This window comes from Rousettus aegyptiacus, unplaced genomic scaffold (assembly GCF_014176215.1).
Source record: "Rousettus aegyptiacus isolate mRouAeg1 unplaced genomic scaffold, mRouAeg1.p scaffold_m13_p_4, whole genome shotgun sequence".
NCBI classification, from domain to species: Eukaryota; Metazoa; Chordata; class Mammalia; order Chiroptera; family Pteropodidae; genus Rousettus; species Rousettus aegyptiacus.
In genome coordinates, this window is record NW_023416307.1 from 71,985,759 (window position 1) to 72,049,335 (window position 63,577).

General features: G+C 36.2%; 1 protein-coding gene across 1 annotated transcript; it reads left to right on the forward strand.

Annotated features, from left to right (window-relative positions):
* Positions 1 to 13,534: 13,534 nt before the first annotated feature.
* On the forward strand, positions 13,535 to 60,457 carry GABRR3 (gamma-aminobutyric acid type A receptor subunit rho3). The gene is made up of 9 exons (XM_016156485.2): positions 13,535 to 13,659; positions 23,486 to 23,598; positions 30,214 to 30,281; positions 33,282 to 33,505; positions 36,981 to 37,063; positions 38,078 to 38,218; positions 44,551 to 44,703; positions 53,081 to 53,277; positions 59,862 to 60,457. The coding sequence occupies exons 1-9, from the start codon at positions 13,535 to 13,537 to the stop codon at positions 60,162 to 60,164; spliced, it is 1,407 nt and encodes a 468-aa protein (XP_016011971.2). The 3' UTR covers positions 60,165 to 60,457.
* Positions 60,458 to 63,577: the final 3,120 nt, after the last annotated feature.

The window sequence follows — 63,577 nt, forward strand, 5'->3', positions numbered from 1 at the left end:
TGAAGAACAAAGTTGGAAGACTGATGCTACCTAACTTCAAGACTTGCTTATAGCTTACTATAAAGCTACTTATTATTGCTTACTGTAAAGACACTGTTGTTGATGAAAAAATACATAATAGATCAGTGAACAGAAGAGAGAGCCCAGAAATAGACCCACATAAATATAGCCAACCAATCTTTGACAAAGGAGCAAAGGCAGTTCAATGAAGCACATGCTCTCTTCAACAAATGGTGCTGAAACAACAGGACACCCACATGCAAAAAGTGAATCTAGACACCTTCTTATTCTCTCCACCAAAATGAACTCAAATGTATCACAGATCTAAATGTAAAACACAAACTTATAAATCTCATAGAAGATAACATAGGCAAAAACCTAGATGTCTGGAATATGGCAGTGCTTTCTTAATACAACACCAAAGATATCATCCCTTAAAAAAAATTGACAAACTTCATTAAAATAAAAAACTTCTACGAAAGACAGTGTGAAGAGAACAAAAATACAAGCCACAGGCTGAGAAAAAATATTTACAAAGACATATCTGATAAAGCACTGTCTATAATCCAAAATACATAAAAATATACAAAATATGCAAATATACCAAAAAAATCTTAAAACTCAACAATAAGAAAACAAAACACCTAATTGAAAAATGAGCCAAAGATCTTAACAGACACCTCACCAAAGAACATATACAAATGGTAAATAACCATATAAAAAGATGTTCCACATCATACATCATCAGGGAAATACAAATTAAAACAACAATGTGATATAACTACAAATCTATTAGAATGGTCAAAATCTGGAACACTAACAAAACCAAATGCTGACAAGGATGTGGAGCAACAGGTACTCTCATTCATTGCTGGTGAGAAAGTAAGACAGCACAGCCACTTTCGAAGACAATTTGATGTTTTCTTAAAAAATCTAAACATACTCTTACCATATGGTTCATCAATTACACTTTTTGGTATTTACCCAAAGGAGTAGAAAATTTACACCCGCACAAAAACTTGCACACAGATGTTTATAGAAGCTTTTTTTATAATTGCCAAAACTGGGAAGCAGCCAACATGCCCTTTATAGTAGGTGAATTGATAAATAAACTGTGTTACATCCAGACAGTGGAATATTATTTGACGCTAAAAAGAAATGAGCAACTAAGCCAAGAAAAGATATGGAGGAAACTTAAATGCACATTACTAAGTGAAAGAAGCCATTCTTCAAAGTCTGTATACTGTATGATTTCAACTATATGATATTCTGGAGAAGGAAAAACTATGGAGACAGTAAAAATATTAGTGGTTTCCAGGGATCGAAGAGAGAAAAATGAATGGTGGAGTGCAGAGGGTTTTTAGGGCAGCGGAAATACTCTGTATGATACCAAAAGGGATACATGTCATTACATATTTGTCCAAGCCCATAGAATGTACAACATCACAAGTGAAGCATAATGTAAACTATGGACTTTCGGTGAATATAATGTACCAATATAGGTTAATCAAGTGCAATAAATATACCACTCTGGTGGAAGTTCTTGATAATGAGAAATATTACACATTTGTAGGGGAAGAAGACATATGGGAATTCTATGTACCTTCCTCTCAATTTTTCTGTGAACCTAAACGGTTCTAAAAAAAAACCTCTTAGTTAAAAAAAGGGGAGAGTTCTGAAGATGAATAGTGGTGATGGTTGCATAATAATTTTTAAAAAATTTTTATTAATTACTTTTTGAATTTATTATTATTTTTTTTATTATGATGACATTGGTTAACAAAATCCAGTAAGTTTCAAGTGTATAATCCAACAGTAAGGCATACATAGATTGCATTATGTGTTCACTGCCCACAGTTACCTCCTCCCTACTCTCTGGTAACCACTAGTCTATAGTCCATGTCCATGAGTCTCTGTTTGTTTGTCCTGTTCTTTCATTGCTTTTAGATTTGTATCTCACATATAAGTGATATCTTGTGATTTTCAACTTTTTCTGTTTGGTTTATTTCACTTAACACGATTATCTTGAAGTCCATCCATGTTGTCGAAAATGACAGGATTTCATCTCTTCTTATGGCTGAGTAATATTCCATTGTATATATGTACCACCACTTCTTGAGCCAATCACCTATTGTAGGACACTTCAGTTGCTTCCATGTCCTGGCCACCATGAATAATGCTGCTATGAACATTGGTGTGCAAATATCTTTACATATATGAGTTTCCAAGTCTTTGGAGTAAATACCCAGTAGAGGGATTGCTGGATCATAACATAGATCAATTCCCAGTTTTTCGAGGAACCTCCATACTGCTTTGAATAGTGGCTGTACCAATTTGCAGTCCCACCAGCAGTGTATGAGGGTTTCTTTTTCTCTGTATCCTCTCCAACACTTGTTATTACTTGTCCTGTTGATAACAGCTATTCTAACAGGTGCAAGGCGGGTATCTCATTGTGGGTTTTGATTTGCATTTCCCTAATAGCTAGTGATATTGAGCATCTTTTCATGTTTTTGGCCATTTTTGTGTCTTCTTGGGAGAAATTTCTGTTCAGTTCCTCTGCCTATATTTTAATTGAATTTTTGTTTTTGTTATTGAGTTGTAAGAGTTCTTTGTATATTTTGGATATTAGGTCCTTATCGAAGGCATTACTTGCAAATATATTTTTCTATTTAAATAATTGTTTCTTTACTTTGTTGATGGTTTCTTTTGCTGTGAAAAACTTTTTAGTTTGATGTAGTCCTATTCATTTACTTTTGCTTTTACTACCCTTGCTTTTGAGGTCAAATTCATTAAATCCTCTTTAAGTCTAAAGTCCATGAATTTAAATCCTATGTTTTTTTCTATGCACTTTATTGTTTCAGGTATTATTTTCAGGTCCTGAATCCATTTTGAGTTAATTTTGGTGTGTGGTGATAGACAACAGTCTAGTTTCATTCTTTTGCTGGTGGCTTTCCAGTTTTCTCAGCAGCATTTGTTGAAGAGGTTTTCCTTTCTCCACTGTATGTTTTTGGCTCTTTTGTTGAAAATATTCGCCCAAATAAACATGGGTTTGCTTCTGGACTCTCAATTCTGTTCCACTGGTTTGTGTGTCTGTTTTTCTGACAATACCATGCTCTTTTAATTATTGTCACGTTGTAGTATAATTTGAAATTGGACAAAGTGATTTCTCTAGCCTCATTCTTTTTTCTCAAGACAGCTTTAGCATTGTGCTTCCATACAAATCTGATGATATGAACTTCGCTCTTATTACTGCTTTTACCGTGTCCCAAAAGTTTTAATATGTTGTGCTATTGTTATCATTCATTCCTATGTATCTCTTGATCTCTCTTTTTATTTCTTCTCTTACCCAGTTGTTTTTCAGTAGCATTTTGTTTAATCTCCATGTATTGGTAGTTCTTCTTGCTTGCTTTTTACATTTTATTTCCAACTTCAAAACATTATGATCAGAGAATATGGTTGGTATGATTTCAACTCTCTTATATTTGTTGAGGCTTTCTCTGTGTCCCAGTATGTGTGTAATCCTTGAGAATGTTCCATGTGCACTAGAAAAGAATGTACTAGCAGATGTTTGGGGATGAAAGGCTCTGTAAATGTCAATTATATTTAGGTGGTCTAATGTGTCATTTAAAGATATTATTTCCTTATTGATTTTCTGCTTGGATGATCCATATCCCACAGTGGGGTCTTTAGGTCCCTTTCTGTGACAGTGTTTTGGTCCCTTTAGTTCTGTTAGTAATTACTTTATATATTTTGGGGCTCCCTGATTGGGAACATAGATATTAATAAGTTTTATGTCTTCTTGGTGCATGATTCCCTTTATCATTATGAAGTGTCCTTCAGTATCTTTCTTTACCTTTTTATATCGAAGTTTATTTCATCTGATATTAGTACTGCTACTCCCACTTTTCTCTGAATGCCATTTGCTTGAAATAGCATTTTCCACCCTTTCACTTTGAGTCTGTATTTGTCTTTGAAATTGAAATGTGTCTTCTGGAGGCAGCACGTGGTTAGGTTTTGTTTTTTGATCCAATCTGCCACTCTGTGCCTTTTTATTGGTGAGTTCAGTCCATTTACATTTAAGATGATTATTGAAATATGAGGTTTTCTTGTAGCCATTTTACTTTTTGCTTTCTGGTAGCTAGGTGCTTCCATTGCTTCTTTGTCTTGTGTGTCTTTTTTTTTTTTTAATTTTGGCTTTGTGAGTTTTTTCTCTGGTTCTTCTTGTTTTACGTTCTATACTTCAGTTCTGAATCTTTGGTGTGTGGTTACCATTAAGATTATGTAGAAGAAAGTATACACACACACACACACACATATACATGAATATATATGAATATTTATATATATGTACATATGTGTGTGTATTCATTTTCTTCCACGTGTGCCTTACCTCCATTCCCTTTTGCAAATTTGGATCTTTGAATCCTCCCCTTTTCTGTCATTGTTGTCTCTATTTGTCCCTATGTATGCTGAATGTTTATTACTGTTTTGCTATAGCAAATCTCTTCTTATTGTTTAAGCTTACAGTGCCATGTTCTTAATAAGGGTTGTAGTCCTCTGCTTCTATCTGCCTGCTAGTCACCATAGTCATAGTTATGTGTTGTTTTTTTTTGTCATTTTGTTTTAGGTGAGCTGACCCCTTTTAATATTTCCTGTAGTGCAGACCTCATAGTGGAGAATTTCCTCAATTTTTGTATGCTGAAAAGGTCTTTATTTCTCCTTCTCATCTAAAGGAGAGCTTAGCTAGATACAGTATTCTTGGCTGGTCTTTTTTCATGAAACAGTATGTCACTTTAGGGCAGTGTGAAGTCTTTGTGGAGATGGGCAACACACAGAACAGGAAAACAAGTGGTAGGGACAGAATTTCAATATGATACCTTTAAAAATGATTTCATCTATAGGAAATATTTGATTCCATTCCTTTCTTGTTTGTAACATTTAAGCTGAGAAGTGTGATGGTAATCTAATGAGTTTTCCTTTATAGGTTACCATCTTCTTTTCACTGGCTGCCCTGAGAATTCTGTCTTTGTCATTAATTTTTGATAATTTTTATATAATGTGTCTTGGAGAAGGCCTTTTTGGGTAGAGATAATTGAATATTCTGTTGACCTCTTGAATTCCAAGCTCCAGCTCATTCCTTAGGTTTGGGAAATGCTCGTCAACTATTTGTCTGAAAATACTTTCTAATCCCTGCTCCTTTTCCTTCCCTTTGAGAATGCCCATTATTCTTATGTTTCCTCTCCTGATGGTATCAGCTAGTTCTTGTATTTCTATTCATTATTTTTCATTCTTCGGTTTCTCTCTTCTTCCTGCTGATTTATTTCTAGATTTCTGTCTTCGATATCACTGATCCTTTCCTGAATTTGGTCAACTCTATTTCCCAAGATCGATATTTTATTTTTTATCACTTGTAATGTGTTCTTTATCTCCAGAGGTTCTATTAGGGTTTTTTTTTTTTTTTTGGGGGGGGGGGGTTGATCTCCTTGCTAAAAACTCATTCTGCTGATCTAGTTGTTTTTTCACTTCCTGGAATTGTTGATATGAATTATTTTGGATCTCATTGAGTTTTTTCAGAAATACCATCCTGATTTCTCCGTCATTTAAGTCGCATATTTTTATGTCTATAAGTTTATTTTCTGGAGATTTTTCTTTCTTTCTTTCTTAGATGCCTTGTTACATTGGTTGTTCATGGTGTTTAAAGGACTATTTCTCACCTGGGCATTAGTGGAAGTATATTCTGCTTTTTCCCCCCCGCCCAGAAAGAAGATTTATTATATAAATGTCTCTCTAGCTTGTTGCAAAGAAGGCATTTTTCTTTTGGTTTCCAGTAGGTGGCATCTAAGCCTCTTGAATCCCTGCTTTATATGCAGCCTTATTAATGCCTTTTTCTTCTATTAAATATTCCATCATGAATATTACCCTCTCTGGCTGTGAGAGTCAGCTTCTTTGTTCCTCCCAGTCTACTGCCCAACTCCCTACGGTTCCTACCTGTGGTAGCTCTTATTTGCAGATCCCTCGTTCAGATGTGCTTGTGTGCAGTCTGGGTGTTATTTGCTAAGTTTAGATGTTCACTTTATTGTTATTTCAGTGGGAGAGATCTGGGGACATCACTCACTCTGCCATGCTTCTGACATCACTTCTAATAATTTGAATGTACTTCATACCACTAACTGTACACCAAAAATTTATTATGATGGTAAATTTTATGTTTTATGTATTTTACCACTATTTTTTTAAATTGAGAGAAATCAATCATATATCTATATATTATATATTGATAGCCAATATTTAAAAAATCAATGTAAACTGTAACTGCAAAAACATAAAAAAATACTTAGGTGTAAATATAACAAAATGTGGACAAGAAGGTGCTGAAAACTAAAATACTGATGAAGGAAATCATAAAAGACCTATCTAGAGGCATACCATGCTCACTGATTGAAAGATTCAACATGGTGAGATATCATTTCTCACCAAATTGACCTGCAAATTTAATGTGATGCCAATCAAAATTCTAGCAGAATTTTTGGTAGATATAGAAAAGCTAAGTCTAAACTTTATAGAGAAGGACAAAGGAACTAGAATAACAGAAATAGCTTTGAGTAAGAAAAATAAAGTTGGAGGATTCTTAGATTTATTTGCTTTTAAGTGACAGTGAACAAAACAGTGTGGCATTGACAAAGAGATAATAACATAGACCAGTGTAACAGAAGTGACTTTTCCTATAGACAATAGGAAAACATTTTAGCCATAGAAAAGAAATTAAGAAAAGGTGTATCATTAACACAAATTTGGAAATGCATATAGAAGAAAGGAAAGTAGAAAAACTTGGGGCAAGGAGGCTGATGGAGATGGCAATGGGAATACAAAGGAACTGAAAAGAAGTTTTGAAGAAAAACAAACAAAAAACACCTCGTCTCGAAGCAGGAGGGCTCAAAGGTGATTTCAAAGTTTCGAGACTGTGAGACTGAAAGAATGGTGGTGATCTTCATCAAAATTATGATGTTGGAAATGCAGACTACATTAACAGAGATAAATGAGATTGATAATTAACATTGTGTTAATTACTGTATTTCCCATGTGCCAGACATTGCCCTAAACACATGGTATTATCTCATCAATTCTGACTGTAATCCTAAGAGATGAGCCTCAGCCATGTCATCAGATATGACATGTAAAGTAAATGACTCAGAAAAAAATATTAAGCCATTGTCAATATTCACACAACTAGGAAGTGGAAGAATTAAGATTTGCACCTAGGAAATCTGATGCCAAAAGTCATATTCATAGTCACTATATTTTATTGTCTCCTCAAGTATTTCAAAAGTCATTATAGAAGAATGAATATAGAAGAATGGAAGTCCGGGGAGGTTAAAAACCATACAGTAAGTGCTACATTCGGTCCAAAGCCAAATCTAGTTCCTCAGCTTGTGTCCTTTTAACACATTACTCATACTAGGCACTTTATTTTGATAGAAAGTTTCTTTTCCACAGTGTTCACCTTTATCACTTAGCATTCCCAGGGGTAAAACAAAATACTGTTCTTACATCTAGGAAAGAGGTGAAACATTACAAGCATGCTCGGTGTTTAAACATCATTCAAAGTAAATAATTGAATTTTTCTCAATAACAGGTTTTTTTTTTTTTTTGCCTGAATCATTTGACATTATGTCATTAATCTTTTCATTTATTTTCGTTTGTCAAGCGCGAATCGTTGTGGTTTTCCTTTCATTAAGGAAGGGAATACTTGGTCTGGATGGGAATGTGTGGACTACGTTGCCATCCAGTGGTCATATTGCACTATTACACTACGATGAAGATCGCTTTAGTGTGTCAATCACTTCACTTTCCACTAAAGCAAAGCAAGACTCTTCAGACTTCCCGTTTCTATCACAGCCGATCTAGTATCTTAGGAATGAAGTGGAGCAGGGCGGGGTTGGGAGGGGAGGGAGAATGAAAGCGGGGTGGCGGAAAGGAAAGGTACTCTACTGGGGCTCTGCTAACTCTGGGAAACAAGAGAAAACAGCATTACTGAGTAGAACATGGTATTTTGAAGGGGTAGAAAAGGCCGCCTACTGGCTGCTCTTGACATGGCCAGGTTATATTTCCAAGGTACCAAAAAAAAAGAAAGAAAGAAAGAAAAGAAAAGTAAATAAATTGTGCACTTAATCTCTCCAGTCTTGGTTTTTTCATATATAAAAAAAGAGAAGAATGGGGGTAGTCTAAATGATCTCCAAAGATCTTTGCATATCAACATTCCATGATTCTACAATATCTTACTCAAGATTTTTTGCTTATGTGACACCATGTAGACATGTTGGAAAATTTCTGGAGGCTTGGAATTTGTCATTGTTGTCAGATGTTCTCGATCTAATCCAAATAAGACCTTCATTTTCCTTTTGTTTTCACTTTGTAAGCAAAATAATAGCGATATATCCCAAGATGAATACTGGGGACATAGCCATACTACCCAAATTTTCTCTTCGGCTCCCTGCCAAAGGAATAGAAACTAGCTGACATCATCAGAGTAGAAGAAAAGTGAACAGGAGGCAACTTAAGTGAGGGAGAGCTTAAAGCATTACGAAATTCTCCAGTAACCCTATGATTCATTTTGTTTCCTGGTAGTTTCCATCTTCTAATTTTGACAGATGTGGTTTTCCGATTTTTTTTTCTTAAGAAGCTTACTGCAAAGAAAGAACTAAAGGGATAAGGTTAAGGAGTCGATTTAACATCAACAGAGACAGATGCCTTATGGTAATTAAATTGAAACTCTAAGACCTTCTATGGGCCAACTCCTTGTAGCCTAGCCTTGTTTTCACTTTCATGCAAACCATTTTCCCACTTAAAATTCATGATTGAAAAAATACAACTTTTTTTGTTTCTTCCTTAGTGCTGATATTCATATGAATAGTTGGTCTGCAGAGATTGTTCAATAAAGATTTCAGATGGATCTGCATTATTGATTTGTCTCTACAGTGTGGAAGTTGGCACCCGGGGCACCATGACACAATTAAGTGCTAATGAGGAGGCATATGATCTGCCAGATATTTCTGAAAATTGTGTGCCCCCAGATAGCTTCACTGTTGGCCTGAATGGTGGACAAATTCTACATTAGCACTTCATTCCTTCAAGTCTAAATATTGCTTCAAGAAATCCCCACTTAATGTCTTGCGTACTCTTTCTTAGCTATCAAAATTTCATCGTGAATTTCAAGATTAGCAGTCATTGAAATTAATCTCAGGATGACAAGGGGCACAGAATTTTAATAAAGAGGATGTATAAAGCACATATTTACCTACATCAGAATTTTCCAGACTAGTACTGAGGACAAGCACTTTTTTTTTTTTGAAGAATATTAGTAAGCATTGTAGATTTCTTTAAAAGGAGGTCTGAAGTCAACAGAATTCAGCAAAAACTAAAAAGGCTTATTTTTATACTGAACCCTTTAACATATTGATAATCATTCAACAAATATTTATTAAACACTGACTATATGCCAAAAACGGTTATAAGTGTTTGAGATACCCCAGGCAACAAGACAGACAGGGATTGCTTCCTTGTAGAGTTTACATTCTAGCAGGATTAGGCAATGAACAATAAATATAATAAGTAAAATATATAAAATGTGTTTAGTGGTGTATAAGGTAGTTGAGTAACACAGGTTGTTGGAGGAAAGGGAGCATTCTGCATTTTTTAAAAGTGTGGTTAGGGTATGCACCATTGAATAAAGATTTAAATTTGTTAAAGGGGTTTGTCGTATAGATATTTGGAATAAGAATGTGTCAGGGAATTGTGACGACCAGCACAAAGACCCCAAGGTGAAATGCTTGGTACGTCCAAAAAGCCACAAAGAGTCCAGTGTTTGTGGGACAGCTGGCTGCGGGCGGGGTAATAGTAGGAGAAGTCAGAGGGGCAAGAAGGAGGAGGGAGTTACAGTTATGTAGGGCTTTCCTAGGCATTGTAAAGACTTTTTAAATTGAGGAAAATAAGTAACCTTTGCAGAGATTTGAGGAGAGAAGTAACTTGATTTGATTCATATTTTTAAAGGGTTGTTGTTGCTGTGTTGAGACCTGACTGAAACTTGGCGAAGAAAGGAGCAAGGGGGCCAGTTAGGGCAGTACTGCGATCATTCAAGCAAAAACTGGTGATGGCTGGGAGACCAAAGTAGCAGCTGAGGTTGTGGTGAGAAGTACTTGGATCCTGGATGTATTCTTAAAGTGGAATGAATTTGGAGTGTGAGAGAGAGGAGTAGAGAAAAGACAGTATTGTCATCAGTTGTGACAGAGAGGGTTACGAATCAGAGGGAAATATTAACCTTACTTTTCGACATGTCAAACGATGTACTTATCAGACATTCAAGTAAAACTATTAAGCAGGTAGATAAACGTCTTAGTTGGATAAAGGTCTTAGTCCTTTTGGGTTACTATAACACGAAACCACAAACTGGATTGTTTATAAACAACAGGAATCTATTTTTACAGTTCTGGAACCTGAAAGTTCAAGATCTGGGTGGCCAGCATAGTCAGATGAGGGTTCTCTTCCAAGTTACAGTCTTCTCATCATATCGTGCATGGTGGAAAGGATGAGGTAGCTCTCAGAGGTCTCTCTTTTTTTAAAAATTAAGTTTATTGGGGTAACATTGGTTAATACAATTATATAATTTTCAAGTTTACATTATAATTTGACATCTGAATATTCTATTGCATGTTTACCACCCAAAGTCCAGTTTCCTTCAGCTACCACATATTTGATCCCCTTTACCCACTTCACCCTCCCCCACTCCCCTTTATTTGACCCCCTTTGCCCCATCCACCTCCCCCCTCCTCCTCTACCATCTACTCTCTGGTAAACACTAGTCTATAGTCCATGTCCATGAGTCTCTGTTTGTCCTGTTCATTTGTTACTTTTAGGTTTATTTTGAGGTCTCTTTTATAAGGACACTAACTCCACCTATGAGGACTCCATCCTCATGGTCATCTCCCAAAGCCTCACCTACTAAAACCATCACATTTGGGGGTAAGAATTTCAACATGAATTTGGGGGGGCAGGACACAATTTTGGGAGAAGAGCTTGGACTAACAACATAAATTTGGGAGTGTTTAACATATGTTTGGTTTTTAAAGCCTTGAAACGAGTTGAGATTGCTAAAGGAGTGAGTTGGTAGGAAAACAAACAAACTAACAAAAACAAGTGCTGAAGTACTGAAGTACTGAGGGTTGGGCCACTCCAATATTATGAGACGTGATAGAAGAGGGGGTCACATAATAAGAACAAAGAATAATGACAGGAAAGTACAGTGTCCCAGAAAGCGCTGGAGAAAATGTTTCAGCCGAGAGGAAGAGATCAGGCATGTCAGTGTTTCCAGCTGCTTGATCGAATGAGACAAGAGCTGAGACTAGACCATTGAGGGAACATCCTCCACGCAGCTGAAGGGCAAGAGCACTTTCGCTGTTCCCTGTCGTGTGAACTCTGAATCCCTGAGAAGGTAATAAAATGTACAGCATTTCCCAAACTCAGCACAGGACACCTCTTCACAGAGTATCTCCAGTGTAGCCAAAACTGTTTGGGAAGATATTGATGTCGATGTCGGCACTAAATGAAGAGACAGCAGGTCTCGGCAGCACAGTGCTGGGTCAAGGGCTCGGGTCCCTGGATCTCATGAGAATACTGAAGTGAAAAGTAAACTTTGACCACAGTGGAGTTCTCCAGCAGCCAAAGTGACAGTCACTTAAGACCAGCAACTTTTCTTACATTTCTTCTATTTGGCTGGCTTGTCACAGAAGAGGAAAACTTATAGGCCCAGAAATATATAGGGGGAAAAAATGCTCAAACTTCTCCAGCCAGTAGGGGAATTAAAACTAAAACTATAACGTCCATTAGGTTGAATAACATTTAAAAACCTGATAACACCAATGTTAAAAAGGATTTTAAGAAATGAGAACTCTCATTCCCTGCTAATGGCATTGTAAATTGGTGCAATCACCTTGATGAGCAAATATGGTAATACCCAATAAATATGAAGATGTGAAAATGGTTCAGCCTAGCAATTTTACTTCTAGGTATTTACCCTAAAGAAGCTCTTACATATGTGCACAAGAAAATATTTACAAAAGTTCACTGCAGGAAATAATGTCTATCAGCAAAAGGATGAATATATAAAAATGCTGAAATAGCACATAGCAGTTAAAAATTAATTGATTAGAACTACATTATCAACATAATAAATTTCTAAACATAATATTGAAAGAAAAAGTGGGTTTTAGAAGTAAAAGTATAGTAAGATACCATTTATATAAAGTTTTTTGAAATATGCAGGAGTTTGTACATTGTTTCTGAATGCATATATGATAATGTTATAACTTTATGTAGTGATAAACACTAAATAGAGATTTAGGGGAGAGGCAAGGATTTCTTACCTCATTCTGTATATTTGTTACATTTTATATTAAACATATATTTTAAAGAGGAAAGACATGCCTAAGAAACATAGAAAGTTTTAATGCATGGGCTGAGAGAAGACATAACATAAGTCAAACGAAATTAATGTGGTAAAGCAATAACATGGGACACAAGGTGTCAAGGAGACAAATTAAGAAATTTAAGAATTTCCTTCACACTATCTTTCTGGGAAGAAAAGGCATTCTTCCGAAGTCCTAGTAAACAAGTCAGCTCTTGCTGTATTGCTCACCTTGTGATATTCCAAGGAGAAATTAAATTTCACTGACACGCCCATTCATTGGCACTTTGCATAGACAGAGGGACTGTTTCCAAGGAATATGTCTACTTTACGTATGCAAACAACCCTTAGGAGGGTGTGTGGTCATAATTTAACAGTGATAGTCCTTACCCACTCCCTGAGACTCATTTTCATTTATCAGGCTGCTTATAATATCAAACCTAAAACTGAACCACTTTTTGTATCAATGAAATAAACCAACATCTTAAAATATGATTATTTATTTGACAGAATAATTTAATTATTTGTTTGTGCTATAGTGATTTGTATGCATTTGGAGAGAGAAAGTTTCCTTTCTGGATTAAAAAGGAACCACGAGATAAAGGAAAAGGTCTTTTTAAATGTGTAATTAAAATTAAATTAATTATCTTTCTCAGTCAGTGTATTATTTTGCCGCATGGTTAAATATATTCAAATGATATTGTGTTGGATTAAGGGGATTTAAGGCCTAACCTCACTTCTTTGTCTGACGAGGACTGCCGCTGAGAGTATGTTGAGTAGAGGATCAAGCATCTCACTAAGAACATTCCCTGGAATGGAGAACCAAGCGATCTGAACTGAAGATGAAAAAAACCTGCTTTGTTTTCCCCAAATTGCTGATTATCCAGACAGATGTTTGCCTGTAGGTAATGTGAATCTGTTTAATCTACTAAAACAGGAGACACAGCACTGAAGGCAATGTCTCTCCTTTTCCTCCGATACTTTTTACCCGTCACACTATTTATTTTTAAAGACACAGAAGCAATTATTGTTAATAGCATTGGTTGCATCTATGTGCATTCCTTTCTCTTGGAAGTGATGATCCTGGCCTCCCAGTCCGTCTTCTTCACCTGCATCTGGGTCATTTTGATGCCAAACGCTTTTGCTGCTGCTGAAATCGAGAAGCTCCCGCAGCGGTGCTCCTCTTCTGGGACTCGGACCTGGTAAGACATCCGCACCCAGCTTCTCTCACCTATTGCCTGGGGCATATGGGAAACCTGGAAACTATCTTTAACATCTTTAACGGTAGCAAATCCCTGTGGTAGTGATTGTCTCTAATGATAGCATTCATGCATCAAAATAAATCGCCTTGGGTCGGCATCAGAAAGAGCAGAATCTTGGATATCTGCTGACATTCATATGCTTATTTTTGGAGATAATAGTTAAAGGGCTCATACTGGGATCTTCTTTCAGGGAATATATTTCCTTAATGAATAAGATATCTATTATTAATAATGACACTTGAAGAAACCTAATGTTCAAATTTTTTTGAATGATAGTCTAGGCATCGAATTCTTCTAATGTCAAGTGCTTGTAAGGTATGTAGTTTCATATATTGAAGAGGTAGTATAGAAAGGCATTAAAGCCATTTATTGTCTTTAAGAATCGTTTCCATACTTTTGAAGTATCACCGAATGTCGATAAATCATCATTATTATGTATTATCAATAATCGAGAGCATGCTTGGGCTTGCTAGTAAGGGAGACTAGCTTACTACTTGAGTGACAGGTTCATCCCTGATTTGCTGAAGACTTCATGGGTTTTAGCACCAAAAGTCCCAGGAATCTCTTCAGTTCCAGGCAAACTGCAACAACTGTTTTCCTATTACCTATGACCTTTAATAACCAAGAAATGACCTCCTCTCTTGGGGAAAGTCTTTCCTTTTCACCAAGTACAAGATCTCTCAAATGACCCCAGAGGAGAAACTGAGGAGGAAAGGTTATACCACCCAGCTGACCTTGGCAATCAACAGAGCAACAAATGTTTCAGCCAGATTGCCTTCATGAATATTTGTGAAGCTCTCATAATAAGATCAGGAAAAAGAACAGAAATTTTTAAAAAATCCTCTGAAGCCTCAGATTTAATGACCAAAACCAAAATAGGTGTGCTCGAGAGCTGGGAGAGGTTACTAGATTCTCCACTCTGGTGCTATTGTCGAAAATCAAGGACTGCTCCCCACTCATTCCTTCCATGCTTCGGCTCTCACACTCAGATCTGAGATGTGAGGAAGTTTCTGAGTTTTTCTTTGTCTTCAAGGCAATTAGGCAAGGCAATATTTGAGAAATGTGGGGTTATACCACCGGGCTATGTTTTTTTCAGGTTGCTTGTAACTTCTGTGTTGTATAGCTTATCTAATTTTGAAGTAGATGGAGACTGCTTAAAATATCGTTCCTACTCAGACATAGATTTGTCCAGTTTGTTGGGTGGATATGTGGATGAGAAGGGAGATTGTTATAGAAGCTAATCCATCTCACCGGCCCACTGTCAGTAGCAGAGTTGCTTGTGTGTGTGTGTGTGTTTTGTGGTGGGGTGGGAATTTCTTTCTTAATTTAGATATCTCATTTTTAGATCCTATTTAAATGAATAGGGAACCCCGGGTTTCTGCTACGTGGGGCCAAGTATGTTTGTTTTCACTTCTCTATATCCTAAGTGAGGTACCCCTCTCAGCAATAAGCTAGAACACGATTCATTAAAAATTTATACGTTTCTTTTGTTTTTCAAAGAAAAATCCTCTAGGACATGACAGATTAAGGAAACCATCAACCCCCATTCAAAAGTAGCCACTTAGAATGAAAGCCAGGCATTTTCTCTGAGTAAACAGAGCAATCCAGCCAGCCAATTTCTGGACCACCACTTGGCATACTGGCATGCAGATTTTAAGGCATTTTGACAAAAATAAATTATTGTATAGGGTAGTTTTTAGAGCAAGAAGCTCAGGATTCTTCAGACCTTAGTATGTGAATAAATAATGTGAGGTTCTTTGCCCCATATCAATCTGAATAATAGTAACTAAATAAATAATGAATGAATTTACTAATAATCCATTCTTTCATAATGCAAGAGAATTAATAGGATAAACATGGAAGAAATCCATGATTTTTCTTTGAAAATTATGAAGTAAATCTATATGTATTATCTTGAGCCAGTTTCTATGCAATCAGGTCCTTAATTGCTTTGCTATTAACTATTTTCATTCAGAATGTAATCTAAATTCCCATTTTTATCCCAACATTTTTTAAATTTTTATATCTAAGGATTCCCTATGCTTCTTAAAAACAAAATGGGGGTGACAGTGGTGAATGAACTAAATTATGGCAGGTGAAAAATATTCCTGTTTTGCCCAGGGAAGAGATTTGGCTCCATAGTGATGCAAAGAGGATTAGGTATGTAGACTCACTGAGTATTAATTGATTCTTTCAATAATTGTACTGAGTGTCTTTATATGCCAACTCTGAGTCGGGCGTTAGGGGTACTATAGTGGAACAGTACACTGTCTCTGGCCTGAAGAATAATGAGCAGAGTGTGGAGTCTGAAGTCTGCTTAAATCAGCTTGCCAGAGCCAGCTGTTAAATTTTCAGGTAATCTATTAACTGACTGTTAAAAATAAAATTATTAAAAATTACATTATTAAACATACAATTAGATAAATAACTCTTAAAACTAAGGTAATAAATTCTTAAGACTCACCACTTCCTACATACTTTAGTACATTTTACTATTATCTATTGTTCTTAAGGTTACTTACATCCATCACATCTGTATAGTAGAAATACTACACTATACTGTACCATCCTATCTTTTCCTATCTATAAACAATAGTATACTATCATATATCACATCATATCATATTACGTGATATTACATTATATTATGTGACACTACACTGTGGGCTATGAACATCTCTGCCATGTCAGTAACTTCAGATTAGCCATGATGGGAGTATTTACATCATGAAAATCAGCAAATGCTACAACTAGGGCTTTTTTTTTTTTTCCTGGAGAACAACTCGTTACACATTTACCAGCACATGTATGAACCTAATGTAAAAGCCAAAAAGATCCTAGGGCTTGCAAATGCAAGCACTACTGCAAATAAGACAGAAGAAAGACTGTGACAATTACAGGCTATATGCTCCTCTGGGGGAAGCTGCTTGTTAGATTTTCTGATTTTGCAAAAGAAGCAGGAAATTCATATTTTCATGTGAAATTTTCCAATTTAGTCTGCCAGATGGGCTATCCAAAATATACTTGCAGACCAGCTCCTAATGTGATCCAATTTCCTCATTTCACAGATGAGGAAACTGAGACCTCATCACTGAGTTCATGATCGGATGGAGACCCAAGTGAGACCTAGGAACCATTGTTATCTCAAGTGGGGTCCACTCTCTGGCTGGCTCTTCCTCAGAAATGTTCATCTGTGTAGGTTTTCCCTTTATAGGAGGTTATTGACTAAAGTTATATATTCCCACAGTTTGGAGGTTCAGAAGCAGTTCAGTCAAAGCCACAAGATTCACTCTGGATAATACTCCATGTCCTCCCTAAGAAACCTCAAAAGCATCGGAGACCTAGGGTAAACACCAGTTCGTAACAGAGCTTAAACAGAAAAAGCCCATGTTAGCACAATGACAAGAAGAATGGAATGAGAAGGTGAAAAGCCATGACTGGATCCTTATTTGGAAAAGATCCTAGATGGCAAGTCTAGGATCTAGGATGGCAATTTGGTCTAGATAACTTATAAAGCATCTATTACACAAATCCAATAACAGGTTTTTTACCTGGGGTGGGAGAAGGGAGAATCTCCATTATGCTTTCCCTTTTCCAAGGTTACTCCTAATGTACATTCATGTACCTACATGATTTTTTATGTTTAAAAGTATAGTATAGACATGGTTTTGTATTTTCTTAACTTAAGCATTTTCCACATTTTCATGGACATCATAATGGTATTTTTAATCACTCCATATAATTACTTTGAATTACCTACTTTATTATTGAACATTTATTTTCAAGTTTGTACTAGAATGAATAATAGCAATAAATATTTTCATGCATGTAATTTTACCTTTACCAATAAAAAATATGTGTCTAGAAATAAATTACTGAGTCAAAGCACATAAATTATCTTGATAGCTCTTGAAATTGATTTCTAAAGGGGTTTTGCCAATATGTATACTACCATTTACAAAATAGAAATGTTTCCATTTCATCATGTTCTTAATAGCATTAGATGCTAAGATTTTGTTTTCTGCTCACTTAAGTAGTATTAAATGGTAGTTAGGGTTTTAATTGGCATCTCACTGTTAACCCTCTAGAGTCAATATTGTTAATATGCTTATCAATTATATCTTGCTATGTAAATAATCTATTCAAGTCAGACCTAGTTGTTTTCAATCTCTGATCCTAGTAAACTAATCAAATATATAGGCCCTTGAGAAAGCAGTTTTATAAAGCAACTAGGCATTCGTGACCCAAGTGAAATGGATTTTTTTTGTCATTCCACTTGGTAAACTCCAACATATTAGAATGACTTAGATGTGTTTGCTTTTCCTCAGCCACTTCTAGTACTTTTTAATTCTTTGCCTAATGTCTTCCTCAAAGACCCTCTTAGTCCTCTTGAAGCCAGTCAAAATCCAGTTTTTCCTTCCCTCCAGACCCTCAGTTTCTTATTTAAAATTTATAGTGGAGTTTCTGATACTGGGATGCCGGAGCCAGCTGGCTAAAGTCGATCAGTACCTGAAAGAGGGGGGTAAAGCCTAAGGGAAAAAAGAGAAGACAGGAAAGAGCTTTCCGAGAGGGCGTACGGTCAGAGCTGCAGCCCCGAGTTTATTTAGCATAGCCTTTTTATGTGATTTCCGAATACCATAATCAATCACTACCTTACCATAGCAAAGCACACCATACATATCTAAAACAATGCTTGTCAATTACATAAGATCCTCCACGTTCTTGTTTCCACGTAGTATAACATTCCATTACCTTAAAAGGTGACTTTATGAGGCTTACCAAGGTGACCATTGTTTTAAACTCATCGACCATACCATGGCTTTTAGCTACGTGACTTTTCCAGTGCCTCATAATGGCTTCTCAAAATGGCTCCTGACACTGGGACAACATAGAAATGTTTTCTTTGCTTTATCCAAGAAGGAAAAGGTTCTAACTCAAAGAGAAAAATGGTAACAATTACCAAGACTTACACACCTACTCTTCCTCAAATAATGTTTACAATATTTTGCGGGCAAACACAGTGACTGAGAATGCTAAGACTCTCCATGAGCCAAGGTTTCCTTGCTCTATCCCATTAGGACTCAGCCTTCCATAAGCCCCTTTCCTCAGACCGGAGTTTCTAAAAGCTTTTTATGGTAGCTACTAAAAATGAAATCATTTTTTTTATTCTAGAAAAGGGGAGAGTACATGAGGCACAAAGTAGTTAAAAATGATACATATGTGGAATACGACCAGAAAGCTCTGAGCTAAATCTGATGCTCCATCATAAATCAACCCCCTTATTGGGCATATTTGCTTCTCTCACCTTTGATTGTTCTAGTTCGGTCCTAATACACACACACACACACACACACACACACACACACACACACACACGTGTGTGTGTGTGTGTGTGTGTGTGTGTGTGTGTGTGTGTGTGTGTAGTTTTTAAAAAATAAACCTAGAGTCTTCAAATAGGGCACCTATACTCCTGAAATCTAATGTACCCCTCAGGGTGCATGCTGGCTATCAGTGGGGTCTATGGGCATAGATCGTTTTTAAAAAATCATTTTTTCAAAGAAATGATAATCTTTCTTAAAATTTATCCATCAGCAAACTTGGTGGCAGTCTCCTTTGTAGCCTCCCATTAATGATTGCTCTGTCCCATTTAGCCTATTACCCCAGTCTAGAAAATCTTCCTGGGTAAAAAGAGACTTATAAATACTGCGTTGAGATACAGGATGACTTCAGTTTAAATAACGCATCTTCTTCCAAACTGGGTGATTTCCTTTTATTATACTTTCCTTTCCTTTCCTTTTCTTTTCTTTTCTTTTCTTTTCTTTTCTTTTCTTTTCTTTTCTTTTCTTTTCTTTTCTTTTCTTTTCTTTTCTTTTCTTTTTTCTTTTCTTTTCTTTTCTTTTCTTTTCCTTTCTTTCTTTCTTTCTTTCTTTCTTTCTTTCTTTCTTTCTTTCTTTCTTTCTTTCTTTTTTGCTTTCAACAAAACTGAAGGAAGAAAGCATCTAATTAATTTGTCAGGTTACACAGATCATTTCTAATGATCATAGTGTGATAAAAATGTGAATTTCAGAATATAAAAAGGAATTTAAATAAAGTGATATTGCTGAAACAAAATTTCTTTAAATTTCATGTACTTACGTATATATTAACAAAGGTTTTCAATATTTTCATCTATAAAAGTTAAAAAAAATAGAACCAGGGAAATGCAAATCAAAATCACAACGAGATATCATCTTATACCTGTTAAAGTGGCTACTATAAAAAAGACAAGAAATGACAAGTGTTTGCAAGGATATGGAGAAAAGGAAACCCTTGTGTACTGTCAGTAGGAATGTAAATTGGTACAGCCATTATGGAAAACAGTATGGAGGTTCCTCCAAAAATTAAAAATAGAACTACTATATGATTCAGCAATTTCAGTTTAGGGTGTTCTTCCAAAGAAAATGAAATTCTAATTCCAAAAGATATATGTACCCCTATGTTCACTGCAGCATTATTTATAATAGTCAAGATATAGAAACAACCTAGGTATCCATCAATGGATGAATGGATAAAAAAGATATAATTTATGTATATGTATATAGTATATATAGTGTATATATGTATACATAGTATATATGTGTACATATACACACATACATTTGTATGTAAATATATACATATGTATATACAATGAATATATGAATACTATTAAGCCACACAAAATGGATATCTTGCCATTTGTGACAACATGGATGGACCTTGAGTGCGTTATACTAAGTGAAATAAGTCAGATAGAGAAGGGCAAATACCATGTGAAATTCAAAAGTAACAACAACAACACCAACAACAGAAACCAAGCTTGTAGATACAGAAAACAGATTGGTGGTTTCCAGAGGCAGGATGTTGGAGGTGGGTAAAATGGGGGAAGGGTATCAAAAAGTACAAACTTCCAGTTATAAAATAAATAAGTCATGCAGATGGAATGTACAGCGTGAACTATAGTCAATAATACTCTGTTACATATTTAAAAGTAGCTAGGAGGGTAGATCTTAAAAGTCGGCACCAAAAGAAAAAAAAATTTTTGTTACCATGTATGGTGAGGGATGTTAACTACACTTATTGTGGCGATCACTTCACAATATGTACTAATATCAAATCATTATGTTGTACAGTGAAACTAATATAATATTATGTCAATTATACCTCAGTAAAAAAATAAAAAGTTTAAAGTAAAAATTAGTAATAGAATTTACGCTAGATCTGGTTTCATTGTAGCAATGAGTAATATCCATATACAGCTACAGGAAATAATTGGGGATAATGTACCATCACTTCATTAAGATTTATACTTCTGATAAAATTTTATTCATAATTTTAATAAGTATTTATCAACATTTATATGAGTTATGTTTTGCTCCATTTGTAATAGTCATAAGAGCTTTAAAAAGTTAATTTCAATGTATATACTTTTATTCTTGCAAAGAAGTATAATAAGGTGATAAAATTCTAGGAAGGAAATAAAATGAAAGTGCAAGTTCAAAGAAAACAAGGCATGAAATTAAATTGATGATTTTTAAAGAGGAGCTCATTCATGCATTTAAAAAATACATAATGTGGATATTTAGATTTCATAGGTACATTAAAAGTAGAAATATGTTTTAAATGATTAATATTTAAGTAATTTTAAATTTTATTATGAAAAAATTGTAGATGTCTACTTAAATATTGTGAAGGAGTACATAGTTTTTGAATTTCTTTTAGATAGTATATAAGCCACATAATCTTTTTTTGAGAAATAGATGAGGTATAAATAAAGCCAGTACAAGTAAATATGGGACATCTCACTGTGCACCAGAAGAGCCCTCAGGTAAGGACAGGTGTGTGTGCTTTCAAGTATTGCCAAGAGCCTGCATTTCATAGCAGGCTCTGTGTTTGGTGTTTTGGGGATTTTTGATGAAGATTTAATCTTTCCAATCTCATGGTGGGCCATGCTCCTGAAATGACACATTAGTGATATACCACTTAGTTGCATTTTATTTAAAAAGGAGTTCACAAATTTTCATGAATTTCCACTTAAAGTTACATTCTGTTTTCCTTAAAATAATAACTACTTAACTTTTATTAAATATTTACTATTTTCCAGACCAGAGGTTCTCCTGAGAAATTGTTATAAATGCAAATTCTCATACCTCAAAACTATTGAATCAGAAACTCTGGGCATGGGGCCCAGCAGACCAGGTGATGCCAAAGGAGAGAATATTTACACAACATCTGGCATGGGGCATTGCACATAGTAGGCATTGCATAAAAACTAGCTGCTGTTACCTTTTGAATAAATAGTTCAGTCTACCTCCTAGAAAGAAATTTTCTAGTTAATTCTATATTTTTGGAAGAGATAGCCCTATGTATTCAGTTATTCAGAGGATATAATGACTTGACATTTTTAAAATCAAACTCATTGTCTTCTACCCAAAACAGTTTTCTTCCTCCAACTTCCCCTGTTTCAATCAATAAGAAAAATACATATATAAATCCCTGAGGGTTTCAGCCAGAAACTTCCTTAATGAAAGAACATAATGGATGATATCAGGTGCTCATTTGCCTGAATATATTTTTTCAACCAGTTGTTTTAGAATGTGAAATTTTCACCATCAAAGTCACTATACTGAGTTAAAATTTACATCTCTTTGCTGGAGAAGACATTTATTAATGCAAAAGCATATCGGGAATTTAGAGTAATTAGAATTCACATAGCAGACCCCTCGGGGTCTTGTACTATTGCTTTGCTGATGGTGAAGATGATGACAATAATGATGACAGACAAACTTTTCCAGAAGGAGGAGCCAAATAGTCTCCAGCACCTGGGACGAGAAGACCACTGCACGTCCCTTAGAGAGGGGCTGTGCTTTCACAGGCATTTTACCCCCACTCTGAGAATATCACTGAGAAGAATGTATCACAGAACCAAAAATGAGTCAGGGGGGCCAAGCCAGCAACTTGTCTGAGGTCACGGACGCAGGGGGTTAACAGGGCTTTTACTCCCAGATCAGGGCTCTGCTCATACCCAAAAGGCCACACCTCGCTTTGTCTTGTCCTAATGAGCTGTAAGTGAGAATAGATTTCACCTCCTTCACAATTGGACCTGGCATTTGGCCCAATCAATTATCAAACCCATCCATTTTTTTTTGGTTTCTTTCCGTTCCCATTGCTATCCCTCAAGTTCCGGAACCTACTACAGAGATTCTACCTCTCGCCTCAACCTGTGCCCATATTTTCTGCTCATTTTGTCTTTGTAAAACACTATTTTCATCAGCTTACAATTCTGCAGGGCTTTTGTTTTTGTTGTCATAGGGCAGAAGTAGTTTAACTTTAGTATACAGCATGTTTAATGCAGATTCGGAGGCCACGTTTTCTTTGGCTCTGGTTTAGGTGGTGGAGTCTGTGGGTCTGAATTTTGATTACCTCCACCCATGTGGTAGTGACCAGGTTTTCCTAGCCTAAACACCATGTTCTGAGAAACATTTCCTGTCAGTGCATTGCATCCAAACTCAGTTTGTCATTTAAGGTGCTCCAAAATTTGGTTTACCCCACCTGCCCTACCCACCTTTATATAAAAAATAAAGAGAAAATGTTGGCAGAACTTTTGATATGTGTAATATGAACTGAGAAAATGAGCTTTTATGTATATATTTCAGAGAATACCATGTTGAACACAGCAGTCTAACCTAAATCAAAACATCAGGTGCATACATATCTCAAAAGTATTTTTTCCCCTTTGGAGGGACAGCAAACAAGAAACCAGAATGAGGAAAGATGACAGTACCAAAGTGTGGCCCCTAAAATATGAGCAACTTCTCCACATAGAGGACCACGATTTTGCAATGAGACCTGGATTTGGAAGTGAGTATTATCTTTACCAAACTCTATATCACAATCCATTGCACTGTCAAAATGGAGCTGAAAATTTGAAGCAGTTAAGACTAAAACACAAGTAAAGACTATTTAAAAAAAAAAAACAAACAAACGAGAAAACTTTTTATGATAACATTCTCTTGAATGAGCACAATAGTTTTATTTTTATGCCTTTTAAATTGACCAAAACAAGATAAATATCTTTACTAACTATCCATACTATTTATTAATTTTAAAGAGTATATGTTCAATGAATAGTGAATGAATATATCTTGCCAATACACCAACTTATTTCAAACTAAAACTTGTAAATTGGATCACATGATGGTATTCATAAAATCCTACTGAATACTCTTATAAGCTATACCACCTGGTTATCATGGAAAAAGTAGTGTACTGAATGCTTGGCTCCCTAAGAAACAACTCTGCTGAGGGATTTTTTTTTTTTTTTTTATCACCTTCAGCCAAATAAAATTGTTCTATCGGCATGCCAGGCCATGTGCGCTAGCTCATTCCACACTCTCTCACAGTGACCTTAGGAAGTAGACACAGTCGGGATCCCTAATAATCCAGTGTGAAAACTGGGGCTTAGAGATAAGAGATTTGCTCAAGACCAAGAAAAAAGCAGCAGATAGTGGAACCAAGATGCAATGGCAGGTACGGAGGCGATGTGGAACGAAGTTTTTCCTCCCCTCCGATCGTTTAACTGTATATAGCTGCATCGCTGCGAGTATCAGATTTTCTAGACATATACAGGATGTGGTGAAATCAACCAGTTAAACTTCACCCTCTGCCCTACTGCCAAGTCCATCCCAACGCTCCTGTCATTGTCTCCCACTCCCACAATTCCAGAATTGACAATTTTTCAAAATGTTAGAGATGTGGATGGCAGAAAAGTGAATGTGAGAATGAGAAGGCAGGATCCTCCAGCAGTGGAACAGGTTCAGCTTTTTGATAAAGAACCAATACAAATTCTTAGTGTGGGGTGAGGATGGGGGGGATTCGATAATCCTAGATTGTGGTAATGACCAAGGGAAGTGCTACAGGCACATAGGTACCCTAGAGAACCAATTTGTCAAGTAGTTGTTATGTTGAGGGTTGTTTGTTTGTTCGTTGTTTTTATTTCCTAGAATCCATAGGGTTGCAATTCTAAGGGTCTGGCTTTGACTTTGTTAGATTGGTGACTCAAACTTCAGTGAGCATCAGAACCACCTGGGGGTTCTTAACACACAGGTTAATGGGCTTCACTCCCAGAGGTTTTAATCTACGAGATCTAGGTGGAGCCAACAGTCTGGTTTTCTAATAAATTCCTAGGCTATTCTGCTGCTGTTGGTCTCAGAACCACATATTATAACTACACAGTTCAATGATCAGCATCAGATTATACCTTGGTGAGTTTAATTTTTTTGTTTCTCCAGAGCATGTCTCACAGTTATGTAACCTAATTAAGACCTTAGAAGGCTCGAAATTAATAAGGTTTAAAGACGTGTTCATTTTTTTTATTTCCAAGACTGTTTATCTTCTTTTTCTTTAGATCACGGCTTCTCTGATGTGTTATCCTTACCACAATTCTACTAAAGATGCCTGACTTAACTGCCGTTCCCAGTAGTCCCGTTTCTTTCCTCTAACAAAATTTGCTCAGTGTTTGGATAATATACTCTACAACTATCACGCGAGTGTTCTATACGTTGGTCTCTGTGATTTTATAAAAAGTTTCTAAAATGCCCTACCACCATTCGGTTTGTGAAAATCTTAAGATGAACTTGGCCGGCTATGAGTCTCTTGAGCCACTAGGGGGCACCAGCCACACAGGAATGTCTTGGAATTGGCCTCTCCCAAGCAGTAGTCAGAAATTCAAAATGATGTACGTGATCTCTTCAACACGAATTCACAAAGCTGCCCTAATGCCTGTCAGGTTAGGTACCTCAATTAAATGAATTTCAATTCTAGGGGAAAGAATTTTTATGGGTCTATTTTAGACCGTTGACAGACAGAAAGATTGAGAGAAAAATGACTGTCCTTGAATTTGGACCTTGAAACAAACATTCTAGAAAGGTTTTGTAGCTGAAAGTGGTTCAAGGACCAGCAGTATAATCTCCTGAGAATTAGTTGGAAATGCAGAAGCTCAGGTCCCGCCCCAGGTTTTCTGAATCAAAATCTGCCTTTTAACAAGATCCGCAGGTGATTTGAATACACTTTGCAGTTTGAGAAACACAGCTGTAGATGATTAAGTGCTCACCCTCTGTTTTTATCTTAAAAACATTTATGCCTTTATTCTTCCTTCCTTTGTCATCCCTATCCCCAGAAAAACATAAAATTGACTTTAGATTTCCAATTCTCCTGATGTGTTAGAGATACATGCTAAGATTTTTTTTTTTTTTTTTTTTTTTTTTTTTTTAGCGAGAATGTTCTTTTTAAAACAATTTTTCGCCTACAGCTACTTTGCGGGATTATTAAAAAATGCAATTAAAGTGTGCTGTGGCAAATCATCCCATGATTAAGAAATTTTTCTGACAGTCACGGACTGGGGCTAAATGGTGTCCAAATGGCTTGTGTGTTAGGGCAGAAAAATCCATAAATTCAGTCACAAGTGTCATCTGTTTGCTCTGTAAAATATAGTCTTTAACCTTCTTTGTCTTGGTCAGAACAGCTCCTTATCCAGTGACCCATTTCTCTGTTCTCTCAAGGCTGCCTCCAGGAGGAAATGAGACTGCGAGATAAAAAAGACAAGCTTTAATTTATCTTCTCTTTCTTTATATTTGTCTGTATCACAAACACATACACATACTCCTTTCCTCTTGAGCTAAATGTAACTTCAGCATTTCTCTTGCCTTAATGTGCTTTCCTAATTAGCTTTAACATTAAAACCAGCTGCTACTGCAGTGTATTTTACTTTTATAAAGCATAAGAAGATTAATTGACTCATTAAGTGCAAACAGGAGGATATAAATTTAGGGGAGCTTTTTTGTTTAACTTGGGTTATAAATTGTGGCTCGTTTTCTTTATTTATGTTTCCCTACCCTTTACATCTCCAATAACTATGAGTTTTTTTGTTTTGGTCTTACAGGTGATGATATCTTTGTTTCTTTTAGCATCTAGATACTGGATACTGAGGAAAGACAAAAGCTGAAGTTGTAAAAGCCACTTGTATAGTCTTTGCTTGTCAAACAGGAGGACTAGACGGGATCCGGAAGGACCTGACCATATTCCTATATTCCTCTATTCCTGCATTAACTAGCTTTAGATTTCAGGCAAGTTCTCTAATCTCACTGAGCATGAGTTTCTTCATATGTCACATGGAGCTAAAATTGGTTCTACCTAGCTAGCTAAAAGGTAGCTGTAATGGTAACATGAGATAATATGTTATATACTGGATTTTACTTGCACTGTAGAAATAAGATGTAAAACTTTCATTGAATTCTTCTTATCCCAGCATGCATAAAAACTGGATTGATGATCTATATATATATAAAGAGGACTATAAATGGATGTGCTACTACCTGGTTAGTGATCATGGGAAATCAACACCATAGTCGTAAGATTAATATTTATTTAAATTTTTTTATATTTCAAATGCTTTATGTACAGAGTTAATGATATTTATAAGGTTGTTATTATTCATGTTGTTGTATATATTACTGGTTCAATAGATAATAAATAAATGGTTGTCGAGATATTTGAATGGAGTTAGGCTAAGGACTTGATATGCATTCTTTGTTTTAGCATCATGGAAACCCTATTAGGTAGGTACCATATAGTTATTTTCCCTATTTTACAAAAGAGAAAACTGAAGAACTAAGGGATTTTCAGAAGTTTGGCTTTTACTTGGATTTATGTGGCTACAAATCTCACGATTTTTAACCTATCTGCCGGATTGCTACCTTCTCTCTCTGGGACTCAGCTCCTTGTCTGTAAAAAGAATGACCTTTGGAGCTTTTATCCAGCTCCAAAACTCTATGATTCTTCATTTGTCTTTACGTTCCCCTCACCCTCCACTCTGTCCTCAAGAATGTCAGACCACAGTATAGATTCTTAGATCCAGAAGTAAGGAGCACGTGGACATGGAGCTCAAAGGATGCAAAAAAAAAAAAAAAAAAGAGGTCAGACAACATCCAAAGGCAAACACTTTCCTTGCAAATGGAAGTGCTCATCCCCACAAGGATAGTATAAACTGGAGGGAGGAAAGAACACATCTAAGATGTTTCCAGGAACCAGACATGTTTTTGCTCCACTGTCAGACCAGCCTTCAAACAATCCTGAGGGCCCACGGCTTGTCTAGTGATGGCATGAATATATCCTTGTATGGAGACTTTGTAAGGTTGTCCCCAGGTTTGCAGAGGTAGTCATCAGCAACTAAGATCTATTTATAAGTCACAAGATCCTAAATCCAAGTTCTGAGATTTCTCAGATATTTGTCATAAAATAAATGCTCTGTGAGAAGCACTGTATCATTTTTCAGTGAGGAATGGACTGATTATCTAAACGTTGCAGTGTAGGTTTGGGAATAATGGCTTGCATTCCTAGAGGCAGGGTCACATTTTTGCTAAATTGCAGTAGCATCAATTAAGTGTACTAACTGTATTATTTCTAGCCCTCAAATGAGTCTCTAAGGTGAGTACTAGTATTCTAATTTTATAGGTGAGGAAACTAAGCTAGAGGTGTTACTTCCCTTTGATCACATGAGTGGTGGAACTGGATTCAAACCCTATCCTGTGACTTGAATGCCAGAATTTTATTCAGGATATTTTATTACCTGTCCAAGAACTCGCCAAACCTTTCATTCCTTTGGAGTAATAGAATTCATGGGAAGATTTTCTCATACTCAAAGCCCAAGTAAAGCCATAGTTGAGGTGTTACCATAAATTTTTACTTTGATACCTCTACTAATTAAAGAAAAAAAAGGCAAACAAACAAACAAACAAAAAGCATTAGAGCTGAATCTTACAAAGGCATAATACTGAGTTGTTCTCAAGTTAATGTTTAATCAATTATCATTAAACAATATTATTTACAGAATTGTCATTATTACTGTTGTAGAAAGTAGTTGACCCAATATAGCAAGACGTAGTAGGTGGTTAAGATGCAAGCATGTTTTTTTCTAAAATCTGAAGCAGAAATATATTCAAGCAACAGGCCTAGTGCCTGTCTAGCTGGAGCCCTTGTAAATAAGGAATGATATTGAGGGTATAGACATATGGAAGAGAAAATGGAATCTGTGTTGATAACGTGAAGGTAACATCAACCAGTTAATGGAGCGGGGGCCGGTGGGGGGGGGGTGAGTCGTAGATGGTAAACAAGAACTGGCAAGGCATATGTTGTTTTATAATGTGTTTCGTGGTTAAAACACAATAGAAAAAACATTTGAGATCTTGCTTCCCAGAAATTGTCATCAGTTTGGTTCAAATATACTCTCATAAAAATTAAAAATAAAGAAATAGATAATAATTTGGTGCTTTAGTGAATTATATGCACTATATAAGTCACGGGTAGCACATCCAGACATTAATTGACCTCAGTAAGGAAGTTTTTCTGGCCATACCCTTCTAAATCCTGGATCTTAACTAAAACAGTCACCCAGTATCTATCAAAGCAAGATTGCTATTTTTTCAACAATAGTCAAAGTGTTTTTTAACTCAGGACTATACAGAGACAATACAATTTAATTGAGAAATGGTCCCTATGGAAAGAAAACATGCGAAGACTGGATGTATAAATATATAAATTATTTTAGCATATATATGCATTAAATTTCATACACAGCACTAAATAATGAAATTATTAATATCAGTGTCTCTTCATGCAAGAAATGGTGAAACCATTTGTGAGGCGTCACAAGGAAATGTCCTGGTCTCAGTCTAGACTGGACTCTCTAGTGTTGTTATTTGGGTTCTCTGGGCCCGTGAACCCAATTCTGTGAGATCCAACTGCAAACAAATTTCAGCCGTTCTTTGACTGAAGTCACTCCAGTTCTGACTCTCAGTGTATTGTCATCAAATGCATTTCTAAGGATGTTTGCTTCATTCCAAATGCAGGATGTGGTTACCAATGTCTGACTGTGTGGCCTCCACCTGTATAGCACAGTACTATCATCATTGTCCTTCTAGCCTGCCAAGCACTGCTCAAGTGAAAAAGGCTAATTGTTTTGGCAGGAGAGTAAAGCTCCCACATTTTCCAGAGTTGTGAACTCCATGACCACTTCACTCCCTGACTATAAAATCTACCAGAGATACAGAATTCTACATGCTCAGAGACGTGTTTTGAAAATGTTGTTCCTTTTTTAATCCCTCCTAGTTAAAAAAAAAAACAAAAACCAAACAACAAACAAACAAAAAAACCTGGAAACACCACTGTGCACTAAGTATACTATAAGAAAATATTAAATTGTTGTCAAGCAAATATTTAATGATTATTGGAGTAACAGTTATTTACACATGTGCCTTTATTATTATAATTGAATGTATAATTATCTATCAACAGATAATGGAGAAATTTGTTGTTAAAAAGTGGAAAGTAATTAATTTGCAACATTATTCTCTCTGCTTTAAATGTTTGCAAAATAATTCTAATGATTTCTTCGAATTTTACCCATTTTTCTTTCTGAAGAGTCTCCAGTGCCAGTGGGTATAGATGTCCAGATTGAAAGCATTGACAGCATTTCAGAGGTTAACATGGTAAGTATCCGTAAGATACTGGTCTTTTTCTGTAAAGATAGAGGCTCGATAGTGTCACTATTTTGACAAATCATTTTAATTATGTCGTTTATCTTTTCAACTTTGCTTAATAGAGTTGTGGTTGCTTTACTCTCATCTATCCATTTCTTTCTGCCCTTAGTGACAATTCTTATTCCTTTTCTACTCTTCTCCTTTTCTTTGAATGGCTTACATGGCGGAATGCTGTAGGAAATCATGATATATTTAGCTATGTAACATGAACCAGGAATAATGGTACAAGAAGGAAGGCGATCATAAAATATATGAATTTTGAAATCACAGTCATTCCTTACCCATAAAGTGATAGATAATTGAACCATGTTTGATGAACATCTTCCAAATGTTTCAATTACTATTGACATTGCTTATCTGTAGATAAATGACAGAAGACAACAAAGGATTTTTTAAAACTCCTGGGAACTAAAAATTTAAATTAAGAAAATGTCTATTTCCGATTATTTTCTAGAAATTTAGAACAGACTGCCATTATTTTAGTTTGCGATGAAATATCTATGTTTTCATAAATTTGTGAATCACTGCCCTAAAACAGGAAACTCATCAATTAGCCTTCCTTTTAACCTTTTTCAGTCTTCTTTGTTTTGTATTCCTTGCTTTTTGGTTTCTTCTCCCCCTCTCCCTCTGCCCCTCAAGTTGGTTTTACCATTTGAGCTATTTTTATGTTTTAATACACCCTGCCATAATTTTTCTATTTTATTTCCTCTACTCTCACCTTAGAACTACCTTCCTTGTCTACATAATTACCAGAGCCATTTTTCATTTAAGTAATTTTAAAGCTTTTCAGGATTTTGCTTTGAGAAATAACAATTAGTGCCATGGTGAACTTAGATATCTAAGCACATATATCATTTGTTTTTAGATGTAGTTCCTTTACCTATGACTTTTCTGTTAATCTGGTAATGTCTCAGAGCTTCGTGCAGCCCATTTTAGTATATTTTTCTATACCAAATAAGGAGTGCTTTCGTAGTTTCAAATTTTCGATGTCCATTTCCTTAGTCTCACCTAAGTGATATACATTCTCACATCTGAATCGCTCTCTCCATCTAATTTTGTTCTCTTCGGTTGTGCTGTCTTTCCCATCATCTCCTGTAGTTGCCTTTCTTCGCTTCCTATCAACGCCACACTAGATGCAACCGTTAACTACAAGAGCAGTAACAGGTACTCGCTGGTGAGACGCAGCTTGGAATACGTTTTGGTTTGGGTTTCGATTCTGGATTTGGTTCAGATTTCAGTTTTGTTCCCACCTCCCCAAAAAGTATTAACCAATTTAATGGTAAATGCCTTTAGATGGGACTGTGCCCTCCAGCTTGCCCCAAAAACCATGCCTGGATTTTCTCTTAGGTGCATCCTGCTTCATTCATTGATGTTACTCACCTGGTCCTACCGTCATTGAGGTTGCAGCCCTTAACCAAATGCTTATCATCCTTTATTTTCTAATTTGAACATGGAAGCTTTGGGGTTGGGAGGCAGGGATTAAAAAATAAAACCAGGAAATAACCCTTCCATAAATAGGGAGGATTTTAATTACTTTCATTTCAAACTCCATTTTTCATCTGGAAAGATTTAGTTTGTTGTTTATCTCATCATTTCATGTAATGTGTTACGTACATTAATCCTTGCATTTCATTCCCTTTTCTGGAATCTTTTACATAGGTGTTCTTGTGAAATTTTCAAAATTTGCTTTTGGATACTTTTGAGAATAAAAGTATTTTTGATATATGAGCTGTAGCTTATATATAGGGTTTTTCATAGAAGTAAGTTCCAAAATTTAGATACTATGTATTACTTTTATAATATGCAAATATCACAGTTAAAGATAAAAATGTAAAAAGAGAGAGAAAGAACAAAGAAGGGATTTTTCAAGGAAGCAGGACCTAGAATTATAAATTACACTATAAGGTCAAATAATCTTTCCATATGAATCTTTATTAATATTTTTATTTATAGTGACTTCTCAATTAGTTATTGCCACCCAAATGTTAACTGAATGAAAATGACAGGACACATTTAAAATTGTCAAAGTTCTATTTATGTGTTAATTCAAGAAAAATTTGAGTATCGTTGGGAAATAAATGATAGTAAAAAATAAACAGTTGTAAAAACGAAAACATATTGTCATTGTCCACACCCATTGACTTAGACAAAGCTAGGAGAGTTTCTGTTCAAACAAAATCTTACATGTTGCATCTGAGAGCCAAACAAAACTCAAATCATTGACTAACCAGATTTTTTTCTGCTAATATGATGTTAGTATGGCTTTCCCCCTCCTTACCTCCTTACATTAACAGTTCAAATCCCTAAGTTATTACAAATTAGAATCTCTGGAGACAAACTTCTGGGGAATGTGCCATTTGAACAAAATCACACATGATTCTTTTGCAACCCTGAATTTGAGAACCACCATTTTATGGTGCTTTCTGTCTCTCAAGTGGGTAAGACTGTTGCCTCTGCCCCAGGATCTCTGATGAAGTTCTTTCTACTAACAGCTCGAATAAATGCTGTGTTGAGTTTTTTGTGGGACTACAGTTTATTCAACTTTAACAAAAACAATCAAATTTATGGATACAAAACTGGGTATAAAAGTGAATATTCATTCACAATGGGAAAAGAGATCAAAATAAAATACTAGAGCATGGAGTTTCTTCTGAGATCAATTCAGATTCTTTAGCAGAGTGCTTATGCAGAAATGCTTTCCAGTCACAACTGGCTTTTCTCCCCCAACACGAACACTCTATACTTCCCAGAAACTCTCAATATTCACTAGAGTCTGGATGAGGGAGAGACTCTGCAACTGAAGCTCACTAGCTTCATCCCAAATATACCTGAAAATACAATATAAGCCATTCATTTACAGTCGGTAACATCCAGGACTAATTGTGTTGACCGGTCATCCTGAATCATATTCCTCCTGACTTCTACTTATCTCTTTTTTTCTCTGCCTAGGACTTTAAGATGACTTTTTATCTCAGGCATTATTGGAAAGATGAAAGACTCTCCTTTCCTAGCACAACAAACAAAAGCATGACCTTTGATCATAGATTGATCAAAAAGATTTGGGTGCCCGATGTCTTTTTTGTCCATTCTAAAAAATCCTTCATCCATGATACGACTGTGGAGAATATCATGCTGCGTGTTCACCCTGATGGAAATGTCCTCTTCAGTCTCAGGTGAGGGTTGTCTGCTGCTGCTGGCTCCCTGTATCATGGCCATCTGTGCCCAGCTCATCTCACTTCGGACGAAGCTCACGATAGTGCTGTGTGTTTAGTGATGCTGGAGATTGGAGCACAAGCAAAAGATGAGATTTTTTTCCTGGTTCTAACTTCCAGATTTTAAAGAATCATTTCCTAACTATACCTACTCGGGCCTGTCTGTATTGGAGAATGGTAGGAAATAAGATTGAATAAATAGAGTGGAGCTGAATAGTGGAAATCCTTGTGAGTCCAGCACATAATTTTCTAGGTATGCAAAACTGCTCTTCCTACTCACCAGCTCCTCCCCACCCCTGTAGCCCACCAAGCAGTCTTGGAATCTTGGATGAGCTAAGTAACTTTCTTAACTATCACTTTCATTTTTCATGGGAAAGTATAGTCATCATACAAGTTCCTGCTAATTTCATTTCCTTTTTCATGATTTTTTTTTTAATTTGAAACATTAGTTCTGACATTAGTGCTATAAGAGCCTTCTGTTTTAATGTACTATATGTCATTAGTGAGTTCTGTGCATAATGCCAAGTAGCTTATCATAGGTAATTCTAAAAATGTTTGGTAAATCTAAGCGATTTATTCTTTTTCATGCCTTAGAAATCCCAGAAAGATACTGAAATAGCTAGGGGGAAAATGGCTTCCCCAAAGATACCCATGTCCTAATCCCTGAAACCTGTCAAGATTTCCCTATGAGGCAGAAAAAGGATCTTTTCAGATGTGATTAAGTTAAGAATCTTGAGATAGGGAAATTATCCTGGATTATCTGGTTCAGACTTAAATGCAATCATAAATATCCTTGTGAGAAGGAGGCAAAGGAAGATTTGATACACACAGAGGAGTAGAAGGTAGCGTGACCATTAAGACGAAGATTGGAGTGATGCTGCCACCAGCCCAAGAATGTTGGCAGCTGCCAGAGGCCATTTAGATGCAAGGAATGAATTTTCCTCCTAGAACCTCTGGAGGAAGCAGGGCCTTTCTGACACCTTGATTTCAGTCTAGTGACATTAATTTCAGGACTCCAGAACTGTGAGAGAATAAGTTTCTCTTGTTTTAAGCCGCAAAGCGTGTGGTAATTTGTTACACTGGCCATAAGAAACTAACACAAATTCTTTTTGTTCCTTAAAAACATCTTACTCACTAGTGCAAAGGTGCTATGGCCAGACATTTCATAAAGGCTGTCAATGTTTTTTTAAATGCAATTAAAGGAAAGTACTATTTTCAATAGGACTTTTAAATCAGGAGTATCGTAGGACTCTAGAGTACTGGAATCAGGCTTCACGGAGAATCAGAAGGAGAACAGCAGCACCTGCCCAAGTTGTTAACTGTTTTAAATTACTTATTTGGATGAAAGGATGTCCATTAAAGAATTAACTCAGTGGATTGTCCATAGCCTGCACATTCCAAGAAAAGACTGGGCTCCTGCCCAGCTCCTGAGAGGTAACCTCCAAGCGCTTGGAATATCCTGTCAGATGAGTGTCTTTGTTTACCCAGAGGCCTTGGCCTATACCAGATTGTCTGTATGATTATGACAGAGGCCTTGGGCCACATTGGAGATAGGGAGGTGATATCATGTGATGATAACTCTGGAGGACCTGGAGACTAGAGTCAGACATACCTATGTGACCAACCCTCAGTTATTTCTTTAGACCCGAGGCTCAGTGGCTTCTCTGGTTGGCAGTACTCCATGGCTGTTGTCACACATCATTGCTAGGAGAATTAAGCACTGTCTCCATATCTCCACTAGCACAGGACAAGTAGAAACTTGTTCCTGATCTATCCTGGATGCTGCCCTATGCACTTTTTCCTTTTATTGTAACAAACTGTTAACGTAACAGCTTTAAAGAGTTCTATCAGTCCTTTTAGCTCGTCATTGAACTTGAGAGTGGACTTGGGGAATCCCTGAACACAGAAGAACTCAAAATTGTTGTCTGTACAGCTATTCCACCTGACAGCAGAGCTAGTCTAAGCCCAGAGACGTGTCACCCAGTTCCGGGCTTGGTCCTAATACCATCTACTGACAAAAATTCTTTTCTTGACCAAACTCTGCTCATGCTCTTCTGAACTCTCTCTTCACCTAGACTCTCACTTTTGAGCTTTTGTGTTTGTCTCTGATAAGTCAATTTAGCCAGAATCTTCATCCTCAATATCTGATCAGGTTCCTCATCCTCCACCATCCCCCAGATAACATTTGATCACCCTGGCCTGTCTTCAGCAAGAATCTTATTTGGTCCATTTAGCCAGAATCCCCTCACGCCCTTACCCCTAATGTTTCCTCTGAGTACTTTTCCAGCCATTGACCCCTCATCCTGCTCCTTGGTTATGAAGTTCTACTTTTCCTTGTTATATTTGGAGTTGAGCCCAATCTCTCTCCCGTATTAAAAAACCCCATTATAGTAGTCCCTCTCAATAAAGTCTTCCTTACTTTCTTTAACAAGTGTCACGAATAATGTTTTCTTTAACACCACCCACCTAACCTCCTTAGTAGTTCATTTATTCATGTATACCATGCAGGAGGTAGACTCAAAGACTTTAGAGGTCCCTTCTCGCTTTAAAGTACTAGGAATATGCCAAAATTAATATGTTTTGTGACATAAATTCATCCAGACACTTCCCTGGCATGACATTTTGCTGGGTGACTGTTGACAGTAGAATTCAACCCATGGAAGATAAAATGGTTTTTCTCTGATTAACTTGGTAGCACCACAGGTTCGAGCAGCTGTTGCCTTTGTTTTTTTGCAGACTTGCTCAGGGGCCTTTTATAAACCTCTGATCTGCTATTGTGGGTACCAGAGTTTCTACTTTGTGGCAGGATCATAGTACAGCAGCCTCTGCCTGAAGCCAGGAAAATCTAGGAGGATATAAAATTTGAAAAAGCAATCCTCATCAGTATGCAAGCCTTTCAACTTAATAGCACCTGAATTATGCATTGCGCCATAAATCTATAACTAAAAATGCTCTGGGCTTTATCCTCATGCCTGAAAAGAGGATTTTCTCAGGTAAATTTGCTTTGTGAGAGAAACTTTTATCCATAGATTTTTATTACCACCATGTCAGTTCTTTATTACTATAAACTATTTAAGTTTGGATCTTTCAAAAGCAGAAAATATTTAAATCTAGTTAAAAGTATTCTTTTTTGAAGTGTGTTTTTCTGAAGATCTCAGAGCCAGAAAATATAGAGGGAATTGACCAGGAAATGGTGAGCTCAGAAGCAATTATTAGAGCAGGAAATCACTGATTATCTCTGTGTCTTAAGCAAATCATCTACCTTCCTGGGGGTACTTCCTTATCCATTTTTGGAAAGAAGATGGTAATGCCTGGTTTGCATTATTCTTGAAAGGCACACAAAGCAAGCAAACAGTAAGAGGGCTGCATTATTGCATGCTTATTTGGCCATGTGGTTGAATGACATGCAATTTTCTTTTTCTCGTTCTTTTTATAGGATAACCGTTTCAGCCATGTGCTTTATGGATTTCAGCAGGTTTCCTCTTGACACTCAAAATTGTTCTCTTGAACTGGAAAGCTGTAAGTCTCACTTCCTGACAGAGGGTATACACATGATCTGAATATAACATCACAAACTTGCATATAAATAAATGTGTTTTAATAAGGTTGTAAAACTTTTGATATAAGCTAAATATGTTTATCCAAAATACATAGTTGCCCCCCCTTTTATTTTTTTATTAAAGATGATAGCAAGTTGTCTTTCATGTGAGAAGATTCAGTGGGGGGAAATGCTTTAATAATTACATATTTATAATTTCTACAATGGTTATAAAGGAATAGCTTCCTATACAGGTGTATTCTTGCTAATATTATATTAAGGTAGACCGACACCGACTTTCCAAGTTCGGGAAGATCTAGAATTCATGTTGCCATATGAGTCACAATTTTCCATTAAGTATACTTGGTTTCCCCCCAAAAAACTCAGCTCTAGACATAGGCCCCCTAATCAAAGTCCTGTCAAAGGGCATCTGAGCCAGCACCTTGTCAATCACTTGGACCTTTCAGCTATTTTTGATATGACATCTTAAAAGCCGAATGCAGTTTTCTGTAATGAGGCTTAATGCTGGGAATCTCAATGGGTGTCTTCTACACAGATTCTGCTCCCCAAATCCATTAGAAACCTTCCATAACACTTTTGATTTTAGAAGAAAATTCTTTATGATCTCAACTCATTTTGGAATTTCGACCATAAGATCTACAAAACTAAAAGGGCCTGCAGACATGGGGGCAGGCCTGTGACTGGGACGCAGTGCTGTGACATCACTCAGTGCACATAAACATGGGAGCAGCTGTTTGGAGTGTTGTAACTCATCATGTAGGCACAAGAACAGCCTCTATGCTATGCCAGTCATAGGGTCTAATTTTTAGAGATTTCTTTCTTCTGATAGGTATGGGTATTGGCAAATATTTTTTGAAACCTAATGTATACAAGTCATTGGAGCAGCACCAGAATGGAGAGCTGCATGTAATATGGTTATAGACCTCATGGAGCTTATAAAAGCTTATTCTAAGAACATTATTTTCTTGTTTTAGATGCCTACAATGAAGAGGATCTCATGCTATACTGGAAACGTGGAAACAAGTCCTTGAATACTGATGAGCATATTTCCCTTTCTCAGTTCTTCATTGAGGAGTTCAGTGCATCCAGCGGATTTGCCTTCTATAGCAGCACAGGTAAAATGTTTTACATGGACAGCTCATAAGCACCTATTGTGCATCTACTGTTTGCAGAGCAACATGTGAAGAGACCTGAATCCAAACAAGGGTCTCCTTTAGCCAGTAACATCATCTTTCTTTTATAGGCAGCCACCTCCACCTTCCCAGGACATCATTTCTTTCCTCGTGCAGTCGCTAACTGGGTGCCTTCCTTCCACACTTGGCCCCTGCAGAATACTCTCAATACAGTAGACAGAGCGATCTCTTGAAAAACATAGAAATCATGATTCTTTTCGTCTCAGGACTTCCAGTGTTTTTCCATCACACACAACAAAATTTGGACTTCACATGACCAACAGGGCCCTCCACGATCTGCCTCTGACCTCACCCACTACCCCGACTCACTACCACATTCTACTCTCTTTGCTTGTCCTCAAACACCCTTCTAATTCCATCCGCAGGGCTTCTGCTCTGGCCTTTTCCTCCCTCTGCCTAGAGTGTCCCCCCCACCCCCAATCATCTCACGACCAGTCCCCTCATTTCATTCAGGGCTTCGTTCAAATATCATCTCCTCGAGAAGTGTTTTTCTAACCATTCTATCTAAAATAGGTCTCTTTCCTCACCACTCCTTTTCTGTATTTGTCTTCACAGCTCTTACCACTACCTGAAATACATGTTTGTCTAACTGCTTTATTATCTGAGTGCCCGACTAGAAAGAAGGTGGGAAATCTGTCTGCCTGGTTCACCATTTCTTCCCTAGCCCCTGGAATGTGTCTGGCACATAATTGGTGCTCAATAAATATCAGACAAATCAATCAAGTACATCATTGCCCCAAATAGAAAATATATTTGAAATTGGGCCTCTGTTGTATACTCTTTACTATGACAGACATATTTTTGTTTTGGAAGCATTTATCTAAGGCACTTTTAAAAATTGTACTTGACCCCTGTTAGCTAAAGTTAGAAGTAGCTACTTCTCCCCTGGTTGTTAGCATTCTGAGCAACTTCAGGCAGAACTCATATAAGATACCATTTTAAATTCCTGAAGTCATGCTCAGGCCAGCAAGTGCACCAGCAGCTACCCCTGAGGGTCAGCGATGCCCTGGCTGGAATCCTTGTACCCACTCTGCTTTGATGGTGGTGAGTTTTCTCCCCAAAGCTGCTCCACACTGCTCTTAGCCTTTGGAGAAGAGTTATCAAGTTGTTATCTAAAGTGCTGCATCATTAAGAGAGAAGTCAAAACACAAAGAAGCTAAAAGATTTTAGCACCAACAGCTATTTAGTTATTTAGATCCTGAATAAATGCTCTGTTTCACACCATTATTTGTCTACATTGCTTGAGATTCAATAGACGATGCTGTTAATTGCAATGAAGCTTATTTGCTTTTCTGATTTTATAAGTAACACAGTAATTTGTTTTGATCATTAGTATATCCCTGGCACATAGTAGATGCTCAATAGCTGTTGTTGAATGAATGAATAGATGGGAGATAATTTAAAAAGAATGTTTTGAAGTTTAAAGTAAAAGCTTTTGTAATTCCATCTCATAGAGGTAACTGTGCTATTATTTCGATATATATTCTACTCCTTCTCCTCCATTTCTTTCTCTGTATAAGTAAATACAAATGTTTAATCAGGATTTTTAAAACTCTTAGTCCTAAATTAAAACAAAAGAATGCATGCAGTGAACAGTGATACATAATAAAGTACAATTTATAGCTTTTTCCATTTTATTTTTGTTATGATGAAATGGCTTCAGCACATGATAAATTGTGAATAAGACTTTGTAAAGGTTCATGCTATTAAAATGTGATATATATGAAGCATAGAAATCTAAGAGTATTGTTTCCTGCACAAAATATGTATAACATATAATAATAACATTTCTTCAGGTTTCAAAGCACAAGTATCCATTAATATACATCCAACTATCCTCTTAAAAAGAGGTTAAATTTTACTTTTAACTTCTAACTTCACCAATAAGCTATTACATTGACTCTGCTGTCTCCTTATTTGTGCTTGTCAGACATTTTGAGTCCTACCGAGTGTGACAACATTCATTGACTTTTTATCTTCTTCTGGTCATGTTTTGAGTCTGTCTAAAGCAAGACAAAATATTTGCATCGAAAAATATATTACAGAGAAAGAAGCTTTTAAATGTTTTTAAATGCACTAAAAATTCTTAACATTTCAGTGTAGTTACATTTTTTAAAAAATAACATTTTAGTTTAAAAAAAGAATTAGATTCAAATATACATTTATGCCATACTATACAAATTATATATATATTTATATATATCATATTTATACTATAGCATTAATAGTTATCCATAATAAATTTTTAAAAAATTTAAAACCAAGTTATAGAAGAATATTCATTATTTTAAGAAGGATTTATACATATATATTTTTTAAATGCCTATACAGATTAACAATAGATACCTCTGAGAAGTGGGTATACATTGGAGAAATTTTCAATTTTATTTCAACACTTTTAATTTGCATTTTTAAATTTGTTACAATATATACTTTTTAATGAGAAAGATTAAAATAAGATCTAAGACTTTAAAAAATACAAGAGTAAAGCATTTTTGAAGTTGTATTCAAATATCCAGTTAATAATCATATCTGGGCTCATTCAACCATGTCTTAGATTTCAGAAGGATCACCACTTCAGAAATTTATTTTACAAGTATGTGATAGTTCTGCCTCATGTTATTAAACATAGTCTTCTGAGAACTAAACTCAATTGTTTTTCTCAGATTAGTGTTCCATTTAAATACATTAGCTTCATCAAAAATAATATTTTTATATTTTGTATCATTCTTATCATTATAACCACCACCATAATCGATACTCCCAAATCAGCTCTACAGAAAGAAAAAATAAAAAAAAAATTAATAACTATACTTCTGACTCTGATTACAAGAAGCACAAGTATAGTTATATAGTTGACCTTGAACAAGAAAGGAATTAGAGGTGCTTGACCTATGCAATCAAAAATCTATGTAAACTTAAGACTCCCCCAAAACTTAACCATTAATAGCCTACTGTTCTCCCAGAAGCCTCAACAATAGCAAAACAATCGATTAAAACATATTTTGTATATTATGTAAATTACATACTGTATTCTTACAATAAAGTAAGCTAGAGAATAGAAAACATTAAGAAAGTTATAAGGAGGACAAAATACACTTACAGTACTGTGCTGTGTTTATTGATACCACAAAATACACTTACAGTACTGTGCTGTGTTTATTGATACTTTATTGTATTCTTACAATAAAGTAAGCTAGAGAATAGAAAACATTAAGAAAGTTATAAGGAGGACAAAATACACTTACAGTACTGTGCTGTGTTTATCGTCTGTTTACAAGATGAAAAAACCCGGGTAGCAGCGTACCTGTGCAACTCAAACCTGTTTTGTTCAAGGACAAACTGTAATTTTGGAACCTCAGGTACCATTTAATAGCTGAACCACCAAGTCTGCACTTTTTTCCCCTTAGCACTGCCTTCACCACTACCTGGCAATATCAACAAACAGGAAAGGGCTTCTGCCTATTCTTCCCTTTCAATGCCCCTCAAAATCATGCACCATCGATTTGCAAAGGAAAAAGAAATAACTCCTGCCTGAAAAAGATACAATGAAAAGTATTCTTTATTGCAGCATAATGTAGGGGTTAAATGTACAAGTACTGGAGAGAGACTGCATGAGTTAAAATTCTGACTTTATCACTTACTTAGACTAGTTGCTCGACCTCTCTAAGCCTCAATTTCATCATCTTTAAATTGGTTTCATAATATTCTCTACCTCATACAGTTTTGAGGATATATGACTTAATACATTTAAATAATTTAGAATACTGTCTTCCATAAATAACTTAGACTTCTGTGTGCCATATAAGTGCTCAATAAATATTAGCTAGTAGCTATCATAATCACCATTTTAATCAACACCACTTCCTAGATTCTTTCAGCACAGAAGGAGGCCTTACTATTAACAGGCCGCTGAAAGTGACAGTTCTCAGGTGAAAACACTTTCTTGACCCTTGTCTTGGGACTGACTCGCCACCTACAGCCCCTCTGTTCAATTTTCCTGGCTGCCAACTCTATAGCCCTTTCCTCTCTTTCATAAACTCCCTTTCTAACATGTGGCAACTTGATGGAAGCAGAGGGACCCGACCACCTAAAATTTGGTTCAGATGTCAAAACTGATAATGCCACATGCATATCAAAAGGGTATGAAGAGACTTATAACTTGCAGGATGAGGTTTTCTAGAGCGAGCAGGGCAGGCTGCCAGGCAGGTCTGAAAATGGCCTGAGAAAACAGGGAATGACTGGCTTGAGATTTTGTGGTAGTTAAGAGGGAGGGGCTGGGGCAAGGCTTGTGTGGCTGAACCGTGGGTGCCAAAAGAGGGAGCACTCAACTTTCTTATTAGCTTGCCCTGGTGTGGGACAGAACAGAAAGTGGGGCTAGAGAGGTATCGGTGGTTAAGTATCACAATTGGAGTCAAACTCTTTATTACATTACCCAAAATGAGGACTCCCCATCCTTCCAGGTACCATCGCCATTCCTTGTCGGTAAAGGGAGCTCTTCCTGGCCTACATGACTTCTACCACAACACCACCGCTGGTGTGCCCTCCTCTGAGGAGCCACAAGACTGGGCAATGCTTCTCCTGCTTGGCTGCCCACCTCCCACCACCAAAAAAAAAAAAAAAAAAAAATTAGAAATTTATATGTTAAAAAAAACCTTGTCACCTACGTTTATTTCAAGACTTAAAACCATATACATTAACAGTGCTTTTCTTTGAAGAACTTTCACAGATTTTCCTTATTTCTTTTAATCCACAATAATTATATGAAGCTATTATATTGGAGATGCTGTTATTCTACTCTACAGCCAAAATTAAAACTTAATTGTATGTAATACCGAAGTGGGTTTATGACATGAATAATACAAGACAATGAGTAGCTTAAAAAGTAATGTATGTTTTGACTTTAGAAAGTACTATGTATCTTATTACCTATGGTAATGAAATTGTTTGATATTATTAAAATGTATATCAGTTGATAGTGAGAGAGAACCTCAGAACAGGTAGAGAAGGGAAAAGTAATCAGAACTTAATTGAGATTAGAATGCTAGGAGTAGCCTCTCAATTCGATGTAGGTTAGCTAGGTGTATGTCTTAGGCCAAATGCCTAAATATTGACTTGATTGATCTAATAAGTTTGCCACCTTGGGTTTCCTAAGAAATTACTACTGAGACTAGTAGAAGGGACTTCTAACTTTGTAACACCTATGATTTTGTTTTATAATTTTTAACCTATAGTCCCTGTGTTTTGAATAATTTTGCATCAAAGTATATTGCATGTATCATAGAAAAATTAATCTTAACACTTATTCATAAAAGGCATATTTTAATTTTTTTCACTTTATTATTCATTGCTTTATTTTAGATTGGCATCACAGTTATTATGAAATAAGGCAAGATAATATGAATTAGAAATGTGTGAGAAAAACTGAAAAACAAGGGTAAGGTATTACAGAGAATCTATTATGTGGCTTTTAGAGAATGGCACTCAGAGAAGTCCTACAGATGGTCCAAAATTTTGGCTTTAAGCTTCCTTACGGTCAGTGAAAAGGAAAACCTGAACAAAATATGTGTGCTGATGTGGCCACAATTGGTGCTTTTGATCAGGATGAATTAATCAATATTACCAACATGAGTTTCCATAATTCTAACAAAAAGCAAGGAAAATCATTGTTGCTTGCCTTTTTGGAGATTTATCATAAATAAATTAACAGTGCCCATGAGACTTAGAAATAAAACTAGTTTATGCATACTTCTGCTTACCCCCTCCTTGAATTTCTAGCTGTATGGATACCAACTTGGAATCTATTGACCTAGTAGCTACTATGAATCTTTTCAGATAAGATGTTTCATTTCATTTGTCAGAGCTGATAAATGGTTCATTGGCTATTGCATGCACTCATTGGTCATCTAACGAAGACTTGCCCACTTGCAGAAACACTGCAGACACAATTTATTTTGGAGAAAGGTCTTTAAAGACCATCCCAGGAAACAGAATTACTATTCATCCCTGAACAACAGGTATGAGATTTAAGGAGGATTTTGAGTCACATAATTAAACCGACTGTAGTTCAGTTCATTCAACTACATTGATGGAGTGCCAGGCCCAGGTGCTGGGCTGGTGCTGGGTTGGCAGGGGTGGGTGTGTTCAGTTCAGTGTTTCCTGAGAGCTTGATGTCTAAAGAAGCAGGTCATTTCACTAAGTGTGATGTTTCCATGAAGAAGCGTGTTCTAATAAAAACTGCCTTTTTCTCATAGGTTGGTATAATAGGCTTTTCATCAACTTTGTGCTAAGGAGACATGTTTTCTTCTTCGTGCTGCAAACCTATTTCCCGGCTATGTTAATGGTGATATTGTCATGGGTTTCATTTTGGATCGACCGAAGAGCTGTTCCTGCAAGAGTTTCCCTGGGTAAGTCTTTTAATGTGAAATGTTAATATGGGAGCAAGGTTAAGGATGGTAAACAAAGAGGGGTGGTGAGTGAAGAAAAGAGTGTCATGGTTTAGCAGCAGGGGTAGTTTGAGAAGTGAACAGCAGGTCACAGTGTTTGTCTTCACAGCTCAAGGGCAAACTATAATTGGACTCTTTCCTTGGGAACCCAGGCAGGAGGTAGGAAGGCTGTGCCAATGGACCACGAGCTGGATGATGGTAAAGAGAGAAGGTGAAATTATGAAGCTTCAACAGCCTCACTTTACAGACCCATCTCTTCTCCCTTTCTGGGAACCCTCCTTACCTTGCCCCACTGCATTTTACTTTGCATGACAAACACATTGTAGAAGAAAGAAACTCCAAACTAATTCACACTATACTTTTGGTATCTTAATAAAAGCTGGAATTTAGAAATACAAGTGCTAGTTAGAAATCAGGGCTTAACCTGAATATCAAAATCAGAATCAACCACAGTGGAGTTTTAGATAATTGTAGCATTTTAGTTGGCAAGAGATTTCAGGTGGAGAGACATCAGACTCATTAAGTCACCACACCGGCCTTATTATCAACTCCATCTGACATGTTATATGCCACTGTCACACACACTGCTTTATGGGAATAATTTCAGACCCACTTAGCTGTTATTGCATCCTTACAAAGTGGAAAGTGCCAAGTTAAGCACTTAGATAACGAGTTACTTAATGAAAACCCAAAAGTCATTCCCACTAACCTTCTTGGCTGGTTCAGGCCAGAACTCCCTCATTTTGACTGATTTTATTCTTTCACCCAAAATGCTCTGTCTAGAGAGAAGATTGTTACAAGTGGCTCCCAATCATAGTAATTATCACACAATTCATTTAAGAAACAGTGATTTCTAAGTTAATGTTCACAAATTATATGCATACTTCAAAAAATCATTTGAAAGACATAGATTGTCATTAATATTAATAATTTGTTCACTACTTTCCGCTATTGAAAGCTTCAATCTACACGCATTAAAGGCTTGAATATCTTCAAGGGAAAAAAAAAGCCATCTGAATGAATAATTAAATTAGTGTGGCTATTACTTCACATCGGAGCAGCAGTGCCCTGACCTCAATATGGTAGTGGGGCAGCATACACCCAAAACAGGAGACACATTTCCAGCTCTTGAGGCAGGATCAGAAAGGCATTGCATCTCTCACAGTTTAGAAACATGACTTTGAGTCAGATTCCTGAAGCTGACTGCTCAGCACTTACACTTTGAAAATGACAGCAATTAAAGCTGGTTCCAGGACAAGTTGGGACTAATGGAGAACACTGAAATGCATGTAAACTGCTCCTGAAATTTCGTGCTTCCTGCATCTACATCGGATCCCTCAGGGTTAAGAGATTGCTATGCAGATTTATATAAAATAATATACAAGTCAGAAGTGCCCCTCCCCCCACCTTTTTTTAAATAAAGAGAACTGCAGTATTCCTATACGGCTATCCTCTTATGGCTTTTGCTTCCTACAGCCTTCAAGCTCTTTCTAAGATATTTTGCCCTCTGCTTTATTCACTACTCCCAAATGCTGTGATACCCAATTCTGTGGCAGGTCGCTCTGACTGCCTCTGTCTATCCCTCTTGCCTTTTTTCAGTTGTTGCCCTCCTTCACTTTCTCTGAGGCATTTGACACTATTAAGCATCCTCTCAAATTCAGAACAAAGTGTAGAGGTCAGGACCCCAGCTTCATCTTCCTCATCTGCAGAACGAAGTTAGTAAAACAACCTCCTAAGGGCCACTGTGAAAATTAAGTGGGGGCATTCATGTCAACTGCATAGGCTGATGCCTGGCCCAGCATTTGATAAGACCAAACAAACAATAAATGTGTTTTATTTTTTCTGCACTATTATGGTTTTTTTCCTTTTTTAGATTGTCCTTTCATTTCTCTTTCCCAATTTTTACTTCTTTCTTCCATTCTTTAAGTATAGGCAACTCTCTTCCAAAGTTTTCTTTAGTTTTGATTCTCTCATCAAATGGAAGATATCTCTTCTAACTACTGTCTTTATGAAAGTAAATCCCCAATCTATGTTCTCATCTTAAATGTTTCTCTCAAGTTCCAGAGAGGTATTTCCAGCTGCCCTCTGAACTTCACCTTCAAGTCTACAGGCACTCAGCACATTCAAAACAGAACAAACTATTCTTCCCAGGATGCCCAAATCCCTCTTATTCTCTTGACTTTCCTCATTCTATTAGTTCATTCATTGAGTCTTTCATATTTACGCCCTCAATTTCCTTCTTAGTCTTTGGCAGTGATTCACAAAATCTGATCTTAGGACCCATTAACACTTTAAAAATTAAGGACCCCAGAGATCTTTAGTTTTTGTGGGGTTTATTTATCATTATTAGCCATGTTGTCTAGTAAAACAAAATTTTTGAAAATATGTATTAATCCTTTTTAAAATAGTGATACTAAACTCATTGCAAGTTAATATAACAGATATGAAAAATGACTGTTTTTTTCCTAAGATGAAAAAAATTAGTAAGAAGAGTAGCGTTGTTTTACATTTTTGCAAACCTTTAATGTCTGACTTTATGGAGGGCAGCTGGCTTCTCATCTCTGCTTCTTCAATCCGTTGTAATAGGTTTCATTTGAAATATAGGAAGAAATCTGACCTCGCTCAGTTGGACAAAATATCATATTTAAATAGTGCTTTCAAGTAATTGTACATCATCTTCCCTGACATTGCACTGAAACTCAGCAAGTGATAATTTCTTAAAGGGTAGTTGTAATGTGGAGTCTGAAACCATATCAGTAAAGTTTTACTGATCTATTAGATTAAAATCCATTGATCTCTTTTGTATTATGACTAGGTCTGTTTATATATGCTCTGGTCACTTGGAAAATGTTGGTGCACTGAGTTATACAGATCTTCCCAATGTTCACATACTTCATCATACAATATAAAAAAAAAAGAAAAAATTTCATTTGTTAATATCACCACTACTCTCATCAAAAAGTTGTTCAGTAGTGGGAAGCTTTCAAGCTCACAGCGATGAATACAATTTTAACGTCTTTCCAGTTTGGGCTTAAAAGCTCAAATTTTATCATTTGGCAATATATACCATGAGTTATTTTACCTCAAGTGATAGGCTTACTTTATTCAGTTTTGAGAAAATGTCTGTCAATTACCCAAATCTGAACAACCATATTTTATCTGTCAGTTGTTCTTTTGAGTAAAAGTGATGTTCCATTTGAAAAAAGTGTCCTGTGTTCAGCTCACAACTTGATTGCCTGATTGCTTTTTCTTTAGACAGCCACACTACTTCGTATGCAGAAGGCTTTTATGTATATTTCCCATTTCATCAACCAGAATGTTAAAAAGGCATGTCCTCAAGGGCTCTAATTTAGTTAAATTAACAGTCTTTACTGATTTTATTTTCATTGCGATGCTGGGAGTTGGAGAACACAGTGACTGCTAGGTCAGTTGTGTGCCGTTGCCTTCATTCATGCTAAAGCAATAACAGTTTTTCCCACCATCAGTGCAAATATCAATGCAGTAAAAAAAATAAGTAAATAATATCTTAACATGGTTATGAAACTTATTTGCACTACCCAGATCCTCTGAAAATGTCTTGGAGAACCCAGAGGATCCACTGATCACACTTTGAAAATTATGGCTATAAGGTATCTAACTCTTTAAGGTCAATCTTCTCTATAAAATGTCCTCAAATGTGCTTATTCTTTCTTTTCCATTTCTCTTGTCTTGGAGATGCTGGGCCCCTTGTTAACTTTGCCCTGGACTGCCCTACAGATCCCTACCTGCCTGCGGCCCTCTTGCAAGCTTTGTGACATCCTACAGTAGGGAGCAGAAATCCAGCCCAAGCTCCATGGGACATGGTTTGGGGTGATGTCCTCAAGAGGAAAGGATACTCTTTGCTAATTTGTACAAAACAGTAACATGAATTTGTAGAGGTCTGTAATTGATCATTTTACCTCTTGCTCTTCTTGCCCCAGTTTAATCCTACTGCAGAGTAGTAGCTTTAAAACACAAATGTGATCACAATATTCTCATCGCAAATGCCATTGGTATAAATACTCTCAGCTTGGAATCTAAAGTGTTCCTTGAGGGTGATCAGATGGAATACAGCGCATTTGGTGAAATATGAATTTTTGATAAGCATCAAATAATGTTTTAGTGTAATTTTACACCAAATATTGCATGGGACAAGCAACAAATGTTATTTGTTGTTTATCTGAAATTCAAATATAACTGAGCGTCCTGAATTTTTATTTGCTAGATCTTCACCTATCCTCCTGTTCCAACATACTTGCCCTAAGTTTTAACCAATTTTAGCATTTAGTGTTCTCAAACACTCAAACAGGGCCCCATGCCTGACTGCTCATCTCACCTCTGTACATTTATTCTGCCTCTCACTCTGCCCAGAATGTCCTTCCTACTTGTTTTTTTCCTGTCAAAATACTGCCATCTCTCAATGGCCAGAGCCTTTACTGATGACTCCAGGCAGACATGGTCTCTCTCATTTCTGAACCACATGGCACTTTGTATCTCTCCTAAGTGACTTTACTTCTTCTAATTTATGTTTAGATATGGGGTGAGTTAGTAGCCTGTCTTGTCTCTTCTGTTAGAATGTGAGTTCCTTAAGAACAAGTAATCAGTAGTGTCCTGCACATATTTTGTGCTTAATACATACAGAACAATACAATTGTTAAATCACCAGTGTTTAATCTACTATGTTTTTAATAACTGTATTTTTGTTACTGAAAACAATTCATTGCTGATTAAGACCCTTTTACATTTGTCACATATCTGATAAAGAGCATCAGAAGTTGGATAGCATAGAAATGTCAATTGTGATTAGGCAATTCTCATGAGAGATAACAATCATAACTTGGAATGTGTAATGGGGTTAAAAATACTATTCTATCTTTCCATCTGATTTCATGTGGAGAGAGAGTAAGACTGTTATAAAGCTATTCAAAGACATTTTAACCCTCATGGAAGAAGGAGTAGTATTGCATTTTCTTCTCTCCCTTCTGTCTCCCTCCTTCTTTCCTTACCCCCATACTTCTCACTTGGTCTCTCTGCATGGAATATACCATTCATAACCAATGTATTAAGTAATGGGTTCATTTGCCAGGAAACAGTTGTGGCAGAAAAAGGCAACTAAAGCTTTCATTCATAAAGAAAAATGTCTTCTAACAGAGGATATGCCATATACCTAGAAAAGTAAGCACTTAGGAGCAATTCATTTAACCACCATGGAGGTTACCAGAGCTTCTCGGCACTAGAATCTGGTGCTACCTTTGTGGGATACAGTTGTTAGTTTCTGGCCATAACTGTGTTGGAATATCTAGCCTATCTTCCTTTACCTCACATCACTTAATATTTTCTTTCTGCCTAGGCTTACAGGGAAAATGTTTATATTCATTTAAAGGTGAATGTAGATACATACATAAGCCTTCAAAAGAGCTGTACCCACAACACAGCTACTGAAGGGGGCAAACTGACTCAACCTTTCTGTAAGTGATGTCTACATGCCCGACTATTATTACACTAGTCAACAAACCTCTCCATTGTGTTTGGGGGGAAAAAATGGCCAATGAAACACAAAAATAACTCTCCCCAGACTGAATAATTCTTAGGATCCCATATGTGTCCTTAAGAGTTAATATGGAGAAACCGCAAGGGCTCATGGGCCAGACTAAATATTGTCTCATAACACTTGCCTAACTGCACAGCAGTATTGGTATGTGGGAAGATAATGTTCTAATCCCAACACACGACCTTTCTTTGACTAAATGGTCACTTAGCATAATTCAAAACTCCTCTATTGAGATGTAAACCTTAATATGTTTGAAAGGAATGCTATTTGTCAAGATTAATGTATTTCTAAGGAGCAGATCAAGACATAGTGTATTTAATGTAGCTGTAATACTCCTTGACTCCAAGTTCTATTGCTTGAGGAATGTACTTTCAGTTTCCTCATCCTTTACTTTTTGTACTTAACAATCTATCCTCCCACTCTCTTTCTTTCTTTCTTTTCATTATTTTACATAAGGAAAATCTAGCACGCTGGTTTCAAACTAAATAAAACTATGGTAAATTAGTTGGACTAGGCACACTTTTAAAGAAAATAGCTGATAATTTATTGCTGTCTGGCAAATATAGATAATGCAATTACCTTTTATTAGCCCAAGAGTCATCAATTTAAAATACACAACAAGGCTTATCTGGCATGTAAACTAGTGTTTGTCTAAACCATTATTTTGTCTATTAAGCTCCATGTTACTGTCCATTGAAAAAAAATGAAGTTGGATCTTCCATATCATAAAAAACCAGTAAGAGAAGACTTTAAAACATTTTTGAAGTAATAAAGTAAGCTACGGAATAGGAGCATTAGTTTAGGATTCAATCACTTTTACCAGTAAAATCTGGAAGAGAAGAAGATTTTTGGCCTATTGAAAAGCGCAAAGTACCTTCTTGCTTCCTAATAATTCTACACTCAATTTTATAGTGTCTTTTCTCGGAGATCCTCCATCTGTAGAGACTGGTTTATCATCTTAAAAACTAGAGGAATATCCCTTTACAGAATGAGAGGCAGCGTGTTTGCATGTAAAAAGCATAGGTTCTATAGCTTGAGAGAAAGGTTTCAATCCTGTTCCTGATGAAACTCAGGCTAATTACTTAGCCACTCTCAGCTCATCTTTCTTTTCTGTAACATATGGCAAATAATATTTACCTAGGTTTGTGCTGAATAAACATTTCATAAAGGCAATCAAATTTTCTTTAATAATCTTGGCCTCAGCTACACAAACATCTGTAATGTTAATCAAAATTTCACATCTCTATATTTATGTGGCAAGGAATGCGAACAGCATCCACCGATATGCAAATCCTTGATATTACCACTCTTAGGGAAACCTGAAACTCAGCGAGATGGTAGCCTGCTTCTAATGGTAAGAGCTAGGATAGCATTTAGGTTTCTTTTTCTAGAGTTAAATCAGTGTGAAGGTGAGATCCAGGCCCTCCATAGTTACTGTCAAGTTGCCAGGTTGTGTTGGTCTTTATCATACAAACAGGAAAACTTCATTTGAAATTGAATAGCTCTACAGAGTTGTCATTGTCTATCATTGTCATTTCCCTCAAATGAGAACCTTGCAGAGTTATTGTAGAAAGGGCAGAAATATGTCTGTGAAAGCTGTCCACATGCTGCGTCTGTACATTTAGGAGTAAATCACCATGCTCTTCCTGCTGTTCTGGACGCTGTCTGTTGACATTAAAATGTCCTCACAACTTATAAAAATCATTAAGGATTCCATTTGCACTTCCCTAGTGGGAAGTTAAGAAATAAAACCATGCCAGCCAGTGTACATTTCAAATATTTACAACACTATACTTTCTCTCTAGGCAGTACTTTGGCAGTATCCCTCTGAGAAATTAGTGTAGACACAGAATAGCCCTTCCCAAGGCTGCCATTTTATTAAGGAAATCTCAGAGTCATTTCTTCTTACTCCATTGTCCCCCAGAGCCCTGATCTCTTACCTCTGATGCTCATGCCAGAGAATAAAGAAGGAAAAGAAAAAAAGAAAAGAGAAGAGAAAGGCAGGGGAAAGGGAGATAAAAGGAAGAGAAAAAAAAGGGAGAGAATGGAAAACAAGGGCAAGGGAGGACAGAGGATGTTACGAAAGTTAACTGGCATTTGGGAGTCATTTAGTACACATTTACACTGAACTGAGCCTCCACTATCACACTTCCATTCTGAATTTCAGTTGAACTGGAGTTCAGTAACAAGGGACAAGGTATAGCAATAATAACGGCTTGTAAGTATTCTATTGAGAATAGCAGTCTTTAATTCTATAAAGATCACTCCTCAATGAATGAGACTTAAAGGGAGACACTAGGACAATTAATTTCCTAACAGTAAAAGTTGTAAAGCGATGGGAAAGGGTAATGAAAATAATTTTGGAATTTCTTTCCTAGGAGACTTTTAAAATTGAATATGTTTTTACCTTTCTGGGATGGTTAGAAGAGGCCTACCTCAGGGAGAGAAGCACTGAGTCCTGAAAAGCATGTCTGATTCTGTGATGTCTTTAGACAGAAGGAAAGAAATGTTATGGAGGATGGGGGCGAGGGAAAGAAAAAGAGGTAGAAAGAGAAATCCAAGGGGAGCTTCTTGCTTAGGCTGAAGATGCGAACTGGGTGAACATGCAGAGCTTCCCTACCGCCTACTACCCTTTAATCACCAGATTGATGTTGTTCTAGATATTGATATTAATATCGACATTGAAATGTGTCCCCCGGTGTAATCCAACACCAGATCCTGAAACTGAATGGTTATGTCACTGATCTTGTCACCACTCTCAAATGGCAGGAATCACCACGGTGCTGACCATGTCCACGATCATCTCTGGCATGAGCGCCTCCATGCCCCAGGTGTCCTATATCAAGGCTGTGGACGTGTACCTTTGGGTCAGCTCCCTCTTTGTGTTCCTGTCAATCATTGAGTATGCAGCAGTGAACTACCTCACCACAGTGGAAGAACGGAAACAAATCAGGAAGACAGGGAAGGTACTGTGCTGTTTTGATTATCAGATGCCTTTTGGAATATGAAAAAGATTATCCTCATCTATAATCCTCTCCTGACAGCATTGTCAGCCCTTGTATTAAGTACATATGTCTTAGCAAGATGCAAGTTTACATGATAGTGACATTTTAATATTGAACTTTATTCTCTGTGTTGGCTGGTTTCCTAAGCATCTTCATTCAGCTTTGACAGGCATTTTTGTGTGTTTATGTAAGGAATTCTGTGTGCTCCTCTCAACCACATCCTTTCAAATAGATGATGACGATACTAGTAACAGCTAACATTTAATGAGTATTTATTATGTATGTATTGATATTGCACTGACCACCTACCTAAATATATATTATGTCGTTTAATACTCAAAGTAACCCGAAGAGGCCGGTACTTTATCACTCTTATTTTATGGAAGTGAAATAGGAGCAGGTGGAAAGTAACTTGGCTGAGGTCACACAGCTTAAGAGGAATTAGGATTTGCTTCTGGGTCTCCCTGACTCCAGACTGTCCTGCCAACCAATAAATGATATGTTTTTCTTCACTGAGAGCTAGGATTATTTTTCTCTTCTTGTTTCTCGGGAGTCTGGGAGAGTATAAAGGGAGAATCTCCCCACAAGTATACTAGGAATAAGGTGCTTTCTGGGTTTTAAATGTTCTTACATAGTTTTTGTGATGTCATTATAAATGCCAATAGATTGATCTTTACCTGCCTCATATCACAAAGAATTGGGGCATTAGTTCCTTGTTATTATAACTGACCTACAATATTGTATTTCAGAAAGCTAACTGATCAAATTAATTAGTTTGCTAGCATACACTTGGGACTATATATGTACATATAGACATAAACACACACATGCAAATAATTTTAATGTAATATTTTCACATTGGTTTAAGAAATTCTTATATGAGCATTTATACATACCCAAAACATTATTTTATATTTTTTATACTTCCAGTGAGAACATTTTATACTTTTAAGAATGTTTTTACAGCCTCTCCTCCAACTGAACCCTCATACAAGCTTTCTAATGTAGGCCTTGCAGAAATTATTATCTCTATTTTTAAAATGAAGAAACAGAGTTCTAGTGCAGTAAAGTAATTTGTCAAAAGATTCACAGCCAACAGAGCTGCAACTGCAATTCAGTTCTCCTGCAATGCTAATTTTATTCTTTTATTTTATATCCTTTGAATTAAAGCTGTAATAGGAGCTGATTTAGCTTTATTGCAGATGCTTCAATTTCTTTTGTTGACGGTATATAACAAGTGTCCCTGTCACATACATACACCACAGTGGCTATTTTGCAGGTGTGAGAAAACCGTAAGCTTATAGACAAGTGTGCAGTAACGGGTATGTATGCATCACCTGGGACTAGTCAATTTTTATCCAGTAGATCTGGGACGAGATCTGAGAGTCTGCATTTCTAACATACCCCAGATGCTGCTGATCTATTTCCCACACAGTGAATACTAATGATTTAGATCATCTATGAAGCAAAAGGTGACAAGAGAAAAATATGAGACAAGTGAAAGGATTTGTTGTTCTTGTTTTGTTTTGTTTCTATATTGGGAGTGGTTAACCCAAGAAAGAGGCACTAGAGTAATTTGGGCCCACCTCTATCTGGTCCTTTGGCTTTAAAATATCTATGTCTCTTCACCTCCACCTGTCACAATACACATGTGTTAACCCTACCTCAATTATTTAACTTGACAAGGTTGTACACAATCTTCTTGTGTACCACTGAGAAGAGATTCTTTTGGGTTAACGATCATCATCTATTTTTAAAATTATTTTTTGTTTTTAATTGTGGTAAAATACAAATAATATAGAACTTACCATCTTAATAATTAAGTGTATCATTAAGTACTGTTAAGTATATTCACATTGTTATACAACCAATCTCCAGAAATTTTTCATCTTGCAAAACTGAGATTCTGTACCCATTAAACTTTCCCATTTCTCCCTTCTCCCAGCTTCTGGAAACCACCATTCTAAGCATCCTCATTTAGGGTGCAATTATCTCAAAGATACATCCTACCTGACATTTATATAGTTATGGGACAAAATGAAAGAGCACAGGATTTGGAGTCAGAAGAAGTGATGACAAATCTAACTCTACCACTTTTTATCTTTGTTTCTAGGCTATTTCTCCTACTCTTCATTCTGCATTTGCAAAATGGTGGAATTTCTTCCCTTTTTACCTCACAGGACTGTTGTGAAGATCAAATGACATAATAAATAAGTCTGAAATTTTTACAAACTATAAAGTGTTGTACATATGTTAGATTCTTATTGTAGTTAGTGCTCAGAGCATATGGTGTAAAGGCATATCCAAATTCAAGCAGTTTGTCACTTGGGGTGTTCTATTCAAAAACAAGACTGTGGTCATCCTTAGGTAGTTTTATTTACTTGCAGCAAGTAAAGAAGACAGGGGATTCACATCCAAAGCTCTGTCTCCCTGAAGGGAGTCTTAGCCACTGTTTATATGAACTATTTGATCAATTACATGTTGATTTCTTCTTTTGAAGTTGGCTGGTCACACTTATCTGGTTGGGTTCCAGGCACCCTCATCCTGCTTATAGTTGTGTCTGCAAATTACTGTTCTACATTTTAACATTTAGCAAGAACAGCATTTAGTAAGAGTTGCCCAGACCTTGAGACCCTTGTTCTATTTAACAAAGGAATAGGAGTTTTAATAGAGAGAGCAGGAACAGGCTGTCTGAGATGAGAGCTCTTTCAAGGGATAGGATGCCCTAATGAGGGGTGGGATAAAAGCGTAAGACAGTGGGTTTGGGGCTAATCAATGATACCTCTCTCCTCAGAACTGGGAAACCAGTTTTAGAGAGAAGAGAGTTGTACAATCTAGACAGATGGATACGATAATGTCAACTTTGTTATCGATAAAGCAGTTTGGAGAAAGCAGCTTAGTTAGATCTGAGAGCAAGAGGCTTCACTAATTCTCCATCGCCAAATTAAAAGTACTTATTCTCTTGGTCGCTGGCTAAGCTAGACAATTCAGGACTCTCCTTGTAGAGACAGTTTCCTTTTAGCTTATTTCAGAGATCAAACCTAGACTCCGATGTGGATTACTAAGTGAGAACTCAAAAAGAATTGAGTCACCCATGCCAGTTTCTTCTCCCAAATCCTTAGGGTGGAGTGATTGAGGGCTAGTGAGAAAGGCCAGGATTGTTAAGTTCATGGAGTTCCTATGAAATCATCAAGTTAATCAAAGCTTATTTCCTGCCATCACATACATTCAACCACCTGCCAGATACCAAGAGCTGGGAGAACAGCAAGGGCTGTGGAAAACTTATCCCTAGTGTTGACCTTTGTCCAGGAAGGAGAAAGGAAGCTATTTTTTTTCTTATTCCTTCATCTGAATGTTTTCCTAATTCCAGGATTTAGGAGTTAGTCTAAAATGGTCAAATCTATAGTTAAAATATAATATGCCTTTACTATGTGTATAGGCAAACGTGAGAAATAAAAGACCACTTCTAAAACTGTTTCTATTGGAACAACCAACTTTTAAACTTGTGGAAATGAAGAGGAATTCTCTTTCACTCAAAAGGCTAATCAGCTCTACGTTTTACTTCTGCTCATATGCTTGCTGCATAGGCTATACTTGAAATTAACTGAAAACTCATCTTCCCTTTTGCTAGTTCTGTCTCAGCAACAAATGTAACTGCCTATACCCTCTAGCAACTAAAAAACACTTTGTAACTTTTTGTAACTGCCTGCAACCCATAGCAACCCTCCACTTTGTAACTCCTTGTAACTACCTGCAACCCATAGCAACTCCCTGCTTTGTAACCATCTGATGACAAATTAACCAATCAGCTCATGCCAAATAAGTTCTACATAAGCAATGTTGTAACTAAGCCTCAGGCCCAGATCTTCAGAGCCCTAGTTCTTCTGGGACCACTGGCATAATAAACCTGAGTTCTCCAACTCTCCAAGTGCTGCTTGGTTTCTTGCCAGTCTGATTTTTGCAACTTTTCTGCAACAGAAATTAGCAGCCTACTGGTAAAATTGTATATTGCAAGATTTAGTCAATTATATAGATAATCCTCAATTATAATGAAAAAAGAAAATGGCCCCTCGCTCTCTACAGAAGATTATGTCTTTTTGACAAAATAATGACACTTATGTTAGGATTAAAAAGTGGTTGTTCAGTGGGATTGTTACCGTTGGGACGATCTAAAACCCATCATTGCCCCAGTAGCACTGAGGGGTCCTCAGTTCTTTTTGCTAGTACAGTAAAGACTAACTAATCAATGAGATTTAGGAAAAGTAAGGTTTATTGAAAGTACATTTCAAGAAAGAAATGGGCTATGCCAGAGAAGGCTGCAGCAGCCTGGGGGAGTATGATTAACGTACACTGCAGGGAGGGGTAGGTTATAGCAAAGAGGGCTATAACCCTGTAGAGTGGGGAGGTCTGTATTATATTAGGGTAATGATGGGAGGTACAAGAGTAATGCTAGATGACTGGCATTGAGATCGTTTTGATTGACATTTGGCCGTTATATAAGCCTTTTGTCTACTGTTCATGTGCTTACTCAGAATTCAGTCTGTTACAATTAAATTCATGAACTTCCAGGCATAGGCATGATATAATAATGATAGTATAATGAGGCCAGATCACGGGGAGGCTAGCACAGCACTGATTGCACATGCACTTGCAGCTGAATTAAACAAGCTACTAGTTTATGGCTCTTCATTCCTTTGAACCTCAGGATGTAGGGATAATTTATAACCATTAACCAGGAGTTCTAGGGAGATCCTAAGGAGGTCTCTGGAAAGGGCCTTCATTCCCCAGTTGCTCATATCTACCTAACTGCTTCACAGGATGACTCAGCAGTATTCTGGATGGCTAGCGAAACCACTGAAGAGAGACTGTACATAGTTATTCTATCCTCAAACCCAGAGTTGAATATATTGTTAATGTTATTATTGGCTACCTGAGGTTATTCAGCCTTGATCTCATTTCATGTTTATTTTGCCCATTTTCTTTTTACTATGAAAGTTTCTACAATTAAAACAAAAAGGCACAATATAACTGATGAATTTACAGACTACACAGAATAGTCTCCATGCATTTTTTTTTTAATTTTAAAATGTATTATAATTTTTCTGGCTGAATATAAAAGATGCATATTTTTTTCAATTACAGTTGGCATTCATTAGTTTTGGGTATACAGCATAGTGGTTAGACATTTATATAACTTACAAAGTGATCCCCCCAATAAGTTGAGTACCCACCTGGCACCATATGTAGACTATATTCCCTATGCTGTACTTTACATCCCTGCAACATTTTGCAACTGCCAATTTGTACTACTTGACCCCTTTACCTTTTTGACCCAGCTCCCCAATCCCTTTCCCATCTGGCAACCATTAGTTTGTTCTCTGTGTCTATGAGTTTGTTTCAGTTTTGTTTGTTGGTTTATTTTGTTTTTTAGCTTTCATATATAACTGAAATCATCTGGTGTTTGTCTTTCTCTGTCTGAATTATTTCTACACTCCATGTCTTTTGAATTCAGTAAAATATTGGGTTTTTAAATCACTATGAACCAAATACACATTTTGGCAGAATGCACTCTGCTGCCTCTAATTTGAATTCTGAATAATTTCATCCGGTAGTAACCTGTTCATATTTGTTAACTTCCCTATAGATCAAGAAGTGATTTGGTTTTCTCAGAAAGCAATTAGTGGCAACTGCTTCGTAGACACTGCTTTGTACCAGTGAGAACTGCTATCTCCCTCAGAGTAAAATATTAAAGAGAAATGGTAGTTTAGATTCAATCAAGCACTGGAGCCAGAAAGCATTGTTAATTCGCTCCTTCCAAAATTTAAGTTGTTTAATTGGGTTGTGTTAGCATCATTTATTGGTACTTCACAGCAAAAAATGGGAAAGTTTGGCCAATTTGCATTTTAAAGAGTAGCTAAAATCATTCCATACCCCCACCTGAAATGTAAGCATAAATGGATCACCAGATGATATTGTTCTGTTTTTGGACAAAAACAAACAAACAAACAAACAAACAAACAAACACTTACTGGGCATACTGTTCTGTTTTCTATAAAGAAGAAAAATACATTGAAAAGCAAATCCAACTGGCTTATACTGCTCTTCTGATAAATCATGTTCAATTTCAACTCACGAAGTTATGCCAAACATTTCATACTACTCAGAAACAAAGGGGAAAACCTGAAACTGTTTACTTCTGTGGGGAACATACATTGAGTGTAACAGTCTATCAGGCCAGGACTAAATTAGAAAACATTGATACTATAGTTTTGTAACATTTATTTCTATAATGCTCAAATACCTCTATGGAAATAATTATAAAGCTTGCCAAATTTCTATTAAAAATGGATCTCCAAGATAATATTTTTCATTTTTTAGTCAGATACCAGAAACAAAACCAGAATTCTATTCTTTGAAATAAGCAAAACATTCTTAGCATTTATCAGAACTATTTTTAAAGCCTGATTGTTTAGATTTGTACTGTAATTCCTACTCATAAAATCATATTCATGACTTACTAATGAAAGTCTTTTTTTTTTCATCAGATTTCTGGAATGTACAACATTGATGTAGTTCAAGCTATGGCCTTTGATGGTTGTTACCATGACAGCGAGACTGACCTGGACCAGACTTCTATTTCTCTCCACTCAGAAGAGGACTCCATTCAAGGAAGATCCACAGGCAGCCCCAGTGCAGATTCACTTCGGATAAAGAGAAGGAAATCCCTAGGAGGGCACACTGGCAGAATCATTCTGGAGAACAACCATGTCATCGACACCTATTCAAGGATTTTATTTCCCATTGTGTACATTATCTTTAATTTGGTTTACTGGGGTATATATGTGTGAAGAGGAATTCCTAATGTATAAAACTTGTGTTGGAGTCAGTGTATATTCAACAAACAACTCTTGACAATAATTTGGACAGTACTAGACTGAACTGAGGATCAGCCAGTCACATCTCCTGGTCTAATGTGAAAGTTGATTGATTTACATCAGCGTTCAAGGTTGTAGGAGAATTTGACTACATAAATCAGAGTCACAGCCATGCATATTATGGAAAAATAGTTTGTAACTCCTTCATCTGGGTCTTCCTTTCTTTTTAAATATAAATTTCCTGTATTTAAGAAATAAAACTAGATTATGACAATAATTCAGGAAGTTTGTTTCTTAGTGCTAGCCAAGTGCCAAATTACCTAACAGAGATGAATCCTCCTAAAGAAGAACATCAGCATGTCGGCGGAACCATGGACACTCACACAGCTGAGAGTCCCATGAAGAGCCTCTCTCTGCCATCTCCAATGTTTTATCTTACAGCACTAATAAGTTTCATATATTATTTCATACAAAACTGTGAACTTCACTCAGTCTACCCATCCTAATGTTAATACATCACACACTTCAATAATAGCATCTTATATTTTGTAGTTGAGATATAGCTTTCATAGTTTTTTGTAGTTATTTAATCACTTTATTCAATCAAATGTTTATTGACCTCCTACATGTGCCATGTATTTTATTAGGTGTTATGTACTAAAAAAAATGAATACAAAATGACATTTCTGCCATTGGTGAGTGCACAGCCTAGCAGAATTAGTGAACTGGTAGATATAATAAATAACAAATGTAATGAATGTTAAATTAGAGGTATATAGACAGTACTCACTTTGCTGTCTGAGTTCTAAAAAGGAGATACCAAAAAAGAGTCCACGAAGGGATGTGGACTCTCAATTTATAAATAACTGAAGATGCTTCCAGACATTATTGAGTGAAAAAATTGAATAAAATTTGTGTATCCCATAGTAACCTTCAGTAACTTTGGTTGAACAAAGTAGAGCAGGTCAAGTGGGTATTAAATAGATGTTTGTTAAGTAGAAAAACCTCCAATGATCAACATTCATTTCGTAGATTGGTAGCTTGCATACTTTTGTGTTGGTATTTTGTGAAAAAGATTCCATTTAGAGATAAACCCTTTGTAGGAAGAATGACATTTCCCTTCCTATTTTGAATTCTGGGATTGAATTTAGGGAAATAAACAGTGTATTGCTTTCAGCATCTTGCCATTTATTTCACCATAAAGTGAACCAAATGATTTGAATGATTTTTTGCCAGGTGAAGAGACAAATAACTTCCCACTGTTTACCAATAACAATGTTTTTGATTCTCATTGTGAATGACATAGGGTTCTAGAAACTTATCTTCCCCTTGGTTGTAAAAGATTTAAAAGAAAATTCTTATATGACTTCCCTCATGGGCAGGCTAATTTTGGGTACTTCATTTTTCTTAATATGACTTTTCTAATTCTTTCAAAATTTTCCTAAAATTATATTTTTCTAGGAAACTGCCCCAAATTGAGCTAATATAACTTATTTAAAACATTTTCCCATTTAATTGTAGCTAGATCATAAATAAAATTTAAAATTATTTATTTAATAGTGTTTAAACTTGACTTAAAAGGGATATTATTTTCATAAGATTTTATTTTCAAAATATAGATTAATATCCTAGGTGGTTCTTTGGGAATTTGTTGCTATTATTTAAGCTGAGTACTAACGTTGGATTAACATTTCTGATTCTGACATACTCTTATATAACTGGTGTTTTTTTTAAAAAAAAATGACAAATCTATAAGTGAACAGAACAAATCTATGCTGTTCCCTTCTTCAAATTCTGGTTCTTCGGACATAGTTGTTTTCGAACCATAACATTTAGAATGTATGATGCTTCCCATGGGCATATTCATTTCGCGACTTTAAAACAAATGCTTTGCTGAACACATTTGGCAATCTGGGCTACAAGAATAGGTCACTCTCATACTACCCATATATTCAGCACTCCTATTGAGGAGCAATAATGAAAGATTGTTGGCCAATCAAACATGACTGTTTGTTAATGCCTAGAAATGCAGGCATCGTGTTCTTCAGTGGTAAATGTCTAACACTGAGAAATAAAATCTGTTTACTTTTGAAGGGAATTATTAGAGCATTCAGAATGAGCTCTTGAGATTTTAGCCAGATTCTTTTCAAATCAGTGGCTGGTGAAAACTGTGAGAACAGAGCTATTCTTGTGAGTTTCATTTCTGCTAGTGAGTGGCAAGGGTTCTCATTCAGTTCTTATTTCAAGAAGAATGAAATGCTTTTTACATGGGAAATATGTGACAGACAGCGTATAATAGTTCCTCATTTTGATTTTCACTTTATTTACTGATCACAATCTGAAAGAGAAGATGTGTGATTGTTTACTGTGGGGTAAGCCTGGATAAAATGCAAGGATTTCAGAAAATAAGCTGCTTTCTAAGATTAAGAAAAAGTCAGCCATCTCTGTAAACTGCCTAAATATAGAAATGGGCTACTTTATACGTACTGGTCTGGAAAAGCAATGAAGAGATATATTTTTAATTTAATTTTATTGTTTTTGTTCTGATTATAAAATACGATTTCATTATAAAAATTAAAAATACTAATCGGCAAAAGAATCATCCACTCAAAATTAAAGTTAATATTTTAACGTACATTCTTGGTTTTTCTATGCATATTTTTAACAAACCCATTTTGTATATAATCTATTAATTTAAACTCTTATATTATAACAAACACTGTGCTGGGAATACAGTAACGAAAGATGGTGGTAGTCTCAGACTGTTTTTTTTAAGGGGACATTTCCTTTATTTCCTATTGTGTGCTATTATAATGAGTTGCAATTAGCAACACAAAGAATATTTAGAAGTAAATTTTTTTTTGAAAACAAATGAAATTTCTAGCCATATCTAATTTTCAGCATTTCTTTCTTTTGTAAGAATCACTGTTTGCCCCTAGAATCTACCACATCAGGCTCACTCACTTACCTATCCAGAAGCTCTGGGGTAATAATTATTGTAACTGAAGAAAAAATTTCATTTCAGTTCATTTTTTCCCCGCAAAGTAAAGCCTTATAGATAGCTGCTAGCATTCCCTTTATATAATAGAAGTTTCGATATTGTACAAAACACTTATATTAAAACGGTTCCATTTATTGAAAACCTGCTTCCTTCCATGACTGTTATTGCCACCACAAGCCATCTTTGTAAGTATAAGAGTAAGTGAGATTGCAAATATTTGCATAAAAATTGTTAGAAAATCATCCTTTATGATTATATTTTCTTAATCCTTGCAGATGGGGTAGTTTTCATGAGTAAGGTCTATTATCTTGTATTGTGTTATTCATAAGCCTGTTTAAATCATATGCACACACACACACACGCGTGTACATATTTTTTTAACATG

Coding starts and splice junctions, on each gene's coding strand:
- GABRR3 (XM_016156485.2), top strand. CDS start 13,535: ATGATCCTGGCCTCCCAGTCCGTCTTCTTCACCTGCATCTGGGTCATT. Junction 23,599..30,213: donor AATGAGACCTGGATTTGGAA/GTGAGTATTATC, acceptor TTCTTTCTGAAG/AGTCTCCAGTGCCAGTGGGT. Junction 30,282..33,281: donor GCATTTCAGAGGTTAACATG/GTAAGTATCCGT, acceptor TTCTCTGCCTAG/GACTTTAAGATGACTTTTTA.